The 60,948-nt window shown below is 39.7% G+C and overlaps 2 protein-coding genes across 3 annotated transcripts; both read right to left on the bottom strand.

Annotated features, from left to right (window-relative positions):
- Positions 1 to 213: 213 nt before the first annotated feature.
- MED28 (mediator complex subunit 28) lies at positions 214 to 9,513 on the bottom strand. Its single transcript, XM_039326512.1, has 4 exons — positions 9,007 to 9,513; positions 8,095 to 8,161; positions 6,485 to 6,597; positions 214 to 2,581 (listed from the first exon to the last, which is right to left on the bottom strand). The coding sequence occupies exons 1-4, from the start codon at positions 9,175 to 9,177 to the stop codon at positions 2,384 to 2,386; spliced, it is 549 nt and encodes a 182-aa protein (XP_039182446.1). The 5' UTR covers positions 9,178 to 9,513; the 3' UTR covers positions 214 to 2,383.
- A 4,282-nt stretch (positions 9,514 to 13,795) lies between these two features.
- On the bottom strand, positions 13,796 to 45,622 carry LAP3 (leucine aminopeptidase 3). 2 transcript variants are annotated; one of them, XM_039326510.1, is made up of 13 exons: positions 44,860 to 45,622; positions 33,973 to 34,088; positions 32,779 to 32,833; positions 30,603 to 30,708; positions 29,391 to 29,550; positions 25,167 to 25,331; positions 23,542 to 23,700; positions 22,389 to 22,513; positions 19,669 to 19,757; positions 18,609 to 18,711; positions 17,385 to 17,464; positions 16,128 to 16,237; positions 13,796 to 14,312 (listed from the first exon to the last, which is right to left on the bottom strand). In XM_039326510.1, exons 1-13 carry the CDS (start codon positions 44,974 to 44,976, stop codon positions 14,117 to 14,119), a joined length of 1,581 nt encoding a protein of 526 aa, XP_039182444.1. In that variant the 5' UTR covers positions 44,977 to 45,622; the 3' UTR covers positions 13,796 to 14,116. The 2 variants fall into 2 exon arrangements, with proteins under 2 accessions (XP_039182444.1, XP_039182445.1); XM_039326511.1 differs by lacking the exon at positions 44,860 to 45,622 and adding an exon at positions 34,475 to 34,632.
- Positions 45,623 to 60,948: the final 15,326 nt, after the last annotated feature.

Here is a 60,948-nt window from a genome sequence, read left to right as displayed (position 1 = left end):
TATTTGTTAGGTTTTCACTTAGATTTCCAGTTTCTCAATTGATTCAGCTAATGAGGTGTTTGCAGCAAACGTGTTTCAAGACTAATCTCATTCTCTCCAAAACAAGTGAGTCAGACAAGTATCACTACACTGAATATTTTTTCTCAACTTTTTTCAGTCTGCAAAATAATGAAACATCAAGACACTCAGAAACCAGACTCAGGGCATCAGAAATGGTTTACAAAATATTTTTCTTTCTGATGAAAACTTTCTACAATAATCAATATTGCCATTGCTGTTATTAAACATTTATACAATATATTTTATATGATATCCTACAGAATAACAAGGAAAGAATCACAGGTCACAAGTAGCTAAACATAAGAAATTCAATAGTAAGTAACTATTGCCATAAATAAAACATATTTTAAAATATTAATTTATAATTAATCTGGTATTCAGCAAATTCTAGGTAAAATGGATTCTTAGTACAAGTATCTTACTGTACTCAATAATTTTAATACTATATCAGCAATAACATCAAGACTAGCATATTTAAGCCATTCAACTTACAAAGATACTTATGCAGAACAAAACTGGCTAGTTCAGTGGTCTAGGAAACCTAACTATTAAAAAGACATCAACCTTAAACTAGTACCTTAGAAGAATATTTCAGAGCTAGGAATCAAAGGCCCCATTAACATGAAATCTGATACAAGTAAAATTTGCAAGGAAGATTTCCCCATAATACACGTAAACATTTTATTTATTTACATAGATGTAAGAAATGCTGATTCTGGGCAATTTACCTTATAAAAAAACAACAAAATAGAAAAATAAAGCCCGACAGATTACGTGAAGAGGTTGTGCTTAAATGTTTCCCAGTCTTACACTATTTGGCAAGTTGAAATACTAATAGCAACATTTATACTGTATTGAAAGTTAACTGGCTACATTTCCCAGTTATTAGTAAATAAAACTTTGAGAAGTCAAAAACAGTTAATTTGCTTTGTAGTTTGCTATAATATAAACTTTAGAAAATACATATTGTATCTAGAAGTGAAATGTTTTTATCTCAGTCACAGCTGAGCTCTTAACTTTGGTCTAAAACACAGGCACATAGTGCAGTAGAGAATGGTTCTAGTCAAGGATGAATCTGTATGCATCTGTGATGCGCCGATATTTTTTTATTTCTAAAAATAAATAAGGGCTTGAAGTGCTCTGTTTAATATATTTGAACATAATATATTTAAATTAGCACTGAGCCTTAAATTCTTCCTAGGCAAAATCATATATTTTGCAATTTTACCCATTGGACATTCTCCTTGCTTGCCCCAACTGCCAAAACAAATTTTCAGAATGTGTGAGAAGCTGCAAAGTAGGGAACACGTTCTCCCAGGATTACTAGTGGAAAAATTTCAGTGAAAGAATATACCAATTGGGATCCATGCATCAAATCTATATTATATATATCTACAAAATCTCACAATAATAGCATGCTGGTACCAAAATGGCTGGAACACTCCATTCCAAATCTATTTGAATTCAGGTTTACTTTTTAGAGATTTCAGGGAAAAATCTCAGTACATATCTACATTATTTGAAATGTTCTTATAATATCTGTTTAAACAAAGTAATAGTATATTTGCACTGTCTGCTCCTGCAATAGTCTTGTCATCATGACCACAATTAAGCTCAGATTTAGACAATTTCTATGTTGAATTGTGACACTTAAACACAATTAAGTGTCAACTATTAGAGTATTAAAGTAATTTTAAGAGGAAGAAAACTAAGAACAATTTTTAAAATGCCAACTCTTATTATTGCTATGCAATATGCAATAGGATAGAGTTAATTTATCACATAAAAACAAAAAGTTTCACCAGATGTTCATTTGTAACATCATTAAAATAAAGTTAGATAAACATTAATTTGTCCATGTGCATTTTAAATTTATTTAAAGCATACAGCTGCTCAACTCAAAAACTGGGTTCAGAACATAATTTTTGTTTTGCATTAAAGCAATTCAGATTGTGACATATTTCTCATAGGCTTTTTTTTTTTACATGAAACCAGAAGCTACAACTGTGTCAGGGATATTAAAAGCACCATGATTCCAAATGATAATGTTAATGGCATCACTTGATTTACAGAAGCTCATAGGATAGAGGTGGTTCTTGCTCCTTAGAAAATCTCCAAAGTCAGGGAGAGACAATGTTCAGTTTGCAGGTGATAGAATAAAAGAAATCATACTTTCTAATCCATGCAATGACAGCTATAGCCTCGTTTAGGTTAGGCTCCTTGCTGTCCATTTTTTCCAAAAACAACATATTTTTCAATATAAAATGTACAATGTTATGAAGGTCTAGCAAACTTTATTCTGGCATTTCAATGATGCTTCTTTTCATGTTTGTTTGAGGGGTGCAGGAATATTGGCTGAAGCTTGCTCTAGATAGGCTAGAGGTCCCTGAGGCATCTCAGTAGGTTTTTTCTGCTGGATATTAATATCATCTAAAACCTGTTGCCAATGGCGAAGTTTTCCCAAGTGTTTCTGAATTAGTGTTTCTTTCCGCTGTAATTCATTTCTCAATTCTGAAACGTCCTGCATGAAATAGAACAATATAGGAAAGAAACTAAGAATATCTCCTTGGAAAAACATTTGCTTTGAACAAAAACAATGACAAAGTCTTAGAAAAACAAGTATCCTGATGTATTTCAATAAATTATCTGAATTATACTAACAGCTGCTTCCTTTCCTTAATTAACTCACGATGAATTTTGTTAAGAGACATTCTACCTCATTTTCAATTACAATTATCTCACACTAGTTCTCATGTGTTGCACAAAATAATATTTTTTTATTTTTCTTCAAGAACTATAATAAATTATGTTTATGGGCATACCGTGCTAATTTTTGGGCATAATAAAGTTTAAGCTTCAAGTTTATGGATGTGCCTATGAACTTTTACGATTTTACCTAGATCATCATGAATTCAGTGGACATTTACCCAAATTAAAATTTATATTATTGTACAGTAAAATAATTCCGCTGCTGTGTAGATGACAATAGAATAGAATAGAATCTGGAAGGGACCTTGGAGGTCTTCTAGTCCAGCCCCTCGCTTAAGCAGATCCTATACCATCTCAAAGAAGTGACTGTCTAGTCTCTTCTTAAAAACCTCCAGTGATGGAACGACCACAATTTCTGAAGGCAAGGTTCCACTGGTTAACTGTCCTCACTGTTAGGAAGTTTCCAGGTTTCTTTTCTCTTTGATCAGTTTCCAACCATTGTTTCTTGTCCTGCCCTCTGGTGCTTTGGAGAATAATTTGACCCCTCTTTGTGGCAGCCTCTCAAATACTGGAATACTACTATCATATCACCCCTATTTCTTCTTTTCTTTAGACTAACTAAACCCAAGTCCTGCAGCTATTCTTTATATGTTTTAGTTTCCAGGCCTTTGATCATCTTAGTTGCTCTTTTCTGAACTTTTTCCAAGGTCTCAACATCTTTTTTGTAGTGTGGTGACCAAAATTGGTTGCAGTATTCCAGGTGTGGTCTCACTAGGGTTTTATAAAGCGGTATTAATACTTCACGTGATATTGATTCTATGCCTGTTTATGCAACCCAGGATTATATTAGCTTTTTTGGCCACTGCTGCACATTGCTGGCTCATGGGCAAATGATCGTCTATTAGGACTCCAAGGTCCCTCTCACAGTTGCTGTTTTTGAGACAGGTCTCACCTAATCTGTATTTATACCTATGATTTTAGTAAGAATTTAGTAAGAATATTAGGTCCAGTATAGCTTTACTTCTAGTTCCCTCCTCTACCTTTTGGATGACAAAGTTGTCGGCTAGGTTGGTTAGGAATCTGTTTGATCTCCCACTCACAGCAGTTTGTTTTCCATTTGATATCTGGATAGTTGAAGTCTCCCGCTACTACTGTGGTATGCTTCCTCATACATTTGTTAACTGGTTGGCAAAGAGTCCATCTATTTCTTCTGCTTGGTTGGGTGGCCTGTAGTATATCCCATGGCAATGTCACTTTTTTTCCCTTTTATATTGACTCATATAAATTCTGGAAGGCTTTTATCTTTGATCATGTGCATTTCTGTAGATATGTACTATTCTCTTATATATAGTGCAACTCTCCCTCCTCTTTTTGTAGTTGTTTCTTTTGAACAATTTGTATCCATCTATCAATCCATTCCAGTCATGAGTTTCATCCCACCAGGTTTCTGTAATGGTAACTATGTCATATCTACCCTGGTGTACTATTGCTTTTAGTTCACACCGTTTGTTCCCCAAGCTTTGAGAATCAATATATAAGCATTTAAGACTTTTATGTCTGTCTGTGGGTATGTTTCCTGGATCTCCTGATTATTGTTCATTTTTTTTCTTTTTTTCTCATCACTCCCTACCGCTTTGTTTTCTTGGGATTTATGATTGGTTTTGTGTTCTAGAGATTCTAATGATTGGTCACCCTTCCCCCTCAATTTTAGTTTAAAGCCATTCTGATGAGTTGGGCCAGTCTTTTTCCCAGTACAGTTTCCCCTATTTTCGTGAGGTGCAGCCCATCCCTTGCAAAGAGTCTGTCGCATAGGAAATGCAGTCCATGGTCTAATAACCAAAGTTTTCTTGGTAACACCAATTCTTTAGCCAGTGGTTTATTTCTAGAATTTTTTTTCCTTTAATGGGTGTTGGCCGTTTGTTGGGAGTACTGATGCGAACACTACATGTGCTCCTAGCTCAACTTTATTGCCTAGTTGGTTATAGTCTCTCAGTATTGTGCTCAGGTTCTTTGTTGCATTATTCATCCCAATGTTAAGGAGTAGGAGAGGATAGTAATCTATGGGCCTAATTATTTTGGTTAGATTCTTAGCCATGTCTTTGAGTTTTGCTCCAGGGAGACAATGTACCTCTCTGGATTTTATGTCCGGTCTGCAGATGATTCTGTTCCTTTGAGGATAGAATCTCCTATTACCAACACTTGCCTTCCTTTTGGGGGGCTGCAGTCTGGGGTGCTTTTCTGCTTATCTCAGGTGTGTTTGTTGATGTGACTTTTTTGGGGATAGTTGAAATTGTTTCTTTGCTAGGGGTCTGCATGTTTTATTTGAGGGGGAAGTTGTGGGTCTGTGTATTTCCATCTAGAGGGAGAAATCGATTGCTCAGTTTTAATGGGGCTGCTTCTGGTTGGGTAAGATTGGGCAGTAGGGGTTTGTTAGATGTATCCTGCTTCTGCCTTTGATTGTTGTGTTTCCTTCTATGTGTGACATACCTCCTTTTGTCTTCCTCCAAGGGTTTATCGGTAGAGTCAAATCCTCTGGGAGTTATTTGTCCATTGTTTGGTTCAGTTTGGATATAGCTTTCTTGCGCAGGTTGGAATTTGGCTAGAGTTGCCTCTAGATCCCTTACTTTTTCCTCTAGTAGTTCACATAGTTTACATTTAATGCATGTATAATTTGGGTGTTCTTTGGGCATAAGCACATACATGGAATATGTATTGCATACCACAATAGTATTCATCGCCTGTTCCATGAATTTGTTGTTTGAAAATCCCTCTTTTGTGGTTGGTGGATGTGCTTTGCTGTTAGCCATGTTTCTATCTTCTCTGTTCTAGGTAATTATGCCTATTTTTTTTCTATCCTATATTTTGCAAATCAAAATAGCATCAGTTTCTTTTTCCAAGAGTCTGCTGTGCGGTTGCTGTTCACAGACCCCGGCCTACTGGTCTGTTGCCGTTCGCAGTCCCCGATCTAGTGGTCTGCTGCTGTTTGCAGGCCCTGATCTACTGCCATCTGCAGCACCCGGTCTACTGCTATCCGCAGGCCCTGGTCTGGATCTGAGCCCGTCCACAGTCAAATCAATTAGGCGCCTCAGTCATGATACAAACAATACTACTTAGAATACCAATGGCTGACAGATAAAATAAAAATACCTCCTATCCTTCCACAAGAACTCTGCTGGTTGGCCTGGGGACCAAGTGAGGGAGTTCCACTCTGGGTGGGTGCTGGATTGATGGCCAACTACACATTTCTGCCCCCCCCCCCCTTTGCTCTGTTCTCCACCCATCCATCTTTCTAGTTATAATATTGATGTACTATTCTCACTGTGTTCCGTTTTCATTGTTTATTTTATTGTTCTATTATTATACTTCTATTTACACTCCTTTCATTTTCTTCCTTTTTATTATTGTAAACCACCTAGAGTAGCCCCATGGCGAGGTAAGCAGCAAATAAATTTAACAAATAAAATAAATTATAGATTAGAGAGAGCAAATCATCATCCTACTACAGTGATCAATCAGTTCTACACCAAACACCTTAAAATATTCTGATCAGAGTAGATTCAGTCCTAATTTATGTAATAAATGAGTTGTAGCTCATGTTTTTAATCCCACTTGTGCCTCATAGCAATGTTCCACTTAACTGTATTATAATTATACTGTGTATAATTAGCATAGAATCAGATATCATGCTTAAGCCTAAAGAAATCCATATCTTTACCTCCTTAATTACTTGGTCTGGTTTTTGGACAGATAATTGTAGTCTTTTCTGTAGAAAAAAGCATTCTGTTTGTCGTGCAACTTCTAAAAATTTCTGGATACATTGATCAACACCTAGGACATGAGAAACAAGAGTTTAAAGCTATTAAAGAATAAAAGTCAGGACAAATACTATGTAACTTTAACAAACTTAGTTAAGAGAAGAAGTGTAAAATACTTGGGTCTACATGTGTAAAATGGTGTAAAACAAAATGCCACCTGCTGCCTCATTAGCAACAGAAGATGGCAAAGGTCAGCAGGGGTGGCAGAGGGCAGGGGAGCAAGATTAGGGGGGAAGAAATAGGCAGGGGGAGCTGAAACAGAGGTGAGAGTGGCAGGGCAGAAGCCTGAAGTTCTCGCTTAAAGACTGCAATCAGGAGTTGTGGAACAGCAGTTGCTATGTGTGCTCATGTATTGTTTCATGTAATAACCGCATGGCCACATTACCTGGTGACAAAAATTCTAGTCCTAATTAGAATCATTAAGCAAGTTATAGTTTCAGGTTTTAAATTGGGGTGGGGGGAATGCTATGTGGTCCTGAGCTTTATGTTTGGCCAGGATGATATAAGGTCTCTTGCCTTCAGCAAGAGGTTGGACTAGAAGCCCTGTGATCCTATGTTCTATGTTTGTGACACTGGAACATTTCATAAAATGGGTCACAAAATTTCAGTTCAACCCACTCCAGTGATACTAATTTTACTACCCATGACTCCAACAACAGATATTTTTAGAAGAAATTCCTATCTAATTTTACCCATCTCCTAAGGGTCAATAAGATAACAAATGAAAAACATCCCAATCATATAACTAATCAGAATAGAGCTGGAAGGGACCTTGGAGGTCTTCTAATCCAACCCTCTGCTTAAGCAGGAGCCCAAGTACCATTTCAAATAGGTGGTTGTCCAGTCTTTTCTTTAAAATCTCCAGTGAAGAAGTTCCTACAACTTCTGAAGGCAAGGTGTTTCACTGATTAATTTTCCTCACTGTTAGGAAGCTTCTCCTTAATTCCAGATTGCTTCTCTTCTTGATTAGTTTCCATTCATTGTTTCTTGTTGTGCCTTCTGGTACTTTGGAAAATAAACTGATCCCTCTTCTTTGTAGCAGCCCCTCAAATACTGGAATACTGCTATCATGTCACTCCTAGTCCTTCTTTCCTCTAGATTGGCCATACCCAATTCCTGTAACTGCTCTTCACATGTTTTGTCTCTAGGCCCTTAATCATCTTAGTTGTTCTTTGCACTTTTTCCAAAGTCTCAACATTTGTTTGTAATGTGGGGACAAAAACTGGATGCAGTATTCCAGGTGTGGCCTTATAAAGTGGTACTAATACTTCATGTGATTTTGATTCTATGCCTCTGTGTATACAACCAAGGACAGTATTAGCTTTTTTTTGGCTTTACTGCACAATGCTGACTCAATTGGCCACAATTGGCTGTTATGCATTCACTAATATTTTTCAGCACAATTTTATAAAGTTGGGTTCAACTCCAGCCTGATCAAAACAGAGAAAAAGAGATAAGTATTCTGCATATAAATATTCTAAGTTAAATTGAAGATGGACACCCAACTTACCAGTTCTAATTTCTTCTTGATCTGTACCATTTACATAATCTTGACTTACAAGGGATGCAAAGCAAGCCTAGATAATTACAAAAACCATTTATTACAAAAGCAGATGTTAAGAGCTTTATGAAGGTAGATGTTTTTTTTTTTTGGCACAAATAAAGCTATACTAAAATATATATATTTACTTTCTTTAAAAATATACTTCAGAGATATTTATTTCCTATTCTTTGCTCTATTAAAAATGGCATACAAATTTAGTAGGTTTCAAACAAATACAAAAAACGTGTTTGTTTGGATGGAATAAATAGGCTCCATTTTCAGATGAAGCTGAATTCAAATTCTTACAAAATATGGAAATTTCACATACCATAAAGCATTATTTTTTACTCTACAAAAAGAAAGGAATGCCTCTTAAAACCGTAAAAACATGATTATTCTACGCTGCAAATAAATGCTTCTGAAAAAGGAGTATGATTCATTTTAGCAGATAAATAATTTTCTCCCTTTCTTGCGATGATGAGTTCAGGAAGATCTTTTTATCCGCATAACAACGCCCTGCGAGGTACAGTCGACTGAAAGTGATGATCGGGCCCAAGGTAACCCATAAAATTCCACGAGCCAAGGGAGATCACAGCCATTATCACCCCACACTGGCTTGTATTAGAATGAAATGTTTCCTTATTCTGATCAGAAAAAATATTTTGTTAATATAGGATTAAAGGGCGCCTCTATTCAAGCTCACAGCCATTTAAACACAGAAACGGAAGTCTACAAGGTACTCTCTAGCTAGCTACTTCATCTCTATAGTAGCCCCCTCGTCCAAAAAAGGACGGCAATAGTCCTGCGTTTCCCTACTTCCAGCGTCGGTCTTTCCCTCATCTCCATGGTAGGGGGAGGCCGCTCGCTTGCACAGCCTACCTCAAAAGAAGCCTCCAAATCATCCACAAGGGTACCGATGGAGTTTCGCGGACCCGTGGGGTTCGTCGGAAGGAGTCCCGCGGGTACCGGACCGCCGAGAGCCACCGGAGGAGGTGGCGGGGGAGGCACCGGGCCCTGATTCCCAAACATCCCACTTAGTCCAGCGGACATAGTAACTGAGGGGAAGTTGGAGCGATTGCGCACGCGCAAGAGGAAACGAAACCGCGCTGGTACATCACAACATCGCGATATGAGGACCCAGGGGTGGGGCCTCGAGGGTGGAAGAGGCCTTTTTTTCGAGTCTCAGTGAAAATGGAGGAATGAATGAAAAAGGTGCAAAAATTATAAGTAATGAGCATGAGCAAGTTTTTGAGATGTTGCCCCGCGCCCTTCAGCGGCGGCGAATAGTAAGGTGACCAACTTTTTTACAACGAAAAGGAGGATACGAATAAATTGAAGAAAAAGATATCGTAAATAAAAGAAACATTGTATTTATTGCAACAATAATATAGAATACAGTATAATATGATAAATGCATAATTAAAAACATTTGTAACAATAACATTTTATATTGTAATTATGCTTACATGCCTATTAATTATTTAAATGAGTACTTTTCCATTGAATGAATATTTTTTGTCAATGTATCATCTTCTAACAATATATTGGAAATATCTGAACAAGAAATATTCTTCATATTGAATTTTACAGCAAGTGCTGCAGCTAGAGTATCAACATTCAATCTCGATTTCTCACTTGTCCAAAAATGGACTGGACTGTGTGGGGGTGGGCAGTGGAGGCAGGTGTTGTGAGCCAGGCGCTCTAGGACGGCCACGTAGGTGTGCAGGGCGAGGTGGTGGTAGCGCAGGTCAGCACTGCGTAGACTGCCACCTGGCGCGGCCCATGGAAGGTCAACTGCCCGCTGCGCCACCTGCCCACAGTCACGCCACCTGCCCACAACCGCCCTGCTGTGGAGAGCCGGCCCTGCGCCGGCTCCGGCCCTGCAGCTGCCCCCCCCAGCCACTCCCCAGCATCACTGCCCACCCAGTGCATCCCCATAGAGCTGGCCCTGTGGCTTGCAAAGGCAAAGCACCAGCCATGCCAGCTCCAGCCCTGCAGCCGCCCCCCAACACCACAGCCCACCCTGCGCATCCCCGTAAAGCCGACCCCGTGGCTCGCAAAGCATCAGCCATGCCGGCTCCGGCCCTGCAGCCGCCCCCTCCCATCCTCCCCTCAGCACCACCGCCCTCTCCGCGCATCCCCATAGAGCTGGCCCCGCGGCTTGCAAAGCACCAGCCGTGCCGGCTCCGGCCCTGCAGCTGCCCCCAGCACCACTGCCCCCCCCCGTGCATCCCTGTAGATCTGGCCCTGCAGCTTGCAAAGCACCAGCCGTGCCGGCTCCGGTCCTGCAGCCACCCCCCAGCACCACCACCTACTCTGTGCATCCCCGTGTAGAACTGAACAGGGAAGATCAAGAGAAACTTACTGCTCCAGTCTCCTCCAGCTATCTTTGGAACTAAGTAGGAGATCGTGTAGTTGGGTAGCAGTGGGGGGTGCAAAGTTCCTGCAACTTGCACGTGCAAAGTTTGCCGCCCGGGTGTTTTGGCACGCTCAGCAGCAATTCCTATTGGCTTTCGAAAGCCAATAGGGGGAGTAGATGCAAAAGTTGAAAAAAATCAAAAAAAGGTCCTGGAACGCCTTCTGAGCGTTCTATGAGGAAACAAAAGCCCTGCAGATTAGTCTTCAAATATAGAAAAAGAGGATATTTAGGAGGACATTTTCGAGAGAGGACAGAACTCACAAAAGGAGGATTGTCCTCCCAAAAGGAAGACGGTATATGGAAAAGGAGGACATTTAGGAGGACACTTTTCAAGGGAGGACAGAACTCAAAAAAGGAGGACTGTCCTCCCAAAAGGAGGACGGTTGGTCACCTTACGAATAGCCTCTTCCTTCAAGCATTTGGTCGCTACGTGTGGACGGTCTATACACGTCGGAGAAGTTTCCTTCCTAGCCCAGGGACTACCATGATTTTCATGCGAATCCCTCCCCCCCGCCTTCCCACTTATATACACATTTCTGCCAGGAGCTTGATTTCTTTCTGGTTTTTTTTTTTAAGGAGCGAATGGTTGTTTATTATCTTAGCAAAATAAAATTTATGATCTGGGTCTCCTTTTTGCCTTTGTACAAGGCTAACGAGTGCGATGACCATATTTTATTGGAAAAAATAAAAGACAAATATGAAAAATTGGCAAATCTGCAAGAAATTCATAAGGATAAAGGAAATTATAACTTTGTTTAATAGAAAATTCAAGAGCAAAACCAAAAAAAACTTTACAAAAATATTTTGTAAATATATAAATATTTATAAAAATATCTAAAATCAAGCAGTATTTGTAAAATTATTTTTAAAAGATCATTCAATTTCCATTTATTTCAACTGAATTCAACAGATTGGTACTATTTGTATGATAAAAGTTAAATGATCAAAATAAAAGGACAAAAGTGAGTGAAAATGAGTTTTCTAAAATAAAGGACTGTGGAAAGAAAAATCATCAGGGTCCAGTCCAAGCCTGGAATAAACAAAATGGAGGCTGCTTTAGAAAGAAAGTTGTAGTTTATTGGAGAGCAGAGCTAGGCAGCAATGTGCCTCTGAGAGAGCTGACCACCTGTTGTTGGGAGTGGTGGGTTTTTAATACCTTCTTGTGCTTTTGTGTTTGGAGTTGTTCCTGTTTGAGGCTTTGTATTTCCCATGTCATGTACTTTGAGTTGAATCTGAATGTGCCCTTTTGTATTCTGATGGTGGTGGGTTAATCCTATTATGTCCCAAAGGTCATATTAAGGTAGAATAATGTAGAATAATAATAATGATGATGAAAAAGCACTAAAATAATGATGTGTCTGCATAATTACTGGAGTAATGCTGTATTAGCAATATGTGACTAACCAAATGCGCATTGCACTTGGAAACAATGTTTGTAGCAAAACTCTCCATTGTATGCCCGTGAGAAATGAATCTAATGTATTACAGTGTAGATTTCTATGTGTGTTCCTCTGTTCCCGAGAAAAGGAAAGTATAAAATTGAAGCCTAAGCCCGCCCTTGGGGTTCAGAATTGCTGGTCTTCATTGCTTCTGAACCTGCGCAATAAATCTCTCTACTAAACCCTCTGGAATTCGTAAAAGTCTCTTTCGTTTTCCACAAGAATATCCTGCTTCTCTGTGGCTGTGACTTCCTGTGTTGGATTTTTTTGGATGAGGTTGCTGGTTCTAATTATATCACTCTGCTATTGTTAGCTATGTTTTGTTGCAAGGGATTTCAAAAAAATCCTGTCTTGAATGGGCTTGTAGTATTTGTTCATGAATTGAGTCTCAGACTTTCTAAATGGGATTATCAAATCTGCATTTCCACAGACCTGGCCTCTGCCTGGGGTTGTTAAGAAAAACTGGGCCTGCTTTCTTACCTTTAAGATCCTTTGTGGAAATATAATATTCTGTCCTTATCATATTCCCAAAAATATTTATTTCTCTGGGGGAGGGGGGGTGTTGTCCTCCCACAGGACTGTATAATAAACCACTGGACTCCGAAACTACCAAAAAGGGAGGAAAACAATCTCTCCCTAAAGGCATCCTGGTTCATTTAGCCAGTTAAGAGATGGGAAAGTGGTTAAAACTTTTGCTAAGTTGTTATTTGCTAAGAAAATAACCTTTACTGCTAAGCTCTGTCCTAAAAGCACCAGCAGATGCTGCTTCAAGGACAGTCTTTCACCTGGAACTGCTCAGCCAGCCCTGTAGGAAGGATAATGCCACAAGCTCCTTCGATCCTTCCCCCACTGCATACACTCTCCTACTAGGATGATGGGCTGCCAAGTCCTTCCAGCACCCATTAGAACAGGGGTTCTCAACCTTAGCAACTTTAAGACTTGTGGACTTCAACTCCCAGAATTCCTCAGCCAGCTTTGCTGACTGAGGAATTCTGGGAGTTGAAGTCCATAAGTCCTAAAGTTGCCAAGGTTGAGAACCCCTGCATCAGAAGCACAGGACTGTTCTGCACACAAAGCATGTTTTCCACCAAAGACAAGACATATCCTTTGAGGGAAGTTAGCCCAGAGAAAGAAATATTAAAAAGGGCAGAAAAATATATTTTTCCTCAAAAGGACTTTTTAAAACCAAACCTGGCCCCAAATCTATCTCTCTGCCCCAAGCAAGACTTTAGCCCCATACAAATGCAGATGTAAAACCATCAGAGAATTGAAGCCAGAGCAATCAAGAAGACAAAGAGAAAATCTGCATACCCCACCCAAACTCTAGGAGTCATTAGCCCAATCACCTGGGAAGCAGGATATGATAATAGAATTAAACCACAGATATGAAGGCCTAGACAAACACTCAGAAACAGCCTCAAGGTTCATGCCACAGGAACAGGAAACTATTCCAAACAAAAGGCTAGAGGGGGTATAAAAACCTACTACACCATGTGCTCAGCCCTTCTCTCCTCTGCACTTTCCTGAAGAACCATCTTTCTGCAATAAACTGTAACCTTCTTCCCAAAGCAGTCGCCATGTTTGCTTATTTATTCCCGGCTTGGATGAACCAGGATGAAGACTTACTTCTAACACCTTAGAGGCGTCCTCTATTAAATTCAAATTTCATCTGTTGGCATGCAGAAATGAGGGCCTTATTTATGCTGGCATAAGGCCTCACTCCTTTCTTAATATTCTGCCCAACCATCTATGAAACAAATCCTTTTGGAAGGCATATTCTGCAAAAGACAAAAACCTCAACAACTGGAAGTGTTGGAAGATATATTTATTGTATGTGATAGCTATGTATCTATTATTCAATCCATATTATAAAGCCTGTTGGTTTAGACTGATTGCTCTTTGGATACCAAATACAGGAAAAGATTCTGGACTGAAGAGTATAAAAAGCAACTGATTTAGTAGAACTCTATGGAATGAATTTATAGTCCATTGCTGTGGATCTTTTCAAAGTAGCTCCCCAAAATTAAAGTCGAAGATGAATGACCCTTTAGAATTTTATCAGTACACTGGCTGATTCCAGGTTCAAATTAACTGTTTTTAAAGCCAGAGGTGATCCTTGCAAACCTGCTTTCTAAAAACTTTGCTTGTCTTGGGCCAATCGAGTAATAAACTCAACCAGGGTACGTGTTGGCCTTCCCGCCATGCCTTTTCGCAGATATGGAACCTCATCTTTATTTTCCATTACACCAGCAATATCTAAATGAGCCCAGTGAGGAGCAGTCACAAATTCTTTCAGGAATGCAGCAGCTGTGCATGCGCCGCCAGACCTGATGGGAGAAAAGGGTAACAAATATAATAAGCATAATCTAACTAACATTAACCAACTATATAAATAACCAAGTCCATAATGCGCTTTAACTCCCCTTTAACATAAAAATAAACAAATTAAAAATAAACATAATAATATAAACAAGTTAATATCCTAATTCTTGAACAATACAATATCCAAATTGTTAAACAATACTAATACTAAAAATAATAATAAAACTAATAAAAATTCCACTACAATAAACTATTAATAATAATAATACTCTAAAATTTACTCATAAAGTAAATGGAACTTTTTAGTCCCATATTTATTCTGAATATAATCTATCCATCTTCTCCAAACCGAAATGTATCTTTCTTGTGAATGATCCTTCAAATAAGCAGAAATCTTAGCCATTTCTGCTAAATTTGACACTTTAAGCGTCCATTCTTCTATAGTAGGCAAACAATCCTTCCAATATTGCCCTACCAATAACCTTGCAGCTGTTATCAAATTCAACATCAAATTAATTTCTTTAATATCACAATCTACAATTACACCCAATAAAAATAATTGTGGAGTAAACTTTATCTTTCTCCTAAAAAATCTTTTGAATGTTCTACCAAATCTTAATCCAGAAAGCTTTTATATTTCTGCAAGTCCACCAGATATGAAAATAAGTAGCATCCAAACCACCACATCTCCAACATTTAGGCTGTAAATTAGGATACATACAAGACAACTTTTTAGGATCCAGATGCCATCTATAAAACATTTTATAAAAATTTTCTCTTAAATTTTGGGCCTGGGTAAACTTTACATTTCTAACCCAAATTACCTCCCATATATCCAATGGAATCAGTTCCTGAATATTTTGGGCCCATTTTACCATACAATCTTTAACTAAATCTATTTCCGAATCCAATTCTATTAAAGCATTATAAATTCTCTTTATATGTGCACAGTTTTGATCTTTAATCTGTTTTACCAAATTCTCATCCATTGAAGTAATACCAACCTTTTGATCTAACTTCCACCTAGCCAACAATTGATTATACTGAAACCAAGATTGTACAATATTTTCTTGCTTTAACTCAACCAACGGTTTTAATTGCCAATCATTCCCTACCAATTTAAGTAATTCCTTATAAGAAGTCCTATCCATGTGCAAGATTATTTGCATTGTTCTTAATAATTTACAGAGGAATAAAAGCTATCTAAAACTGCCTATCACCATGGAAAACATAAGAAAATACTACCCCAAACCTTGATTCACATAACCAGAAATCAGAATCTAAGCCATGATTTCAACTTGAAAGATACAAATAAAAACCAACAGAAATATGCAGTGTTTAATCTGGTATAAGCACTGTCTAGTTGTCTGTGGCACCTTTTCCTGGGCTCATGTGAAGTCACATTTACTTAAAAAATAACAATTACAGAGGGAGTGGCATAGTTGCACCACCATGTCTTTATAATTTTGTTCTTCAAAATTCTCCATTAGTTGGATTCAGAAAAACAACAATCCATTTCTGCATCACAACAAAAAGCTGAAGCAAATTAGTAAATAATTTTCTCTCTGAGCAAAAGAGAGTGTCTGTTGATCTCAGCAAGTGAAAGGTCCAGTTATGCTTCCTCTGCCAAGCCATACCCACATGAACATGGCTATAGATTGTTGCTCTATTGGATCCTTGCCCAAATAAACAAGATCTGAAATATGTTTAGGCAGCTTCTCCTTTAACTCCTATTTGTCCAAGTTCTCTGTAGGCGCTGGAAAAAGTAACGTGAGCATAATAGATAGCAGCAGTATTGCATTTTAACTTAGCTATGTTACCTGTATTTTCCAATGTTATTGATATCTGCTAGGTGACAGTCTGTCATTTGCTTTGTGTAATGTTCAAAGAGAGGCATTCTCCAAACTCGATCCCCTGTCAGAATGCTAGCCTGTCAAGTGTAGAGAAAAGCTATTCAGATATCAAATTTCCACACAGTTCTTTATAGTATTTAGTTTGCTTACAATGGTTGAGCCCAATAATTAGATTTAAACTGAAGCAGATTCTAAGCTTCACTCTTCTACCAAAATCCTTTTCTTTTTTATACTGCCTCAGAAAAATAAACTTCCTGCCATGGACAGGAGGCACCAAGAGAATCCTTGCAGGCTGAAAACAGAAATGATCTCAGGAATTGGCATAGCTGTGTGGGACTGGCATTTTCATTTTCTTCCTAATGATTTTCACAACCAACCTGCCTTTTTCATAGCAATCCCAAATTCAAGCAATGTTATTACCAAACTATCCATGCATCAAGATCCCTACAAGCTCAGGCCTGCCAGTGTATCTGTGAAGTTATTTATTAAATTTATATATGAAGTTGAGGATATTGTGCATCATTTTATAGCTGCTTAAACTGGACCACATTTACCCTTCTAATGCTCATTTCTTCTCCTTGAAACATTATCTTGACATTTTTTTAATCTTTGCTTTATCCACCTAAATCATTTGTTCTCACTGCAAACTAAGCCACTTCTTATGCCTGCTTTCAGATTATGTCTGACATCCATGCCTGATCAGAGGGCATGACCCTGAAACACTCACTGGGCTAAAGGATGTCATTGCCTATTTTATCTGCCACCTATGGAAATATGTATCTTGGCTACACACGTGCTGCATTGGCAAGATCAGTCTGATAGTAGTTTAGAAATTCATAACACAAATTGTTGAAATAATTAGGGGCATCAAAAATACTGTTTTCCATTTTTCAGTTAACTAATATTAATAAATCCAAACTTGGTTCTCTTCTGTTTTTTGTCTGAGAAGTATTAGAGACAGGATCAAATATATTCAGTTGCATTGCTGTGTTGTTTGTTTGTCTCCAGGTGGCTTACTTTAGGTATCAGTATAGACAAGTCCCAAGGTGAGGAAATTATCACTAGTTCACAAAAGTTTTATCAACTCCAAAGCTAATGTTTTGTGTTTAGCTTTTGTAGTCAATAGTCACAACTTAGGTTCTCAATAAAAAGGGTTGAATCTTTTCTTTAAAACTCTCTAAATCAAAACCTATCTTGAAATCAATTGTTAGTAGCATCACTTACCTCATATAGGTGATGCCACAGCTGCTGTGAATTTGTAAAAACCCCAGTAGCTGCTGATCCTAATGCTACATCCATGGCACCTATAAAGTATTATAAAATGCAGGTTATCCAGCCATTTTTCCATGTTGACTAGCATTACAGTAACTGCTCATCAGCTAGCAATTTATATTCACACTTCTAAAAATATCTTTTTTTTCCTTTCATTTGCAAGGTTATAGCATAGAAATTTTTAAAAATTCAAAAACATTGTTCTATGTCCTAGGAAACTGGACCATATTCCTGCACACCAGCATTACTATCAGGTGCACAGGAGATATTGTTTTGCAACTCCACCCTATTGTTGGACGTGTCTTATGAAAAATTTGTTTGATCCATCCAACTCTTTTTTAGTGTCTATTGCCAAGCAAAGATAATTTTATTCAGATGGTTTTCCATTTACTTTTGATGTTTCAACCTTTTTATTATCTGCAATATTGACATCCCGGTTTTCTTTCCTTTGCTTTTAATTATTTTAATTGCTCACAGGAAGCTGCTTAAGTGCACAACCTTGATAAAAAGATGTATCATTCAAAATAATCCTCTCCCAGTAGTCAGAATAGTGCTATAGGCAAGATTATTTTAAACAGCAAAGTTTATATTTTTGCATTTGAATATGCAGCCTACTCTTCCCTGGGTTGGGGGGAACCCTCTAAGTCAGGGGTCTCCAACCTCTGGGCTACGGCCCACTACCGGGCCGTGGGCTATTGGTAACTGGGCCGTGTGAGTGGCTGGTAGGTGCATGTGTATGTGCACATGCACAACCCCACTCGTGTGAGTGTCACTGAGTGTTGCGGGCTTTTGCGGCCCCACTTGCGCAAGTGTCGCAGGCATTTGCAGCTTCACGTGCACGAGCTCTTATGGCCTTACTCGCATGGACAATGAGTGTTCATGCACGCACACACATTCGCTCCCCCCCCAAATCCCTTCTTTCCCCCCTCCCCCTGCTCCGGGCTGCCAACCCCGAAAGGTTGGGGAACTCTGCTCTAAGTAGTAAAAAAGAAAAAAAACATTAGCTTTAAGACAATGCAAATCTTCTCTATGCAATTTGGAGGGTCTGCAGTCTGCTGAAACTCACAAAGACATTACATTACTAAAATATTCTGCATAGGAAGAGGCTTTTCATAGTATTCCTAATATTCTGGGAATATGGAGTACAGAAGCTTGAAACAAATAAAAAAGGGCTACCTGTTAATGTTGCAGTGTCTAAAATTGCCCTTGGATTAAAACTGTGTGCATAGTGAAGAGCATCAGCCAACACCAATCTTCCCTCTGCATCTGTATTGTCAATCTTTTATGAAAATCAGCAAGAGAAAATCACATTCTGTTTATAATTACAGCATTGGCTAACAAGCTTGCCTATATCATCAATAGCTAATTTTGGGGGCAATTAATAATACATTTTAAAATTGTAAAATTTAATGCATTATAACTCTAAACCTGAAATAAATAAAATTACTACTATCAAATAATGGATACAATAGAGCCAAAAAGCTCAAAAGAGTATAATATTTGGAAAAACAGTTTTATTTGCTACTAAGAACCCTTGGAGGTGCCTTTCCACCATTTCCTCTCTCTAGCAGCTACCTCCAGGTCCATATTTTGTAGAGAGGAATCTCCTATTCACACTGGCAAATATGAAAGGCTGCAATTCTTTTATTATTTCAATGGTATTGCCAGAGGTCCCCAACCCCTGGTCCGTGGACCAGTACCGGGCTGTGGCATGCCAGCAACTGGTCCGCACAAACAAGCAAAGCCCCATCTGCGGGATGCAGCCAGCACACAAAACCACACTCTCTCCATTCTGTGGAAAAACCTCCCTCCACGGAACCGGTCCCTGGTGCCCAAAAAGTTGGGGACTTCTGGTATTGCAATCCTGAAAGACTAATGGTTAATACCAATAGTCTATCTATATCCCAATCTTTCTCAACCTTGGCAGCTTTAAGATATGTGGATATCAATTCCCAGAATTCCCCAAGCAGCACTGGGCAACAATAGGGAACAGATGTTGTTGTTCTATTAAATATGAGGTTGCTACCATTCACTCAAATCTGATGTCCTCCAACGAAGGTTAGAAATGTTAGCAAGCTTGGCCTCTAGGCCTTTTCATGGGGCTCTTGCAATCAACTGTTGATTTAAAGTTCTATTTGTTCAACTAGAAATGATGTTATTAGATGAAACCTCAGGTGCAACCCAAGGTCCTATTATCCTATTAAAACCTGTGCTAAATAAGCATCTTAAAACATACCTGAATTGTTTTTCCATTCATGGCTGTCACAACATCTCCGGGTTTATTTGCCTTCCCACTGGGCAAGTTTTCACAAAGGGGGGCCAGACCTTAGATATAAAGAATGCCAACTGAATTTATGCATACTGTAACATTATTCGGTATTCTTTAAACCAGTGGTTCCCAACCTTTTCTATACCCTGCACCCCTAGAACGCTTCTGATATATTCTCGCACCCCTTACAAAAGTTTGAAATAATGGCAACGAATTATACATATACACTATAATTTTGAATACCCAAGTTTCCGCACCCCCTGGAATATCATCTTGCACCCCTGGTTGGGAACCCCACCTTTAAACCATGCTGCTTTTAAAACTTGAATTAAAAATTCCTCAGCAGTAGTATTGTTTCACTGGTATCTACTTACCTGATGCCAAGACCCAATTCCTTTGCTTACCTTTCAATAAGCAAATTTGTACAAATGCCAGTTGAGAGGGTTTAGTCCTTGCAAAATAGATAATCTTGAACATTTCTCTCCATTGTTTCCTGTTTGATGTTTGTCAATATTTTGAAGGAAAAGGGTCAGGGATGGGATTCAGCCAGTTCGCACCACTTCAGCAGAACCGGTAGCTAATTTTTTATTGCCCAGGCTCAGAATGGACTTCTGGAAGCAGCATCCACACAGAGAACTGGTTGTTCACATATTTGAATACCACCTCTGAAAAGGGTACTCCCTCACCCAATTTATTTTTCCTAGAGGAATTAAACAAGGTAAAAATTGGGCCGGAGGTTGTAAAAAGTGTGAAGGCCCACTGATCCAAATGAAATGGTCTTGTGAATGTCTAATAAGACTTCTAGAATAGTATTTTAATGTACATAAACATTAAAGATATTAATGTGATGCTGAATTATATGGCAAAACCCTATTATTCTAGATATTTTGATTTTGGAAATGTGTAATTTTTCTGTTCTGCAAAAGGCAATGTTTTCAATAAATCAACAAATGAAGCAGTTATATTCTTCTTTAGCATACATTTTATGATACTTTGCAATAATACTGTGATATCATTAGGTAATTTCATTTTATTTTTGTATTTAATTATATACGAATACTATACTAAAAAGTACTATAAGGTATTTTTTGTAAACCAGAGACTAAGTTAACCATATACATTAGTATTGTTCTGTCCTAGCCTATGTGAGTCCTTGTTCATTCACAAGGACAAACCCCTCTTATAACAAGTAGGCTGGAAATGCAGGAGAAACAAACCCCTTTTATTAATTAGGTACAGACCTGCAAAATGTCCCAAAAACAAAGGCAAACAAAACGCGATGCAAACAGAGAATTGTCCAAGGCAAACAGAACATGATTCAAACAGAATTGTTCACAAGCAAGGCAAACAAAACAGGATTCCATGAAACTTGATTCCTTTGCAAACGGTTGCCTTCAGCAACCAGCACCGCCCACACCTTCCCTTTTTATTATGCAGCCCCAAGGCGTGGCTTCTCAATGTCTTCTCCTCCTCCCCTGGAGTGGCCCCATTGCCTCCCTCTGTTCTGCTCTTGTTGCCAGTCTGCATTTGTGAGTTCTATAATGTCTTCCAGCTGTGAATCCTCAGAGTCTGACTCAGCTTCCCCGCACAGCTGAGTCTCAGCCTGAGCATGATTGGAGGGGACAGGCTTTTCATCAGATTGTAAGTCCTGGAGCTCATCAGAGCCTTCCTCCGACTCTGATGGCTCTCCAGGCCCCTCCTCCTGATTCCCCGGATTCAGCTGCCGGGTCCAGTGGCTGGCATGCACTCACAACAAGTATTACATTTTAGTACAATACTGTTAACTTTAACCCCTTTACTATGAAATTTGTTAAATTCTGTTAGAGTTTTACAGTGGTTGTTGGATTTGTTTAGTTTTAATTATGTAATTATTGTTCATTCTGCTACTCTTTATTTTTTATATTCTTCTAAAATAAAAAAAAATTGAAAATGAAATAAAATACTGGTAATCTTCAATTAAAGACTCCAAGTTAGACTGGAATTTCCATTGCTAAACAATGAAGTCATAAGTCATATGATGGTACCGCTTAACAAAGGCAGTCCCTGTTGCCATCATTAAGTGAATTGCCATAGGTCACAAAGTGAGGACATCATATGACCACCATTTACGACTACCTGCTTGCATCCCCATTGGCTTTGCTTATAGGAAGCCAGCAAAGAAGATCACAAATGGTGGCTGCAGGATATTGCAATATCATAATTACAAGCCAGGTGTCCCAATCGCAATCATGGAAACATTGCAGGACCAGAAGTATCACTTGTTCAGTTCCATCACAAGTTTGAATGGTTGCTGGATGAGTGTAAAGGATATCTTCTCATCTAAAACACCATGTGAGAAGAGAATAGGGAGAGCAATCAGGAATCCTTACAAAGTGGCAAACCCCAAAACTGGAACATTACTGGAATCTCTGAACTGGAAGACTCTTGATGATGGAATCTCACCACTCAACATCACCAGATTTTGTTTTGGAGAAGAAGTCAGAGGGACAAGTCAATCCAGCCTTCAATTTCAGTTTGCTTGAGTTGTTAGATTCAGCAGCTTCTATTTTCAACCCAGGAAGCAAATTATGGGATAATTGTTCTGCCACAGACCTTGGACAATCAAGATGGGCTGACCCCAAGGTCTGTTGACGTCTCTTTCCAATTCAAATAACTTTTGTAAATTTATTCTTCTACAATCTACTTACCAATTAGATTAATGGGTAACTTCAATTCTGCAGCTGTGACAATGGCAGAAAAAATGGTGGCTGCTCCTCCCATATCTGCTCTCATGGCATCCATATTGGCTGAAGGCTTGATCGAAATGCCACCGCTGGGAAAAAATACAAGAGATGCCACAAAGATTGGTCTCTTTGCCTACCCCATCCCAAAAAACTTAACACTACCAAGAGTAAACTTTGCTGTGATGCCAAGCAACATTTTTTTTTGTTTTAATAAATGAAAAAGCATGGAAAATATGGCACTATTATAAATGTGAAAGAGAAGTTCTACAACACAGAGAAATATTCATTTTAGATCTTCTGGAATAATACTGGAGAAGAATTAAATGAAATCCACAGGCTGAGATTGTAGGTAAGAGGACAATCAAAATCCATCTGATGGTAAAAAAAAAATACTTTAGCACCATGATTACCTAATAGGTGCCTGTAAAGTTCCCTTTGTCCAGTCTCACTATGCACACACTTTCTGAAGATGAATCCATTGTCAGAAGCCCATTTTTCCAGCATAACTTCAGGAATTTTCTCCTATCCTGCTCCCAGGCCATGAGAAACTCACCCTTAGGCAGCCTCAGTATTCAAAAAATATAGCTCTATCTCATTGTAGTTTTCTTATTGGATTATAGTACTTATTCTTAATTTTAATCTGCATTGTTTTATTTTTCAGAATTTCCTTAGCCCCTTTGTATGCTTCCCAGTGGAGAAAAACAGGGTATAAATTCAGTAAGTAGAATAAATCTAACAAATGGATCCATTGCAGAGATGTTCTTTAATAGAATTTTTTGAGAGTAATTTCTGCAATGGATTCTTCATTTAGATTTATTTATTTGTATCTTTATATACTGGTGGAAGGAAAAACTTCCCAATTATTCCAGGGCCCCTAAATGGTTCCTCCATGATCCCTATGTGAAGCTCCACAACTCCCTCCTTTTAAGATATGAGACCAGAACCTGGAAAGCTTTTCCCCTAGAGATCACATAACCTTGGGAAGATGAATGAGCTAAAACCATCTTTCTAAAATCCCTTTCAATGGAGTTTGCATTGCATTCATTTGCACTTTCAAAGCACATATTCTGGGAACAGGGGAAAAATTCTGCTCCAAAAATGCTCCTAAGATGCTCACCTATCAAAAGTTATCCCCTTTCCAACAAATACCAATGGAGCTTCTTTGGGGTTGTTGCTGCCTTGGTAGTGGACTTCCAAAAAGACTGGGGGTTCATCTGAGCCTTTTGCCACACTCCAAAATGACCCCATTTCTCGCTCCTGTATCCAAGATTTATCTCTATAACGACAGGGAACAATTTCCATTATTTCTTTCCCAGTTACTGAAAGAGGACACACATTGTATTCCCGAATGTCAGCAGAAAAATAACTTTTTTCTCAAATTCTAAGATAATAAAAAAGCAAATAAATAAAAAGAAAAAGATTTATATTAACCAAGTTTCCCCTTTACAACTATTCTGTGGAAACACTCCTCTGCAGTCTGCAAAGGAAATATCTTGCTAGTTTCCTCCATTCTCTTGTAATACTTCTTCTGTACAACTAAATTCCTAATGCTTCTCTTAATTCATAATCATGCATGCTCAGAGAATCAGAGTGCTAAATTGGTGAGATAGGTAACAAACAAACAAATAAATAGGTTGCAACTGCTATGGCTATTAAACATTTAATTGCCAGCAATTTCAATACTTTGCTTTTATAGCTCATGCTTATTTGCATGATATTTGTTCCTTTTGACTTTTTTGAATAGAAATGCCTCTTTTGGTTTGCATCCCTTGGATTGTAAAATCAATAAAAAGCAATATTTTGAGAGGGGAAGAAACCTTGCAACACAGATACTACACACACAAGCATGTGCACAAAAATTAAGTGCACAACTGTCTATTACCTGAAGGGCTCCTTCTAGTCCCAGCAATAACATCTACAATCTCAGTACATCTATTTTGCCAGGATGCACTACAAAGTGAAAATAAGCAAGGGCTATGTGGAAGAACTTCAGCCATTTCAATATTAATACAACTTTTGACTGTAAAAGAACTTGCAAATTATGTATGTTGTGATAGTTGTAAAGCAGATCACTGACATGACTGACCTAATTTTACAACCTTTTTTGTGTCAGTCATAAAGTGAACACCAATATAAAACAAACCTTTTATTTGCTATGGTTTGAAAATGGGAAGTAAATGCTGAGAGACTGACAAGTAAGCTATCCAGTGTCCTGCTTGAACAGACAAAGTAAACCTAAGCTTGACAAGGGAAATGGGATAGAAATTCAGGAGTTTGGTTTCTCCATCAGAGGCAGCAAAGTAAAAAGACTAATTATTCTACAGCAATTAAAAGATGTAAGGGAGATATGATTTTGACAAAATGGAAACTATGGGGAATTTCTATAGGAGGTCTATATTAACAATGGGGTAAGGTTTAGGTTAGGTTGCATAGGTTAATAGGTTCAGATGCATAAGCCAATATTTCTCAACCTTAGTAATTTTAAGAAGCGTGGGCTTCTTAAAGCCAATGCTGGCTGGAGAATTCTGGGAGTTTAAGTCCACATTTCTTAAAGTTGCCAAGGAGAAGAAACACTGGTGTAAGCTATTTGATGCATAGAGATAATGTTAAGTCCATACAAGATACTGGTGTCTCAAATGCTAAGCTAGCAAGGGTCATATGAATAACTTACTAAGGCCCAGCTCTATTTAATCATTCTTAAAAATATGCTTACCAACCAAAGACCTCTTAAACTGAACTTACCTTTTATGAATAGTCACGTTGCTACCGAAGCTTTTTAATTTGTCCTCAATGATGGTAGCAAATTTGGTTGGTGTGATATGGTTTGCAGGGCCTTCCATAAGATATCTGGCCAGGTTCTGGCCTTCTGCATAGCGAATCCCTTTCTGCCAGGCATCAATTCCATCACTAAGTAGAACACAGAACATTTATCTATTAAATACTACTGCAGAGTTTCTTTATAGTGGCAAACAAAACAGAACTGTAGAACTTTACATTCATTAAAGGGAAGATCAAGCTCAAAAATCCAGTCTGGGAACCATATGAGTCTTCAAAGACAACAAATGTCTAGAGGACAGGGTAGAAAGCATATCCAAAGAATTGCAGCTTCTGCCAGGATTATTTCTTTCTAGGGAGATGCTCCAAATGACAAGGAGCTCTAAGGAAGAGAGCTGATTTTTTTGAAGCTGAACAGCTCACACAAGATAATATTGGCCTGGACTTCTGGAGAAGAAATGGCAGATTGAAGACTTATGACTGTGGTGGAATGAACAGTCGGCAGGTAGGCTCTTTGGTAATTCCTCTCTGGACAAGAGGACTTGGGATTGCCTATGAATGCTCCAGATAGTCTTTGTAAGGAGATCACAAGATAATAGTCTCCAGTAGTTTATTTCTCTGGGAGAAGAAGAAATAACCATCTTGCTTAAACCATAGTCAGCACCTTTGAGGACACTGGGATCACATGTTTCCTTTTCTTTTGGAAATTGCTTAATTGTTCTCGGCTATTAGTAACCTTCAGATCAACATATTTTGCAACACTGGGTGAGTTTCCTTCAGTTCTTAGTGAAATAAGTTTTAAACATGTTTAAGAACTTTAAAAATGTTATTTTGGAATAAAGAGCAAATAGTGATTAGAATTTAGATTTTAAAAAATTATAAATGGATTAAAGAGCCAGATGGATCAGAAATAAGATTTTGGAATTAATTATAAAAGTTCTTCCCATAGGAAAATGCTTTTGTTTTGAATTCTTAAAAAATGATACGATGGGACTTTGAAGGCTTTACATTTCAGAGAAGTGACAAGGAAGGGACAATTAAAGAATATTTAAATTCAACTCACAAATACAAAATGAAGCAAAATATTTTAACATTGAACATACTGAAGGTTATTTTTGAACAATGTACTCAGAAGTTAATTTTAAGAGTATCTTCCTCCATAGATAAACTGTTTAAAAGATTTTATGGAACAGAAATAAGTTTTACCTGGTAAGACTGAGATTGATCTGAAAGGAGATTTGAAAATGACAATCTATAAGAATGACATGGAAAAGATGTTACACTAGACATGCAAGAGAAACTGGCTGATGTCTTAATAATTAAAAGGGATATACAAATTAAAAAACCAAAAGATTGGCCTGTATAATTTTCTTATCTTGGATTTACAAGGCTTGTTAAAGCTTTTAAGAATTTTTTGAGAAGAAGAAAGAGAAATGAAAAGAAAGTTCTAGAACATTAACAAAGAAGAAGTGATAGAGGTGGTTGAAGTTGCTGGAACTTTGGGCGAGAGTGATCATGCCATATTGGAATTCAGCATAATACATACTCAAGCAAAAAATCATAATCAAACCGGTGTCCTACCAGGGCTTTTTAACCAGTGGTACGGGTACCACCTGTGGTACATTGGCACCTGGCAGGTGGTACGCAACCATCCTAGAAAAGTGGTAGCGGGGAAGGGGAATAAGCTGAACTGGTGGCTGCCTGAGTGAGAGATGGCTGGAGCTGCAGGGCTTAGCAGAAGCACGAAGATCAGTGCCGCTTTCCAGCTGATTGGCGCTTCTTCGGGGTTGTCAGGGCTCAGTGGAAGCACCAGGATCAGCGCCAGGCTCCAGCTGATCCTGGCACTTCTGCTGAGCCCAGAAGAACCGCCGATCAGCTGGAATGTTGCAACATCTCCAGGGTCTTGTGTTTTCCATTCAGATGCTTGGCAACTGATTCATATTTATGATGGTCACAGTGTCCCAGGGTCATGTGAAGTGACCAAAACCTGCTGCAACCACCCAGCAGATGGGTGGAATAAAAACCAAACACTTCCCACCTCACCTTTGCTGCCAATCCCCAACAAAAATGCTCACAACAATGAAAACCTCGAACAGGAGGAAGAGCGCGGCCAGGCAAGCAGGCAGGTGTCTTGCTTGGCTCTGGCTTGGGGGGCACTTTTTTCAATTCCATTGTAACTTCAAACAGTCATTAAGCGAACTGTTGTAAGTCGAGGACTACCTGTACTTTATCACTTTTTTCCTTTTTTTGGGAGGGGTCATCAAATTTTTGACACCTTGCTAGGCGACTAGTGGTACTCGGATATTGCCATATCCTAAAAGTGGTACAATGGGTGAAAAGATTGAAAAGCCCTGTCCTAGACTTTAAAAGAGCTGATTTTTACAAAGAGAGAATGTGGGAAGGATTTCTTAATGGGGAAAACAACCTAAGATGCTTGGGAAATTCTGAGAAATCAAACAAGCCTAGTCCACAGCAGAAAAACAGGAAATCCAAAAGGAATTCAGCAAGGTTGCACAAAGATCTCTCTGATAAACTAAAAGACAAAGGGATAAATACAGAAAATGGAAAGGACACATAACTAAGACAGAATACCAACAAATAACCAGAACTTGCAAAGATGAAACCAGAAAAGCTAAGGCTTGGAATGAAATAAGATTTGCAATAAATGTCAATAATAATAATAATAATAATTTTTCTTTCAAATATTAATAGTAATAAGGTCAAGGAAATAATCATCTAACCAATAGGACAGTGGTTCTCAACCTGTGGGTCGGGACCCCATTTGGGGTCGAACGACCATTTCACGGGGGTCGCCAAACAAAGCAGTCCGCCATTTTTTCCCCCTTTTCCTTAGCTGTGCTACTCCCTTTTATTCTATTGGCTTTTGAAAGCCAATAGAATAGACTCTCTTGAATAGAGTCTAATTCTATTGGCTTTCAAAAGCCAATAGGAATTGTCCAGGCTGTCTCTGCCCTGCTGAGCCCACCAAAAGTCCCATTCTTCAAACGGTGCTGCACCAGTTGAGTAGTCCTCGACTTACGACCGGTTGGGGGTCGCGGCATTAAAAAGGTTGAGAACCACTGCAATAGGAGAAAACGGTAAGGAAATGACAGGTAACAGAGAAAAAGCAGAACTTCTCAATTCATTCTTTGCATGTGTTTTTACACAAAAAGAAAATACAGCCCAACATAACTGCAAAAGACAGACTAGGAATGCAAATTAAAATAGGCAAGGAAATAGTAAAAGAACACCTGACTGCTCTAGATGAGTTCAGATCACCAGGACTTGATGGATTACATCCTAAGTACAGAAGGACCTAGCAGAAGAGATACCAAAACCATTAAACCACATCGTTCAAAGATCCTAAAAAACTGGAGAACTACAAGAAGATTAGAAAAGACCTGATGTGGTTCCCATCTTCAAGAAAAGGAAAAAAAAACAGATCCAGGAAACTATAGACATGGCATGTCAAACTGCCAGCCCACGGGCTGGATGCATCATGCCAAAACCGTGCCCACCCCATTGCCAACAATGGGGAAAAAGTTGCGATATGTCACGTGACGTCACGACGTCGCGAGTTTGACATGCCTGCTATAGACCAATCAGCCTGACATCAATATATGGGAAGATCCTAGAAAAGATAATCAAGCAACAAATTTGCAAATAACTACAAGCAAGTGTCTATGAAGATTCTTAGTCATCCAGGTCATGGTTGTCCCAAAGGTGTTTTTTCAGGAGGAAACTGGACTTTCTTGTTTTTCTTTGAAGACATTTTGCTTCTCATCCAAGAAGCTTCTTCAGCTCTGACTGGATGGTGGGGAATGGAAGGATTTATATTTACAGCTGGTCATTGAGGCCACTTGGAGGTTTATCTCTGTCCTCAAGGTCACCTTAGTGGTGCAAATGGGTGTGGAGCCTTCTTGGTACTGCTGAAAAGACTGTGTTGTAGATTGGAGATAGATGATATCATATCCCTCCCCCTCTATTGAGAGATGCTCTTGATTCACTGGTTGATCACTGCTGAAGTATAAACCATGTTTGCATGTGGAAATGATTTATTCATTTAAGTGCAAGTTTTAATGGTGACTTTCAGTAAAGACTTCACTCAACAGCCTTTTATTTCTCAACATTTCATGGTAAACAAATTATTTCTGCAACAGAAGCACCATACCAACATCATGTCTTGGTTACCTGCCATGCAACTGAATTTCAAGGGTGGGTTTCTTTTTTTGCTTCAGTTCCTCATATTCAAAGATGCTGAGGGCAGCCCCTTCAGCTGCAGCCTGAGCATCTCCACAAGGGTCCACTTCAGCACAAGGAAGTTCTAGGTCCTGCAGCTGCCTGCATCCAGCTAAGCAATAAAACACACACTGGAAAAATTATGACCAAACAGAACCAAGGAGGAGTATTCTAGTGAACACACATCCTGCCACAAGGAGTAAAAATCAGCCAAGACAATCATTTCTGCAATCAAAGCTTTCTGAAGTGAAAATGATTAATTATATGACAATTAAATGAGTTATCTAGAAGCAACTCCCTACAAGCAATTCAAGAATGGTTAAGTGCCTTGCCCAACTTTCTCATGTTAGAAAATGATGACTGAGCAATCTCATCTGGCCAAAGTACACAATACATCAAAAAAGCAATTTTTGCAATATGCGCCTTTGTTTAGTCATGTTAAAAACTCAATTTTGCCAAGGCTACTTTATCAGCCCACTAAGTAACAGAAAAATGAAATTACAGAATTACAGGACAGAATTGGAAGTGATCTTGGAGACCTTCTAGTCCAATCCCCTATTCAAGCAGGAAACCCTATACCATTCCAGATAAATGGCTCTCTTCTTGAAAACCTCCAGTGAAGGAGCACCCATTACTTCTGTAGGCAAGCTGTTCCATTCATTAATTGTTCTCACTGTCAGGGAATTTCTCATTAGTTCTAGGTTGCATTCTCTTTGATCACTCACTCTTTTATGGAAGGCTACAAACCAGTTGCTATGCCAGTTTTGGTTCTAAAGGCTGCAAAGGGTGGGATAGTTGAAAATATGAGATTTTACATTTTGCATTTGGGCTGGATTCTGCCGTGCCTTCCCTCATGGGGCCAAGGACAAGGATCTTACACACCCATCACATTTGTGATGAACAGGCAGTTCTACCAGTTGTCATTCAAGCTGTTGAAATTCCCTTATGTGTACATCTTATGGTTGCAGAGGTCTGATCTCTTGTAAATTAAAATCATGGACTTTAAGTCCAGCAGCATTTAACCCAAGGGAGACCCATAACTGCCATCTAAGCTACTAAGCTTGACAAATGGAAACAACCTTTTAAAATACAGATTGCACTCATTATGAAAGGAATATTAGAGATTATACATTAACACAAAACTAATGTTTTAATTTTGCTAACCTGCCACAGCGGCCCGTATGTTTTCCTTGTCTTCATTCCAGTTTTCATCTATGTTCACTCCCATTGCTTTCTTTCCCAGACCAACAACTACTACATTTGGAAAGGCCTGTAACAAAACAGAAGAGAAAATCAATTAATTTTTCCTATTTTTTTTAAAAAAGTCAACCAACTAGAACTTCAAATAATGTCTTTCAAGAATAGACCAAATCTAGCATTTACTTCTTTCACATTTTAAAATATCTCTGACGGGAAGACTAAACTAGTAATATGCAATAAATGCTCTCCAAAGAATATTCCAAGGAATGAAAATGTTTTCTGTAATATCCAATATCTAACCTGTTGCATTAATGGAAAAAGGATAAGCAACAGGATGGCACATGATTGCAAGAAAATCCTAAAAGGGGAAGGCTATTTTGTTTTTTAAACAATTAATAGAGTACACGGTATCAGATCTTTTAAACACATAACTGCAACCTCAGATGTTGGGATGGTTCACTGCTTTGAACAAGGATAGCGGTAGACTTATATACCACTTCATAGTGCTTTATAACACTCTCAGAGCAATTTACAAAGTCAGCATATTGCCACCAACAATTTGGGTCCTAATTTTACCAACCTTGGAAGGATGGGAGGCTAAGTCAACTTTGAGCTGGTGAGGATCGAACTCCTGGCAGTGAGCTGAATTAGCCTGCAATATTGCATTCTAACCACTATCCCACTACAGCTTTTGATCAGGATAGGAAGATACAGATAAAGTAACACAACCCAGGAGCATGATTAAATATAAGAGTTACACACAGAAAACAGGGAAGGCGATTATAAACCAGCATCATAAACTGACATCTCTAATAACACAAAATCACATCAACCACCAAATCCACTCTTCACCTTTTTGTTCTTCACAAATAAAACTGTGGTGTCATTTTCAACTGTTAGATTTAGTTTTAGTCAAAGATTTTGATCTTTGCAGTGCTTTCCTTTTTGGAACACTGAGTCACCCTGTTGCTTCCCTGGACCTGCCCCATGGCTTTCATCAGAGCTTTCACACCCAGAAACAGTTTGCCACAGTCCCTTAGCTAAATTCTCAAGTGTCATTTAAGAGATCAAGTTTCACAGCCAATATTTGAAGAGTTGGAAGTCAACTTTAGAAGCCCTGGAACCTAGGGCTGCATTCAATGTACTCTGGAACTCAGCATTCAGAGTGCTGCCAAGTGAATGACCCAAAGCTATCTCAAAGCACAGTGAAAGGTCAGGTTCCTCACTGCTAAGAAACTTGGTTGTAAGCCAACCAGAGCAGTTTTTAAGACAGGCAGCTATATAGATAGTCCTTGACTTACCACAGTTGGGATCAGAATTTCTATTGCTAAGCAAGGTGGTGATTAAGTAATTCATGTCCAATTTTATGACCTTTTTTCCATAGCTGTTAAGTGAAGCACTGCAGATGTTAAATAAATCATGTGGTCATTAGACAAACTCAGCTTGTCCCATTGACTTTGCTTGTCAGAAGCGGGCTGGGAAGATTACAAATGGTGATAACATGATCTATAACCATCATAAATACATGCCAGTTGCCAAGTGCTCGAATTTTGATCGGTGACCATAGGGTTGATATGATAAGTTGTAAATGCAAGGACTGGTTGTAAGTTACCGTTTTAGTGCTGCTGTAACTTCAAACAGTCATTAAACAAATGATTTAAGTTGAGGACTACCTGTACAAATATTTTAATTAATCCACAAACTTTCCATCTTCTATCTCTAGATGACCTTCTCAGCATTAACTACCATAATCACTTGATTCTCAGTCTTCGCTTCAATCCTGGTTTTGCTGTCCTCTTATGAAGTCAGAACAAGCTGAGAGAGGAAGCCAAGCTCTACACTGAAAAAACTATGGGATGTACACATTTTTATTCCAGAAAGGGTTGCTACTGTTCTATAAACCTTACCAATGAGAAAGATAGTTCTGAAGAATCTATTTTTATTAGGGAGAAAGAAAAAAGTACTATGGGAACTTTCAGTTCACTGTCATATTTGTGTGATATTTTAAGTGTCTAATTCTCTTCCTCAAAATTCAACAGGAAATCCTCAAAGCTCCACCACTCTTCTTCCAGCAAAAAAACCCAAAACCTTTAAAAATTAAGAGGCACATGGTTAAATTAGTTAAATATTTATCTCCTACCTGATGCAAACCATGAAAGATGCGGGTCTTTCCTTTCTTCAGAGGTGGCCCAGAACTAGAATAGGACACAAAACAGATGTTGTCTACTCACACTAACAGCAGCTGGATCAGAAAATTAGCCTGTGAAGCTTTCCTAGAATAGGCTTCTATGTGGTTTTACCCCTACAGTAAGTGTTCCTTCTATCCATGTATTTAAGGTTCTGATTATAGTGGAAAGTAAATATGCTCAATAAATCAACCTGTGAATGGCAGGATTCTTGTTTTATGCTGAGAGAGAGACTCTCTCTAGAACAGCAGATGATGAGATAAAGCCTTTAGATCAGCGTTTCTCAATCTTGGCAAGATGTGTGGACTTCAACTCGCAGAATTCCCCAGCCAACATGGGAGTTGAAGTCCACACATTTTAAAGTTGTCAAGGTTGAGAACCACTGCTTTAAATCAAGTGGTTCTCAGGTTCGCAAGAGGTTTGAACCAATCAGGCCTACCATTGTCTCCACCAATAATTCATTTGCATCAATAAAGCCTTTATCATTATCTAAGTTCTACTTTTTAAATCCTCATTCACACAGCCCCCACTTTGATTTTATAAAAAACATCCAACATGAACAAGATATTAGCATCATTTAGTAACTTGCTAATCACCAGATTCTAATCAGTGAACCATTAAAGCTATGCATACTTCGGATTCTCTTCCAAAAGATGCTTCAGAGGGCCATGCATGTAAAACAGCAGTGTTTTAAAACAAATCTTTTTGGGGAACTTCATGGCAGCTACAAAAAGAACATGCATTCTCCTGAAAAAAGAGTTGCATAATTTATATGAACATTATATTCAGGTTCATCAAGGCACCTGTATGCAAACTTTTTGGGAATCAGATCTGAAGTGTTACAGGACCCGTTTGATTATGACTGTTAGCCCACCTCTCTTTTCTAGTCACCTGCTCTTAACTTGAAATTGAGAACACCTGATATAATGGACTTTTGGCCAAGCCCAAAAAAGGGAGGTGGCTTCCTTGCAAACAGAGGGGGAAATAGAATCGGCATTATTTGAATGGCAAAAAAAAAAAAAAAAAAATGAATGTAGAGAAAGGGAAAAACTTCTGCAGCTACCTGCAAAATATACTTAAGGCCAAATATTTTTCCTGTCATTTTGCAACAGTTTAATAAAGAGAATGAAATGCAACCAGTTGCTTACATGGCCAGTAACTCCTTCAGCTTCCCATTGACTTGTTTGTCAAAAGCCTCTCCTGCATCAGACAACTGAGAAGGTTCATCATCACCGTAGCTGGCAAAGGATCCAAGAATGAGACCCTACAGAAGGTGGAGGATTCGTTAAGTAACATCCATAAAACAATGGCAGATCCCTTCCACAGGATCAAGACTGAAGGGCAAAACATTTCCACCACAGATTCACAGGTTTTATATTGTATCATTTTCATGGAGCAACATTCTCTTCTACTGAAACCAGGTCACTGTGAGATATATTAACTTTTAATTAATAGGTTAATTTCACCTAAACTTATCATCCTCTTAAACATGCTCATGACAGGGCAGTCTTCAGAAAGAAAAGGCTATGCAGTGAAAGATCCTACACAAATTGGGAAATAGGCAAAAATCCCTATTTAGATCATGGAACTGTGCAAATTCCTACTTCCAGCCCTTAATGGCTTCTTGCCCCAAGATCCGAGACCACTTACCTTTCCGGCATGAAGACTATCGCTCTGTTGATGAGGCATTGTCTGCAAAACTGCTGCTTCTGGCACTTTCAGCTCACTACCAGCGGAAGATTTTATAGCAGGGAGGATATCTCAGTCCCACCTCCAAGACTGAACTCTGCCCCACGTGAAAGCGGAAGGAACAGCAGGGCGTGAGCCATTGCCAACCCTCAAGGAGCTCAGTGCTGCCTTGCCGGAAAATTTCATTTTCCTTAGCTCAATTTGCCTTGGGGAAAATCTGAGGAACAAGCTAGAAGCAGGATTCAGCAGGTTCAGAAAGTGCCAAGACCATATGAACTGAAACAGCCTATGGTCTAGTCCAGTGTTTCTTAATCTTAGTAACTTTAAGATATATGGACTTCAGCTCCCTGAATTTCCCAGCCAGCATAGTCCACATATCTTAAAGTTGCTAAAGTTAGGAAGGAAACATGGTCTATTCACTTTAAAAGCTTCCAGATATTAAATCACTTGTCCCTCCAGGAGTTTTAAAGGATTTTTGCAAAAAGAAAAAAAAAAGGGGGGGGGGAGGATATTTTCAATTTTTGGAAGACTGGCAACAGTAGACCTCTTTTTTTCTGTTTTGTCACATATGCCCAGTTTTTTCTTGTCTTACTCTACACAAAATATTGTTTTGTAATTATTGCCCTAAAAGTGGCTGAAAACCACACTTCCTCATGATTTAAAGATTAAGAAACCTGATCTCTTAGAGCAAGGCTGTTCTGAATTAAACCATATTTTGGGTGTAGGCGGACTCAAGCTAAAGCTGCAGATAAGGCTGGAAAAAAAGCTGCTCCCAGTCACTGAGGAAAATATAAAGCTAGATGTGATTTAATCCTCTGAGATCATATGCAAAATCAATACAATTTAGTCACTTAGTTCATCAGCAAAATAGCAAATTGGACCAAGAGCACACGATTCCTGATCCATCCTAGTTACAGGCAAAGCTAGAATGGCCTCAGCTGGATCCCAACTATTGGGAACATAGCTAGGAAAGGATGGCTCATCTCAATGTGATCAATCTCCTGGCCTCCAGATGTACTGGATTACAACTCCCATCCTCTCCAGTCATTGGCCATATTGCTGGGGATAATGAGACCTGATCTCAAAACATGCTAAGCATCAGACACAAGCAATAGACTATAATATAGACACAATACCATACAAAATTGTATTACAACACAATACAATAAAACAATACAACACAAAGAATACAATACACACACAAGTAACAACATAATCAAACCAGTGTCTTAGAACTTTAAAAGATGAACTCAGAAAAAGCTTGGGAAGGATCCCATGGATCAAAATCTTAAAGGGGAAGCCAACTCAAGAAGCTTGGGAAACTGAAAAATATGATCATAAAAGCCCAGTCCAGCACAATACCACTGAAAAAGGAAAACAAGAAATCCAAGAAGAAACCATTATGGTTGCACAAAGAACTCTCGGACAAACTGGAAAGAGGGATACATAACTAAGGCAGAATACCAACAAATAGCCTGAACCTGTAAAGACAAAGTTAGAAAAGCTAAGGCTCAGAATGAAGTAAGACTTTCAATAAATATCAACAACAATTTAAAAAGTTTCTTTCAAAATATAAAAAAACAAGATAAAAGTCAAAGAAATTGGTTCACTAATGGGAGATGATGGCAAGAAAGTAATGACGAGTAGAGAGAAAGCAGAACTGTTTAACTCATTCTTGGCATCTGTCTTCACTAAAAAAGATAATACGATCCAACTTACCAAAAATAGAACTGAAAAAATTAGAATAGGAATGCAAAATAAAATAAGCAAACACAGGGTAAGAGAACACCTCTCAACTCTAGACAAATCACCGGGTCCTGATGAATTACATTCCAGAGTTCTGAGGGAACTGGCAGACATGATCTCTGAACCACTGATCCATATCTTTTAAAATTCTTGGAGTACCAGGGAACTACTTGAGGATTGGAAATGAGCTGATGTTGTTCCCATCTTCAAAAAAGAGAAAGAAAACAATCCAGGAAACTTCAGACCAATTAGCCTGACATCAATACTTGGGAAGATCTTGGAAAAGATAATAAGCAACAAATCTGCCAACACCTAGAAGCAAACAAAATTATAACCAGAAGCCAACCTGGCTTCATCAAGAACATATCAAGCAAAACAAACCTTATTTCATTAACTGATGGTATAAAAATGTTACTACACTAAAGAAGTTATGTGATATGGCCTTACAGGTACCATTCATTAATTGCATACCCTTCTATGACATTCATGAGTTTTGTTCATTTATACTAGTTGTGGCCTTCATACCATCCTAAGCTTGCATAAACAAAGCATTGCAACCTTAGCTGACCAAATCCTGTGGGCTGAACAGAGATATCCAGACTCACTACTCATTGTAGTAGGAGATTTTAACAGTGCTAACCGAAGCCAGGATTCAGAGCTGCCAAGATACATTCAGCATGTCAGCTCTCACTAGACGCAATAATATTTTAGACCACCACTACTCAATATTAAAAGATGCTTATCGCTTGTTACTAAGAGCACTCTGGGGCACTCTGATCACTGTACCTGTTTATAGACAAAGACTTAAAATCATAAAACCAATAGTTAAAAGTGAAATCTTGGACTGAAGAGGCTTGCCTTGACTGCACAAACTGGAGCATTTCCAGAGCTCATCAGTGGTTTTGAATCAACTCAGTGAGACTATGATATCATACGTTAGCTTTTGTGAGGACCAATGTGTGTCAACCAAAACCTTACGCATATACACTAATAATAAACCTAGGTTCACAGTTAAACTCAAACAACTCCGTTGTGCCAAAGAGGAAGGGGATTGAATGCTCTACAATCAGGCCAGGAAAGTATTATGTCCCTTCTTGCTTCAAATGCTCTATTAACATCCTGGGGCCCAGAAATCGTCCTCTCCAAACTGACTCAGCTAGCTGTGCCTGATCCACTTGCAGATGGATTATAAGCTTTCTAACAGATAACGAAGCAGCAAGCTAAGTTAGGTAAAACCATATTGAATACTTGTTCAATTAGCACAGGAGCTCCCCCAGGGCTGCGTGATCTCTCTCCATTACTCTTTTCTCTATATACCAATGACTGCATCTTGAAGGACTCCTCTGTTAAAATATTGAAGTTTGCAGATGATGTAACAGTCATTGATCTCATTCGAGATGATGATGAGTCTGCATACAAATGGGAGGTAGAACAACAGGCCCTGAAGTGCAGTTGGAACAATCTGGAGCTGAACATTCTTAAAACTGTAGAGATGATAGTAGATTTTAGGAGAGGCTCTACTATTCTACCAGCTCAGACTGCCCAAGGAGCTGCTTATACAGTTCTACAGAGGAATTATTGAGTATGTCATTTGTATTTCTTATCACTTGTTGTTTGTATCTTATGATTTATGATTATTATATCTTATGATTTATGATCCTTATCACTTTATCACTCAGTGTCTGTATGTACACTGAGAGCCTATGCAGCTTGTCTTCTGAGTTTGTCTTCTGGGGTGTGGGCTATTCCTGCCAGCTTAGTGTCATCTGCAAATTTGATGAGTTCCCCTTCAATTCCCTCATCTAAGTCATTTATGAAGATATTGAAGAGTATTGGGCCTAAGACGGAACCCTGTGACACCTCACTGCTTGCTTCCCTCCATGTAGATGTAGTAGGACCATTAAGGACGACTCATTGAGTACAGTTTGTCAGCCAGTTACAAATCCATCTGGTGATGATGCTGTCTATCCCACATTTTTCTAACTTACCAAGGAGTAGATTGTGGTCTACTTTGTTGAATGTCTTACTGAAGTCTAAGTATACTATGTCTACAGCATTTTGTTGCTCTACTAATTTAGCTACTTTGTCAAACAACAAAATAAGATTGGTTTGGCATGATCTGTTTTTAACAAACTCATGCTGGTTTTTAGTTATAGCTTTATTTGTTTCTTGATGTTCACAGATCTGTTTTTTTATTATCTTTTCCAGTATCTTCCTGAGTAATGATGTTAGGCTGATTGGTCTGTAGTTTCCTGGGTCTGTTTTTCCCCCTTTTTTGAAGATGGGAACCACATCAGCTCTTTTCCAATCCTCAGGTAATTCCCCGGTGTTCCAGGATTTTTGAAAGATATGTATGATAGTTCTGAGATAACATCTGCCAGCTTCTTCAGAACTGTGGGATGTAAACCATCAGGTCCCAGTGATTTATATTCATCAAGATCAGATAGGTGTTCTCTAACCATTTTCTTACTTTTTAAAATTTTTATTTCTAGTCTGTCTTTTACAGTTAGGCTTTTGATAGGTTGGGCTATAGTTTCTTTATGTGTGAAGACTGATGCAAAAAAAGTTAAGCAGCTCTGCTTTCTGTCTACTGCATTACTTCCTTGCCATCTTCTCTTTTAAGTGGATTTACTGTTTCCTTGATTTTTTTCTTGTTATTTATATGTTGATTTTTGTTGCATTCTGAGCCTTAGCTTTTCTGACTTCATCTTTGCAGATTCGGGCTATATGCTGATAATCAGCCTTTGTTTATGTGTCTCTCTTTCCATTTTTTGTACTTGTACTTTTTGTCTTTCAGTTTATCAGAAAGATCTTTGTGCAACCATGTTGGTTTCTTCTTGGATTTCTTGTTTTGCTTTTTCAGTGTTATTGTGTTGGACTGGGCTTTTGTGATCATATTTTTCAGAGTTTCCCATACTTCCCCTTTAGGATTTTCATCCATGGAATTTTTCTTAGGCTCTCTCTGAATTTGTTAAAATCAGCTCTTTTAAAGTTTAAGACACCGGTTGGATTATTTTCTATTGCTTGTGTCTGCATTATATTGAATTCCAGTATGATGTGGTCACTTCACCCAAGGTTCCGGCAACTTCAACTCCCTCTATCACTTCTTCTCTATTAGTAAGAGTTAGGTATAGTATAGCTTTTCCTCTAGTTCCCTCCTCTATCTTTTGGGTGACAAACTTGTCAGCTAGGTTGTTTAGGAATATGTTTGATCTCTCACTTACTGCAGAGGGAAGGGAAGGGAGCAGTGGGGTACTCAAAGTTCTGTCTTAGGTCCAGTACTCTTCAATATCTTCATAAACAATGTAGATGAAGGAATAGAAGGGGAACTCATCAAATTTGCAGATGATATCAAGCTGACAGGAATAGCCACTACAGAACATAGGCTCATGATCCAGATGGATCTTCATTAATTTGAACAAAATAGACCATAACCTACTTCTTGATAAAGTAAAAAAAATTGTGCGATAGACAGCCTCAACCACCAGATGGATTTGTAACTGGCAGACAAAGCGTACTCAACATGTAGTCCTTAACAATATATAAAACAAGGTTTTTTACGAAATTGCCCCTGTGGGTGTCCCACCAAGAAGCTTTTTTAGAAAAGAAATGGTGGTGAAGCCGGACTGGTGGACGTATGATAAAATAGTATCTTTCAATTCTGGTGACCCCATCAAGTCTAGGGAAGAATTAGAATTAGAAGATCACGCTTGTCACTGGTTTACATATCCACAAATGAAGGAAAGATTTAAACTAGACAAAAAAGGCCATGGTTTTGAGTTTGCTAAAAATGAATTGGAAATCCTACTATGTGGTAATGATGATCATATAATTACCAAGGTCTATAAAACATTATTAAAATTGAATTTGGAAAATGAACATGTAAAACAGTGGGCAAGGAATTTTGGGTATAATGTGATGTTTGAACAATGGGAGAATATATGGCTAAAAGGCTTAGAATTCACATTAAATTATAACCTAAAAGAAAAATTTTACAGAATGATGTATCACTGGTATTTAACACTAGACAAGTTATCTAGAATGTATAAAGGTATTTCAAATGAATGTTGGAGATGTAAATGTAAAGAAGGGACATTTTATCATTGATGGTGGACATGTGATAAGGCAAAGAAATATTGAAGTATTTCATATATTAATGCAGAAAATCCTTAAAGTAAACATAAAGATTAAACTAGAAACTTTCCTTCTTGGTCTAACGGAAAGAGAACTGGGAGAAAAAATTGGAACTCTGATTTTATATATGGTGACGGCAGCAAGATTGCTCTATGCACAAAAGTGGAAGGATGCCTCGATTCCTACCATGGATAAATGGTTTACAAAAGCTGATGGAATTAGCAGAGATAGCCAAATTGACTGTGCTGATAAAAGAAAAGAACATAAGTACTTTTGCTTCTACTTGGAAACCACTTTTGGACTTTGTGCTTGAGGTGGAAAAAATAGTATTATGATTTTGGGTTTTACTGATAGGACTGATTTGCCGATAAAATAACTACTGCATACTACTATAGAAATGTAAAAAGTTGAGATTTGATTTTAATGTCTGATTTTACTGCAACAGAGAGAGTTGGAAGTCAATGGCTTTTGTTCCTTCCCCTCCCTTTCTTCACACCTTTTTTTCTTTCCCTTTTTCTATTGTTGTCCCCTAATATTTGCTTTTCTATTTTCACATTTTATGATATAAATGAATAAAACTAATAAAAATAATTAAAAAAAACATGTAGTCCTTACCAAAACTAAATTCACATGGTGGGAGTTGGACACTGGGGTACTCCAGGGTTCTGTTTTAAGCCCAGTACTCTTCCAATTTTTCATAAACAATCTAGATGAGGGAATAGAAGGGGAACTCATCATATTTGCTAATGACACTAAGCTAGCAGGAATAGTTAACATCCCAGAAGATAGGCTCAAGATCCAGAAGAATCTCAACAGACATGAATACTGGGCTCTATACAACAAAATAAAATTCAATGTGGATAAGTAAGATTTTACACTAAGGTAATAAAAACCAAATGTATAGGTATAGATTGGATGAAACATGGGTTAATGCCAGTAACTGTGAGAGGGATCTCAGGAGTCCTACCTAGTGGACAATCACTTAAATATGAGTCAACAGTGTTTGGCTACAGCCAAAAAAAGCCAATGCACTCTTAGGCTGCATTAACAGAGGCACAGAATCCAGATCATGTGAAGTATTAGTACCGCTTTACAAAATCTTAGTAAAGAACACACTTGGAATACTGCATCCTATTTTGGTCACCGCAATATAAAAATATGATGAGACACTGGAAAAGAGTACAGAAAAGAGCAACAAGGATGATTAGGGTGCTGGAGGCTAAACTGTATAAAGAGCAGTTGCAGGAATTAGATATGTCTAGTGCAGTGGTGGCGAACCTTTTAGAGACCGAGTGCCCAAACTGCAACCTGAAACCCACTTATACATTGCTGGGTGCCGGGCGCGTGGCCAAGTGGGTGTGGTGGCCAAGTGGGCGTGGCAAGAAAGACAGCCCCGGCCACCATTAATGCTGTGCCGCCGCCGCATGTATTTTAATGCATGTTTACCCTGCCTTTAAATGTGGGACCAAAATTTACAGAAAGTTAGTAAATAATAAATAAAAACAGGCTGCTTTCATTTGAACCATAGATTATAGTGGGGACCTGGAGGGATTTTCTTTCAGTGAAGATGAAAGAAAATATATGAAAGAGAGGGAATAAAAAGCAAAGCAGAAAGGAATAAAAAGAGTGAGAAATGGCATGGAGGTTATAGGTTTCGTGGATCAGAAATCAACAAAACAATTAAATCAGTTTTAAGAGAATAAATGGCAACAAATGGAAGATTCAAACTAGTTTAAGGGAATAAAAGGAAATAAATGGAAGTATTAAACCACTTTAAACAATAAATGGAAGAATCAAAGCAGTTTATAAAAGGAAATAAATATCAGCAAACACGAATGCTTTAACCAAATTTTTGAAGCCCAAATGTGATAGCCTCCTCAGAGATTACATGCATATTTGTGCAGTTGTGCATTAGAATAGCACAAAATGTTGGTTTCAAATAATTTTATTGTGCAATAAATGAATGAATAAATGAAGCAACTTTGATCACCCCCCAACCCTCCCATTTGCTAACAAAGTTAATAGCACGTGGGAGTGCACCTACCCTCTGCTATCAGGTTGGCTTCTCTTAACCTGCCTAACCCACAGTCAAAAGCTGCAGCGGCTCCTCCTCCTCCTCCTTTCCCCTGCCCTGCCTCAACCAGGAGGAGGTGGGCAGTGCTTGGCACCGGAGCCTTGGCTAAGCTGACGGTTCTACTTCGCTGGAAGCAAAAGCATGGTAAAATAAGTGGGCTCGACCTCTCTAGGCACCAGGCTCCGTGGCAACGTAGCTCTGCCCCCTTCTCTGGCTTCGGGGGTCTCTTGCTGAAGAGAGAGAGAGAAGCGGTGGAGAGGCGACCGGCTCGCTTATTAGAAGAGGATGGACGGATGGCAGGCAGCCAGCCCGGCTTGCCTGGGCTGTCGCGTTTCCTGCAACATTCAGAAAGCTCTTCTTCCCCCGCATGCGCCGCTTCTCCTTACTCCCTGAGCGGCTGAGGATGCGAGACTCCCGCCTGGTCGACTGCCTGGCTCCGGTTTCCTTGTTCGCCGCAACCCCTCGCCCCAGCCCGCTGTGCCAGCTGCTGGGCTGGGTGGGGGGTTGCTGAACCCTTTGCATGGGGTGGCCACCGCCTCCGGCCTCGGTCTGTCTCTCTGCTGCTGCGCCTGCTGCCAGGAAAAATGCCCCGGCAGGAGCTGCCTTCGCCCAAAGGCTGGAAGGAAGGTCGTGACTATGACATCGACCACACCATCAAAACCACCAGCTGGGTTGACCCGCGGGACAGGTGAGGAAGGACAGACTGGAGGAGGCTGAGCCAGTCGGCTGGGGAGGAGCCCGTGCTCTAAGGGCGACAGGTGCCTGGAGCAGGTTGTGCCTTGGTAGGGATAGGAAGGGAAGAACTTGGCTGTGGAAAGTACGTGGGCCCGGGAACACGTGTGTTTGTCCACTCGTCAGGTCGCTCTCTCCCTCCCTCTAGTATTGTTCCTGGCAGGTCAGGATGGTTTGAGAGCGATCTCTGAAGATTTGGGCCAGTATTAGGCAGGCGGAGAGGGCGTGGGGCGGGCTGCACGAGGGGAAGCCAGCTGCAAATTTATGGGAAATGCCAATGGCCGCGGGGTGTTTTCTAGCTGCTGGGCCGGGCTCTTTGGCCTTGGCCTTCCCCGGTTGCCCCCGGCTTGTCCGCTGCGATCAGTGGCAGGAGGAGAGGGTGCAGGGCGGGCTGCACGAGAGGAGGCCGGCTGCAAAATTATGAGAAGTGCCAGCGGCCGCTGGGTGTTTTTTAGCCGCTGGGCCAGCTGTGAAATTGCAGGAAATGCGGGCAGGGTGTTCTGGGGCCACTGGGGTGTCCGGTGGCCAAGCAGAGGAAGCTCAGCGGCAGGACAGAGATGAAACTTACCACTTTTGCTTGTTCTCTCTCTTGCTTTCTGCCGCTTGTTCTCTGTCACTTCCTGCCATGTGTCCCAAAACCGAAACTTCCTTAGTTTTTATAGAAAAAAGCTGCGCATGCACAAAGAGGAGGGAGACAGGAACGGCTCTGTGGCATGCGTGCCATAGGTTCGCCACCACGGGCCTAGTGAAAAGGACTAGGAGAGACACGATAGGGCTGCCACAAAGATGAAGGGTCAACCTATTTTCTAAAGCCAGAAGGCAAGACAAGAAACAATGAAGGGAAACTACTCAAGGAGAGAAGCAATCTAGAACTAAGAAGAAATTTCCTAGGTGAGAACAATTAACCAGTGGAATGCCTTGCCTTCAGAAGTTGTGTATAACCCATCCCAGGAGGCTTTTAAGGAGAAGCTGGATACCCACTTTTCTGAAATGGTATGTTCTATCAACAATGCAAGGTAGGTTTAAATAAGTTCAATGAATTCTCGGTGCATGTTATTGTGACCCCCGTTTAGAAGTATTGAAAGTTAAAACCGCTGGGGCTTTAAGCCATTCCTTCCAAGGGGAACAGACTTTCATGGCACAGAAATACGTATAACATTACAAATAAAATATTCCTACTGCGCCGTTCTATTTCCACAAAACATCTTGGAAGCAGGAAATTACTAAAGGGATCCGCAAAGTGCTTCTGAGTCCCTTGGGAACACATTAACCGCGTCATGATCGGGGGCAACCAAGCTGCACTTAAAGGCGTCTTTTTTCCCCGCAAAAAAATCAGATCCGGGGCATTCGTGCAGCAGGGCCTCGGGGTCTCCAGCAGAGGGCTTGATCTTGGGACAGTATCACCGGCAAACGCGAACCACTCTAGTCCCTTCCCTCGCTAGCTCCGCAGCCGGCCAGTCAGCACTCCAAGTGCTGGGGCGGCCAAATCTCCGGCTCAGCTGCAAAGATCAGAGGGGCCAGGGAAGGACAAGGTGTCCGCGACGCAGCGCCACGGAGCATCTGCCGCCCGGAGGCTCCACGGGGCGTCGCGAGGGCTTGACGCCCGCCTCTCCCTTCCGCTCCGGTCCCCCGGAACCCCGACGGCGTGCTCAAGCCCTACCTGCCGAGCGGTGGCGCGCGTGCCGGTGGCCATGGAGGCGGCAAGGAGGAGGATACCGCGCGGGGGACAGGGGACCAGCGGGCACCGGGCTCTTGCCAACAGTAGCCGCAGAAACATACTCGCCGCTCACGGCCAAGGGGACGACGGGAAAGAGGCGGGAGTGAACGAAGGGGCCGGGCGGAAGGCTCCGTGGAAGGGGTGGGGGAGCGATCGGTGGGAAGAGGCATGGGCGTCTTTTATGCAACAATCTCGCTTCCTCTGCTCCGCTTGCAAGGATCCCCGCTTGCTGATCGATGCATGAACAGAGTTATAATCCTAGGCGGTTGGGCAGAATTCAGATTCCGAGCAAAGCTTCCGCCTCTCTCCTCTGTGAGTGAGCAAATCTCCAGGCGATCACCCCCTCGCCTCTTGCACACGTGTCCACCCTGCTGGATTTCAAGATTCCGGTCCGTGTGGAATGTAAAGAGACCTGGAGATCCCGATCCTGGAGACAGGTTCTGTCTAACGGGAGATCCAGCTGCAGATTTGCCCAACCTTTGAAGGGGAGTTATTTGGCCATCTTCTCCAAAACAAACTCCTGAGCTCCAGCCCAGCGACAGGTTGGGAAAGCGCTTCGAGTCTCCTTTCTACCAACCAGGAGACCCTGAGTTCTAATCCTATTCTAGGCCCCGTTTCTCAGTCCAGGAAGAAGCAGCAGTCAAGAAACTTCTCCCCCAACCCAGCCAGACAACTCAGCAGACACCAGCTTTTAGAAATGTAGATGTAATAATCCATTCAGGAAGGTTGGAGCCTTCCAGCTAGAAACTGAAGAAATTAGGAAGACAAAGACCGTTAAAATCTACATACACCACCCAAATTCTAAGGACAGGAAACATAATAGGATTAACCCATCCCATCAGAATATCAGAAAGGCATACTCAGACTCAGGTCAAAGTACATGACACGGGAAATACAAAGCCTCAGAGAGCCCCAGAAGATATAAAAACTCACTCCTTGATACATGTGGTCACTTTTTTTTTTTTTTTCCAGAGCCATCTTTCTGTCTGGCTCTCATCTTCAATAAACTACAACCTTCTTTCTAAAGCAGTTGCCATATTGTTTATTTCTGGCTAGGACCTGATGAAGATTTTTCCTTCAACAAGTGAGAGGTCTTCAAAATTTAATATTGAAAGAAAAAACTAAAATTGAATTTGCTGCAGTAGAAATTTACTGCCTGGACAAATAAGCTTACCAAAAAAACTACGATAGATGGGAACCAGGAAAGGTTAGCATAAAGGGAGGATGTAAGATAAACATTTAAGCAAAAATTAGCTGGGTCTTAAGTGGGAAAAGGATGAATACAAATTATAAAAATAGCTGTAAGAGGAAATGGCTAGCCAGGGAAACTTAATTGAAAAACAGGAAAGAATCTATTGTTCTAAAAAAGGCTATAAATATCAGAGCTCAAAATATGTCTAATATTTTATATTATTAATGTACATGTGATGTATGACTTATGTGTAGCAGGAAATGGGTAAGAGGCGGTTGGAAAGAGTGTAATCTCACAGTACCTCAGCCAATGGGGAAAGAGGAGGGATGTGGCAGCCAGGAAAGGGTTGTATAAAGAAGGAAATATTTTGGGTTAGAACTTTGGAGAGAACCAAGCTTTGATAGCTTCTCTCCCCACTTATTGCAATAAATGAAACAAAAGATCTTCATTGTGTCTTGGCTGATTATTGGTCAGGTGAGCTTGCCTCTGGTCACAAAGGAAAGTGGCCAAGAGCACATAACGTCTGGGACAAACAGGCCTACTTGCTTCTTGGGACTTGAGTCCAACCTGTTTGCCATGACCTTTCCTCTCCTGGCTTCTTGTGCATCCCACTCCAGTTTGTGAATTCTATCACAGGCTTGGTTGATGTAGAATAGAAACATGACCTCTTTGACCTGGATGGGACTGACTTCTATTAAAAAGATTAAAGGCCCCACCACTCAGTTAAAGCAGTAACAACCTCTTTTCTTGGCTTGCAACCTTTTCAGCCCAAGATTTTCTTTCCCCATTTGCAATCTGTGATAGGTAGCAGATGGCACTACATGGAGACAGGGAGCCACATACTTCCTTTTGAATGAGAAAATAAAGATTCCTTTTCATCCAAGAGCTGAGCTTCTCTTTTCTTCTCCTGAATGCTCGCTTTCTTTCTTTCTTCCTTCTTTTTCTTTCTCTTTTTTCTTTCTTATTTATTTATTTTTGGAGATTGCCCATCTCACTTTCAGAGTGACTCTTGTTCTTTACTGCATATTTTGAGTCTGTTTTATCCTGTGATTAACAATTGCTCAAGCTCCGTACCTTGATTCTCCTTTAATTCTCCTGATCTTCTACTTTGACCTTATTTTCATTTTTCTTATATTTGACTTCCATTTAAAGCTCTGCCCTGTTCCTTTGGTTGGGATGCCAATGTTTCATTGGCTATATGATATCAAGAGTTCCCCCTTGAAGCAAGGCTTGAAAGGTCTACAGCTGGAGAAACTCACACATGTTATTATGAGAAAGATAAAGAGCTTCCCTTTGATGAGTTGTCCCTAATCACAGCCAGTCCAGCCCCAAAGGCAATTACAAATGACCGGATTGGTAGAATTAACAAAAGCTTTGGGAACAGTATTCAATCAACCTCTATCAAGACAGAATGTTATATTGTCTTCTCTCTTTTTTCATTAGAGCACAATTTTGTTTTGTTTTTTTGTGATCTGATATGCTATAATTTGATGAGGGCAGAACAGCTCCCTATGGACTAGAATACCTGCCAATCTCAGTCTTGTGGCTCCTGAACTCTCCTCAGTTCCTTAAAACTACAATCTCCCAGTACAATCAATGATAACAGCAGCTTTGTCATTCTCACACTTTGGGCAACATAATGCATAGGTGAGAATATCTGTTATCTGATAATGTGCCATCAAGTTGGTGTCAACTTTTAGGGAACCACTTAGATAAATCTTCTCCAGGACACTCTCCTACCTGGTTAGACTGTCTCCAACCTGATCTTTCAGATCTTCCAATGATATATTCATAGTTGCTGCTGGATGTTGTCTTCTTTTTCACCTTTCCCAGAAAGCTAGGTCTTCACAAAAGTTCTCCTAAGTAGGATCATTTGAGCCTGGTCATTTTTTGCCTTGAGTTCATTTATTTGATGATCCATTTATTTGTTTTCTTGATTATTCATGGTATTCTTGGGAGTTTTCTTCAAAAATGAAGTTCAAAAGTATCAGTGCTCTTTCTGTCTTGCTGCTTAAAAGACCACTTCCAAAGAGCATGACAGGGAAACTGGCTTGCAAAATTCTGATACTTGAAGGTACAGACAAATTGAGCCATCTGAATATGTTACTTACAAATATCTAATTTCCCAGTTCAGAATTCTTCAAGGCAGTGCCTTAATCAAAGCATTTCCCTGCCTCATCCATTGAATTTTGTAGAATCTGAAGTCTGAGGCTTTTCCTTTGGACACATATTCTTTCAACAATAAATCATTCAGGAGAGAAATAGCAATCAGTTTTGTTTTGTCACTAGTTTTATTTACGCATATTTCATCTGGCATATATTTGTCATTTTCAGGTGGCTTTGATAGGCACAGCCCAAGAACCTGGACTTTTTTGTGTTACGGTTTTTCCTATTTGGCATTCCATTTATTTTAGACTCTTTTTTTTGTTGTTGTTGATTTTTTTTTTTTTTTTATTGAAAGTTTTATAAATTTTACAAAAAAGGAAAAATAATACAAAACAAGAGACAACATATACAGAAAAATAAAACTAAACAATACATATATTAAAAAAAAAAAACCCCATCCCCCAACCCTCACAAAAAAAAAAAACCCTCCCTTCCCCCCCCCCTGAGCTTCCCAGAGCAGAATATAGGCTTAAAAAATAAAAATAAAAATTAAATTAAAAACTTTATATTTATATATATAAAAAATTATCTATAATATATATGAAAATAAAACTTATGAAAAAACTATATAATATTTTTGTATACCCAATCTAAATTGTATAAATTTTATCCATTTATCCCAAACAGCAAAAAACTTCTCTTGCGTTTGTTGCTTTAAGAAAGCCGAAATCTTTGCCATTTCTGCCAGATAAGCTACTTTAAGAAACCATTCCTGCAATGTAGGCAAAGATTCCTTCTTCCAGTATTGTCCTACTAACAGCCTAGCGGCTGTGATCAAGTTTAACATCAATACAACCTCCTTTGTATCACAATCTGTAACAATACCTAACAAAAATAATTGCGGAGTAAATTTTACCCTCCTTCTAAAAATTCTCTGGATATTCCACCATATTTTAATCCAAAATGCTTTTATCTCTCTGCATGACCACCAAATATGATAATAAGAAGCCTCCTTATAACCACATCTCCAACATTTGGGTTGCACGTCAGGATACATATAAGACATTTTTTGTGGATCAAGGTGCCATCTATAAAACATTTTATAAAAATTCTCCCTTAAGTTCTGTGCTTGAGTAAATTTGACATTTCTCACCCAAATAGTTTCCCAGGTGTCCAATGAAACTGGCTCACCAAATTCTGCGCCCATCTAATCATACAATCTTTAATTAGTTCCGTTTCTGAGTCCAATTCAACTAAAACCCCATAAATTCTCTTAATGTGGGTTTGTCTTTGATCCTTCAGTTGCTTAATAAGATTTTCATCTTCTCTAAGAAAACCCACCTTACAATCCATCTTCCATCTATCTAATAATTGCCTATATTGGAACCAAGAATAAGTAAAATTTTCTTGTGCTAACTCTTCCTGTGATTTTAATTGCCAGTTTTGTCCATCCCATTTAAGTAACTGTCTATAAGACACCATATCCATTTTAACCCCTCTTTTTATTCCTTCTATCGCATGCCAAGGTATAGCCCATAATGGTACTTTAAAATCACTTTTATAATATTTTCTCCAAATCCTAAGTAAAGAAATTCTTAAAATATGAGATTTAAAAGCCCAATCTATTTTTTTATTAAATATTAAATAGGCATGCCACCCATAAAGTAAATCCCATCCCTCTAAGTAAAGTATCTCAGAATTTGTCAAATTTACCCAATCACTAATTAATGTTAAAACCACCGCATCATAATATAATTTCAAATTTGGTACCTTAAGTCCACCCCTCTCACGGAAGTCTTGCATAATTTTAAACTTAACCCTTGGTTTTTTCCCTGCCCAAATAAATTTGTTGAGACCCTTCTGCCACTCATTTAAATTAATCTCATTTTTCAAAATTGGTAACATTTGAAACAAAAAAAGAAACTTGGGTAGAATATTCATTTTTATCACTGCAATTCTTCCCATGAGGGATAATTGCAACTTTTCCCAATTCTTCAAGTCCTTCTGTACCCTGACCCACAACCTTTCATAATTATTTTTAAATAATTTTGCATTAGAAACAGACAGCATCACCCCCAAATATTTTACCTTATTAACAATCTCAAAACCCGTCAAGTTGACCAAAATCTGCTTCTCCTGACTCGACATATTTTTAGGTAAAATTTTAGTCTTATTTACGTTAATCTTAAAACCCGAAACCAAACCATAATGATGAATCAACTGTAATAAGTTTACTACAGAATAATCAGGTTGCGACAAAGTAACAACCAAGTCATCCGCAAAAGCTCTCAACTTATATTCTTTTTTATTAACATATATTCCTTTAATTTCCTGAGACTCTCGAATTTTGATCAATAATATTTCCAATGTTAAAACAAACAACAATGGCGATAAAGGACACCCCTGTCTAGTACCTTTCTCTATTGTAAAAACCTCCGACAAACCTCCATTAACAATAAGTTGTGCCGTTTGTTTTTGATATATTACCGTAAGGGCTTGTAATATCTTTTCACCAAAATTCATTTCTTCCATTACTCTTAACATAAAATGCCAATTCAATTGATCAAATGCTTTTTCAGCATCTAAAAATATGAGCCCTGCAGGAACTTGGTTGTTCTTGTCTAAATATTCTAGTAAATTAATAATTTGTCTGACATTATTTTTCATATACCTTCCTGTTATAAATCCTGATTGATCTTTATGCACAAGATGATGCACCACCCTCATAAGCCTATTTACCAAAATTTTTACAAATATCTTATAATCCACATTTAAAAGAGATATAGGCCTGTAATTTTTTGGTAGGGTAAGATCTTGATCCTCCTTTGGAATCAATGATATAAAAGCACTACGCCATGAAGGAGGAATCTCTAAACCCTGTAAAATACCATTAAAAAGATCATGTAATGGTTGGATCATCTCCTCTATTAGAACTTTGTAATAAACAGCTGTTAACCCATCCGTACCCGGTGCTTTCCCTAATTTCAATTGTTGAATTGCTGAGGTAATTTCCTCCTTAGTAATTAAACCATTAATTTCATATTTCTGATCCTCAGTCAGTTTAGGAAAACTTGCCTCAGCTAAATATTTATTTATATCTAGCATTTGTATATTAGTAGATTTATATAGGTTTTGATAATAATCCAAAAAAGATTTTTTAATCAATTCCTTCTGAGAAACTAATTTACCCTTATAGTTTATTTTCTCTATTATTCTTTGTCTCTGTTTCTTTCTTAATTGATAAGCCAACCATCTCCCAGGCTTATTGGCATTACAAAATGTATTTTGTTTCATAAATAATAAGTTGGTTGCAGCTTGATCTGCTATCAACATATTAAATTGTGACCTTAATAACTTTACAGATTCTTTAATACTCTCATCAGAAGGATTTAAAATCAAAGCCCTTTCTTTTAATTTAATTTCATCTTCAAGTTCTCTACGTTTCTGAATCTGATTTCGCTTATAAAAATTATTCATTTTTATCAAAACACCGCGCATAAATGCTTTACCTGCATCCCATACCATTGACATTGAAGTCCCCTTATACATATTCAAAGCAAAATAGTCCTTTAAACACTCCTTTAGTTTTTGAACATTCTTTTCTTGTCTAAACAAATTTTCATTAACTCTCCAAGATCTTCTTTCCTCTTTCTCTTGAATCAGCTCCATCCAAACTGGACTATGATCCGTCAGTGATCTAGGAAAAATCTTTACATTCTTTACTTTATTATACAAGTCCGTGGTAATCAAGAAAAAGTCAATTCTTGAAAAAGATTGGTGTCTATCAGAAAAAAAAGTAAAGTCTCTCTCCTCTTGGTTACGTTCCCGCCAATAATCCCTTAATTCCCAGTCTTCTTTCATGTCAAAAAAGGCTTTAGGTAGCCTTGCTTGTTTAAGAAAAGGAGAGGAACCTTTCTTATCCCTTAGTGTATCTAAGACACCATTCCAATCACCCATTAATACCACTGATCTATAATCAAGCAAAGTTATTTTTTGATGTAACTGTTTATAAAATTGTTCCTGTTGTTGATTTGGAGCGTAAAGTCCAACTATAAGTACTTTCTTACCATATATACCAAGTTCAATCATCACATATCTCCCCTGGGGATCTGATTCTACCAGACAAGCTGGTAGGTTTTGTTTAACATATATAACAACTCCCCCTTTCTTCCCAGGAGCAGGAGATATAAAATGAGATCCCAAACGAGCATTAACTAAATATTTCTGGTCTTTAAGTAAAATATGAGTTTCCTGTAGACAAATAACATCATTGGTATGTTGCTTCAAATAATAAAAGATTTTTTTCCGTTTCTGAGGAGAATTCAATCCATTAACATTCCAGGTCAAAAACTTTGCCATCTCCCTTGGCACGCAGCCTGGAGAAGACACCATCAAAATCTGACAGAGCTGCGTGTGTTGCATAACTCTTGGGTCTTGCTCCTCCCACCGGCGGTGAAGCACTTCCAGGAGAACTCTCTTTGGGCTCTTTTTTACGTTGCTCCTTCTCTTTACGCTTATAGGCTGCACGAGTCATCCTCTGCTCTTTAGCCTCCGTCTGGCGTTGCTTTGCCACTTCTATCATCCCTGCGGAAACCAAATCTAATGCCTCAGATTGCTGCTCAGCTTCCTTACCACTCAAAGATTTCCGACCAGATGAAGTTGAGCCTGCACCCAGGACCGAAGTATAAAAATCTCTAGCTTTATCAACTGTGTTCAATCTGTAGCGTGTCCCAGCATGGCTCAAAACAATACCCATCGGAATTTCCCATCTAAATGGCATCGATCTAGCTTTAAGCTCATTGGTTAAAAAAGCAAAGTCTTTTCTACTTCTTAAAATTTTGGATGGGATTTCCTTTAGAATGATGACATCTTGGGCGGCAATCTGAAATCTTTTGTTGTAAAAGGCTTGTATAATCTCATTCCGCAGGGACTTCTTTGTAAAGTAAATCACCACATCTCTAGGCAAATTCTTCTGCTTAGCAATCCAGGAGTTGAGTCTATAAATTTTTTCCACTTCTCTCTGTAATTCTCCTTTATCCATATCCAAGGCCAGCGCCAGATCAGTAAGGACCACCTCCACCAAATCTTGATTGATATCTTCCTTGAGGCCTCTAATCCTCAGGGCATACTCCATCTGTCTATACTGAAACATCAAAATATCTTCTTGTGAGGAGTCCACCTTCCTTTCCACGTCTTGAATTTTATCATCCAAAGAGTCAACTTTGTCTTCCACTTCCTCAAGCCTTGCGTCGAGCTTAACCACCACAGTAGCCAAACCTGAAACAGCTGCCAATATATCTTGTCGTAGTTCATTATTATTTTCTTGCAATTTAGACTTTATACCCGTTATCTCTTCTTTGAGATCAGATTTAATTTCTGATTTAATCTGTGAAACAAATTGATTCATTTCCTCTCTCATTTGAACTACAATCTCTCCCATTATGCCTCTAACCTCTTGTACTGAAAGTCCAGGTAGAGGAGGGGAGGGTGGTGGCTGAGCCGGTGGTACATGTTTAGATTGTTGTTGTAGCTGTGCAGTGGAAGTTATAGGAGAAGAAATAACCTTAGGTGCTGAGGAAGGCTGCTGCCTCTTTGAAGCCATTTTAAAAAGCACAATTGTCACTTCCCTTTCCCCTCCAGCCAAAAAGGGAGGAGGAAAGAAAAAAAAAAATTTTTTAAAAAGAGACAAACTATAGTCATTAAAAGTCCAGAGTAAATCCAAAGAATAAGTAGTAAAAGAGCAAACAGTTCAAAAGAAAAAATTCTAAACCAAAAGCAAAAGCAGAAGCAAAAAACAGTCCTTAGAAAGGGAAAGTAAAACAAAAGAGAAAGGAAAAAAAACTCCGACAGTTTCAAAACGCCATCTTAAATCCTTTCACTAGTATAACAAAAAAAGGAGGAAAAATAGTAAAAATCAAAAGATAAAAAAATAAACACCTAAAATATAACAAAAAATCCTTTAAACTGCTCCGTCCGTTTAAAAATTACTCACCAAAATGCTGTAAACACGGAGATAGAAGCGGCGGTTTCTTTTGCTTCCAAGGAAGCAAAAACAGCTGGGAGGCGGAGATCAGCAAGAGCTCCGAGGGAACACTCCTTTCACCCCCTCTAGAAATAAATCCAGAGGGGGTTCAGGGGTTCTACCTCTACTCTTGCGTTCTCTATCCCTTCCCTTTGCCCGGGAAGGGATTTCCGAGCCGCGGGCCAGCTGATGCGCGCTGCGCTCCGCGGCTCTGACACTTCCCCAGCTGGACGGCTAAAAGCTAGCCGCCATCGCCGTCGCCTCCCACCGGAAGCTCTCCATTTATTTTAGACTCTTGAATTAAATTCCAAAATGCTAAGGATATTGTGATTATCTTCAAGGCTCAGTAAAAATAATAAAAATGGGCTAGTGATGCAAAATAAAATAGAATACAATAATAAATGAATAAATAAAAATAAAAGGAGACATAGAACAAGTGATTTGAGCCATCGGCTCATCAGCACCATTTTCCTTCTATTTTGAAGAGAAGGATGAAATGTTTAGTGCTTTATGGGTGACATCATTGAAATAACACAACAGCAGCATTTGAGAGGGGGTCAAAATCTGTCAGATGGCAAGCAGGGCTTGGATCACAATGCCTCACCTTCCATTTTGAAGATTTGGACCTTCAATCCACAAATTCACATGGAGTCCCATGACTGGAGAGTTTACAATAGTTCCATAATTCCACTTCCTTGCACAGGGAATGCCATCTGACAAGTTCTCCAACAAAACATTAGTGCACGTCTTGTAATCTCAGCTATGAATTATACTTAAGTTAGGCCAAACTTTTCATGATGCTTGGCTGGGAAAGCCAATACCTTGGCCCACCCAAGAGAGAGACAAAAATTGTAATAGGAAATTAATTGTTCATCTAATTTTTGTTGCTCCTCAAAAAAGACGAATTTCCTTTAAATCTTTAGCAAAGGCTTATGGTATCTTGCAAAGAATAACATATCTGAGTATGAATTAACACCCCACTTTGCATCTTAAGAAGACAGAACTCTTGGAATAATTCTTCCAATAGGCAGCCTTTATTAAGAGAAAATGGTTGCAGGTGTTCTAGACAGGACTTGGGGTCCAAGCTCTCCCATTCAAGGTTTTAAGGGGTTCCCCAGTAGTCCCACCCAATCACTCCCTTCTTCCAGTGACAATATCAGGCATTACACTCCCACCCCCTTTTCCTTACTGCCGGCTGAATGGAGATTTCAGAGAAAACTACATGAAAGGTAATAGCCCCATTGTTATGGTTAGTCCTTTTGGTGATACACACATCCAGTTCCTTTGAAGTGAACCGAAGGAAGTGAGGGCCATAAAGCCCCTTTGTTCACCCCCTTCCCTTCATCGTATGACAGAATCCATAGAAGGCAGAAATGGGGTTTTCTATAATTGATAACTAGAGATGAAATATAATTGGATTCCGACATCCTGCCCCCTCAAAAATAAGACAGATCCACCTGAAAGAAAACAAAACAGGTATAAAAGTTAGTCAGGCTTGTTAGGATATTCTGTGTGAAACTTCTTTAATAGCTTCAGGGCTCTGACATGACGTTTATGGACCCACTCGTTTTGTGAGGATGGAGGGAGGTGTTTCCAGGCAACTAGGTACTGAGTCGCTCCATGATATCTCCTAGAGTCAAGGATTTCCTTTATTTCGAAGTGTTGTTCGCCCTCCACCATGATTGGAGGTGGGGGGGGGAGTTTTGGCTGTAGAGGTGACTGACGCTCTCTTTTCAGCAAGCTGCAATGAAAAATTGGGTGTATTTGCCTGAGATTTTTGGGTAATTCTAATTCTACTGTTACTGGGTTTATGATTCTTTTAATTGGAAAAGGCCCTATATATTTTGGTCCAAGTTTTTTACAGAGCTATAGGGACTTTAGGTATTTTGTAGATAAGTACACCATTTCTCCTACAATGAATGGTGTAGGCTCAACCCTTTTTTATCAGCTTGTGCTTTGTATGCCTGCCTAGCTTCATCTAGTGCTTTTCTAACTATTGGCCAGGTGTCTTGTAATTGTTTCATCCATTCTTTCAGTGATGGGATCATTGGTTTGTTTGGGGTTAATTCTGGCATGGGGTTGAAACTTTGACCGTTGGCTATTTGAAAAGGAGTGTAACCTGTGCTGGAGTGGACTGCATTATTGTAAGCAACTTCTGCAAAAGGGAGTAAGTCCGTCCAATCATTTTGCTGGAAATTCAAAAAACATCTCAAATATTGCTCAAGTACTGAATGACAAGGTTCTGTTTGTCCATCCCCTTGTGGATGATGGCTAGATGTCAGTCCCTGAGTGGTCCCTAAGAGGGATAAAAATTCCTTCCAAAATGCAGATGTAAATTGCACTCCCCTATCAGAGATGATGCGTGCAATCTGTAAATGTGCTGGACGAAAAGTTTTGCTAAGGCTTTTGCAGTGGGAATCTTTTGGCAAGGGATAAAGTGCACCTGTTTGGAAAACAAGTCCGTGACCATCCAGACAACAGTATTCCCATTGCTTTCTGGCAATTCCACTATAAAATCCATGGCTAGTTCCCTCCAGGGGGCTGAGGGATTTGCCACTGTTTGTAATAGTCCTGGCGATTTCCCTTGCAACCTCTTTGCAGTAGCACATTTTGGGCAGCTGGCTACATAACTTTCTATGTCCTTTTTTATTGATGGCCACCAAAATTGCCGTTTAATTAAGTGTAAAGTTTTTACAAATCCAAAATGCCCTGCTGATTTTGTGTCATGGCAAAGCTGCATGAAAGTGACTCTTTGGGTTGTTGGTATATATAACTTTTCCCCTACCCAAGGCAACTTGTCCCTCATTGTGCACACATTTTTGTTTTTCTGGAACCATTCATCTGTTTCCAAACTTTTCCGGAATTCAATTCCAGTTTGGCGGTCCAGTTGTGGTTTTAATTTAGCTTGGGTTCTTGTGGTTACTGGTGCTGCCAGTTGTGACTCTGCCATCATTGGTTTAGAGTCTGTGGTTCGTGCACTGTTATATTGGGGCATGCGAGATAGTGCATCTGCCAGAAAGTTCTTTCTCCCTGGTAAATGTTTGAGCTTAAATTGGAACTGGTGAAAATACTGGGACCAGCGGGCTTGTTTGGGATTGAGTTTCCTGGGTGCTTTCAGGGCTTCCAAATTTTTGTGATCAGTCCACACCTGGAAGGGGATTTTGTTCCCTTCCAGGAACTGTCGCCACGTGAGTAATGCCCAACGTATCCCGTATGCCTCCTTCTCCCATATGGGCCAGTGCTGTTCTGTTTCTGTGAGTTTCTTGGATGTATATGCACAGGGTTGCAATACTCCATCATCGTTTTCTTGTAATAGAACAGCCCCCACTGCCACATCACTTGCATCTGCCTGTATTACGAAGGGCTTATCCATGTCTGGTGCCTTAGTACTGGTTCGGCAGAAAAAAATCTCTTTTTCTCAAAAGTCTCTCAAACGCTGCTTGGCACTCCATTGTCCATGTTAGTGGCTGGCTAGGTTTTACTGAGGATGCTCCCTTCGTTTTTAGTAAGTTAGTGAGGGGCAAGGCTATCTGGGCAAATGAGGGGATGAATTGGCGGTAAAAGTTTGCAAAGCCCAGGAAACTTTGTAGTTGCTTTCTTGTGCGGGGTGGTGCCCAATCTAATACTGCTATGACCTTCTCTGGGTCCATTTCAATGCCCTGGGGGGATATGCGATAACCTAGGTAGTCTATCCTTTCCTGGTGGAATTCGCATTTTGAGAGTTTGGCATATAGGTGGGCGGCTCACAGTTTCTTTAAAACCGCTCTGACAAGGTTGACATGTTCCTCTTTTGTTTCGGTGAAGATAAGAATGTCGTCCAAGTAAACAAGGACCCCCTTAAACAGGTGCTCCCTTAGAACATCATTGATTAATTGCATAAAGACTACAGGGCCCCCTTGTAATCCAAATGGCAAGACTTTGAATTGATAGCACCCCATGGGGCAGTTAAATGCGGTTTTCCATTCGTCCCCTTCCTTAATTCTCACGTGATAGTAAGCTTCCCTTAGGTCTAGTTTAGAAAAATTTTTCCCTTTCGAGAGGTGTGACAGCATGTCTTTCATGAGGGGCAGAGGGTATAGGTTGCTTTCACTGATTGTATTCAGGGCCCTATAATCCATGCATAAGCGTAAAGAGCCATCCTTCTTCTCTCTAAAGAGGACTGGGGCAGCCACTTTAGGCTTGGCTGTCTCAATGAAACCTCTCTCTAGGTTTTTTTTATGAATCTTTCCATTTCCTCCTTCCCCTTTGGGCTCATGGAGTATAATCTGGGCTCCGGGAGTTTTGCCCCAGGCTTGAATTCAATGGTACAGTCTGTGGGTCGGTGGGGGGGGGGAGCTCATCCACCCTCTCCTCACTGAAAACTTCAGCAAGGTCTCTGTATTCCTCTGGTATTTCTGTTAGTCCCTTTTCCTCACCCAGGGATGCTTTTTCTATTCTTGATTCTGGTAGCCTCCCTTGGGGTTTTAAGTCCATAGGGTCCCCCTTCAGGAATTTGATTTCGGTCATCCTCCAATTTACCCAGGGGTTCCATTTTTTTAACCATTCCATCCCTAGGATCATTGGGCATTCCATGCCTGGGGTCACCACAAACGTTATGTCCTCCTCATGTTTGCCCAGGGAGAGGTGTATTGGTAGAGTGGCTAGGGTAGCTGGCACCCCCCCCACTATAGATCCATCTAACTGGCCAAATGAGATTGGTTGTTCCAGTCTCCTCGACGGAATGCCCAGATTCCCCACTAGTGTCGGGCTAATGAGGCAGCGGGTGCAGCCAGAGTCTATTAAGGCTTTCACCCTCACGGCTTTGGGCATGGGGGGAATTAATATATTCACAGTCTTGAGGATGGGTGTGATGCGTCCACTTACCAGGGGTTCGCCCTCCGAGCTGTCATCTGAGGCGTCCACCGGCCCTGCGGTGTAGGCTGGAGTTCTTTCCCCCTGATGAGCAGAGGTGGGGGGTTCTGCAATTTCCATCATTCTCATGGCAGTTTTTTTTGGCTTAGCTGAAGACTTTCCGGATTTGCTGATTGGGGGTCTGGGTTGTGCTGGGGGGCTTTGGAGTGGCATTCTACAGCTCGATGCCCTTCCCTTCTGCACTTGAAACACCCCATTTGCTTCTTGGCTGTAGCCAATGGTTTCACTGATTTGTGTGTCAACTCAGGCGGGGAGCGGCTCCATTATTTTCCTCGGTGATGTTTCTTCAATATGTCGATCTTTGCTTCCTCTGCCAAGATGTACCATTCCTCAAGTTGGTGTGGGTCCCCTCGGGGCAGGCAAGAGTCATATAGGTCATAATTTAGTCCATCTTTGAATTGGCTAAGGAGGATGTCTTCTGGCCAGTTCAGTTTGCTGGCAATGGCCCGGAATTCTTGTGTATATTCAGCCACTGGGCGTTTGCCTTGCCTCATCGTTTTTATTCTTTTGCGGGCTTTGCGATCAGCCAGGGGGTCTTCAAATCGTCTTCTCAGAGAGGACATGAAACGGTTGAAGTCGCTGAGTTCTGGGGCATTGGAGTCGTGCAAGTTCACCACACAATCTGCAGCCAGTCAGTCCAGGGCAGATTGCATGATCCGGATGCGGGCTTTGTCGCTGGGGATGTCCTGCCCATATTCCTCCATGTAGCTGAGGACTTGGGTTAGGAAAAACCCCAAGCATGTTGGCTCCCCTTTGAATTTCACCTCCAATGGCGGACGTCTTGGAATGGATCGGTGCCTTCGTTATTGGTGGTAGTGTCTTCTGTCCAGATCGCCATCTGTGGTTCGGTAGGGGGTGGGGACTACTGGATCAGCAGATGTCCCTGGGGTTGCAGGTTCCACGTCCCCCTTGGTGTCTCTCCCTTTGTGGCTCCAGGAGCTGGGGCGGCCGTAGGGCTCAGGATTCTCCTCTCTTAGGGAGCTGAGAGTTCTCTTTATCAGGTCAATAGCTTTCTCTAGGATCCAGTCTGAGTACGGTGCCCAGCTTTCTCCCTCTTCACTTGCGTGCAGGGATTTCTCCATCTCCTGCTTCCATTCTGGTTGCTTGGTCCCCCGTCTCAGGGTCACCTTTCTTGATTCCTTTCCCCACTCACTTTTCTTTCCAACGCCCATTGACCAGTGAGGCTTGTGGTCCCGTGTCTCCACTACTTCTTCTCCTGAAGAATCTGACCTCTCGGATCCCAACATCCGGCAAGGTTCCAGTTGGGGCAGCGGCTCTCTTTCCAGGGAGTTTTCCCCCTTTCTTGCTCCATTGTCTGACATTGTAAATTTTTGCAAAATCCCCCGGCAAGAGTCTCCCTTCCAGGTGGATTAATTTTGCAAGTCCTGTCTAATGTAAGGACCCACCCCATTTTGCATCTTTTTTTAAAAAAAATATTATTTTATTTTCATTACAATCATAAGAAAAAAAATTCAGATACATAAACAAGTTAAAATACAACACACAAATTCCGACATTGCTCACCCATTCCCCCCCAAACCGCATCCCCCTCTCATCTCTTCACTTCCCCCTTCCTTCTACTTCCTCACTCTCCTCCTCTCCTCCCTCTCTCCTCCATCTTTCTACTTGCTTATCCCTCTCCTCTTCTTCTCAATTGGATGCGGTCTAGGGGAAAATGCTCGAGCAATCCTCTATCACCAAAAAATAAAATAAAATAAAATAAATGTTAAAAATATAAAACTATTCCTATTTATCTGAACTATTGAACATACTACCCATACTCTCCCCTCCCCCCTCCCCC

Source organism: Crotalus tigris, unplaced genomic scaffold (genome assembly GCF_016545835.1).
Source record: "Crotalus tigris isolate CLP2741 ecotype Arizona unplaced genomic scaffold, ASM1654583v1 scf7180000024341.3516292, whole genome shotgun sequence".
Classification (NCBI taxonomy): Eukaryota; Metazoa; Chordata; class Lepidosauria; order Squamata; family Viperidae; genus Crotalus; species Crotalus tigris.
Note: the sequence above shows the minus strand (reverse complement) of the source record. Positions and strands in the feature narration are given on the sequence as shown.

Bases quoted from the DNA above. Each gene is read 5' to 3' on its own strand.
- MED28 (XM_039326512.1), bottom strand. From the start codon at position 9,177: ATGTCCGCTGGACTAAGTGGGATGTTTGGGAATCAGGGCCCGGTGCCT. The intron at 8,162-9,006 runs GTAGGCTGTGCA...GTAATTATCTAG, and splicing joins ATTTGGAGGCTTCTTTTGAG to GCTTGCTTTGCATCCCTTGT. The intron at 6,598-8,094 runs GTAAGTTGGGTG...CTCATGTCCTAG, and splicing joins TCAAGAAGAAATTAGAACTG to GTGTTGATCAATGTATCCAG.
- LAP3 (XM_039326510.1), bottom strand. From the start codon at position 44,976: ATGTTTCTGCGGCTACTGTTGGCAAGAGCCCGGTGCCCGCTGGTCCCC. The intron at 34,089-44,859 runs GTAGGGCTTGAG...CACCTTCTGTAG, and splicing joins CGCGCGCCACCGCTCGGCAG to GGTCTCATTCTTGGATCCTT. The intron at 25,332-29,390 runs GTAACCAAGACA...TGTTCTACTTAG, and splicing joins GAAATTCAGTTGCATGGCAG to TGATGGAATTGATGCCTGGC.